Below are 72,089 nucleotides of genomic sequence, written 5' to 3'. Positions count from 1 at the left end.
TTGAGTTTTGAATGATTTCTCTCATATTTATTCTTAATTCCACCTATGAAATAAATAGTGAGAAATCACACTTTACTCTTTAAAGTGAAATTCAAAGTTTAGAAGATCCAAATCCTTAAAACAATATGTGTTGTATTTGTATGCTAACCTCCACATTTTAATAATTTTAAAAATTGAAAAATAACTTATTTTTGAAAAAAGATTGAATAACTTTTTTTTTTAATTTCTTTTGACTGCAATTTGCGCATGAACATGTCCGAGTATCCATTATCCAATCACAGATCAAAGGAGAATGGCAAGGTAGGTAGTACCAATAAAATATATTTTATAAGAAGACAAAGAGGTTTTAAGGTTTTGACCGTTTTGTTGCCAATCAAAACAGAAAAAGAAAAAAAGGAGGGCTGTGTTTCCAAAGTTGACTCACTTCTAATTACTCTTTAAGTCTTATAAAGCTTCTTCACTTTATCTTCTGTATCCTCTGTTTCACTTCCAAATCATTTGAGAGAGGGTGATATTGATTATTAGCAGGGCAAAATGGTTAAGAAAAAGGAGATGAAAAAGGAGATCTACAAGTACAAGGTGTTGAATTTCTTGACCAGAAAATTTGAATTGAAAAAGCAAGAACCATCTTTGGACATTAAGGAAGCATTTCACATGTTTGCAAAAGGTGGAGAATACATGTCAAATGATCAGCTTCTAGGGTTCATGTTGGAGCATCAAGGTGATAAGAACTGCACCTTAATGGATTTGGAGGTGGTTTTGTTGCAAATTGCTGGGAATTCCAACACTACGAGTAGGGAACAAGGGCTCAGCCTCATGGAGTTCATCAATTTTCTGCTTCTTGATGATTTCAATGGTCCATTGAAAACTGAGGTATATGATCTTTTATCTTTCTAGGTATATGTTTGAATTTTGATGGATTAGATAGATGAGTGAATTAGAAAAATTTTGCAAGCCTGTTATTCATCTGCATTAGTTTGCTATTTTAATTGTTGTACACCATAGTAAGAATCAAAGAATGCCGATGCTCCTTGTATTATATATTTATATGCTAAACTAAATATTTAAATTTTTATTTATTACAAATATTATATTATTAAAAATATGGTCAATTAGAATAAGAAATTACTCTTATAAATCAAAATCAACTATAAAAAACATAGTAAATATATGATCAAGATATGCCATATGCCTAAGTAGTAAGGCGTGTATCACTCTTGACTTAATAGGAAGCGTTTAAGTAACATAAGAATACTACATTGTTATCCGATTATATACTTGTATTTGTAAGACTCCTAAACTAGTGAATGGTTGGGTGAAACACTTTTTGCGGGTGTGACGGTATATAATTGGATAACTACGTACTTTTTTGTTCTTTTTATACATTGATAGTATATGTAAAAATTAAATTCATAGTTTTAATACTTTTTAACTTAACCATGTTTTCAATGTACCATGCTATGTTTTCCACTTGTTGAGGGAAGTGCAATATCACAACTTTCAGAGAATGGAATGATTTATTTATTGTAGGACAAAATGTTGCAACCTAACTTGCAACAAAAACAAAAAATGTTGGTGTGATTGCAGAAACAAATGAGCTCTAAAATTTCTAAGAGTTACATAAAAACAAAAATCAATGATAGAACAAAACTTACATGCTTAGCTTACATAATTTACTACTTTGCTTATTATTGTGTTTTACTGTTTTCTATAGCTTTTCATAATGGATTTGCTCTGAGCCATGGTATTTAAGGTAAATGGTTTAACTTCTTTCTGATAATGTATAAATCATATGACATTTCAGGTTCACCATGATATGAGGGCTCCCTTGTCACATTACTTTATGTACACTGGACACAATTCCTATCTGACTGGGAATCAACTCACAAGTGATTGCAGTGACAAGCCGATTATTGAGGCTTTGCAACAAGGAGTTCGAGTGATTGAACTCGATCTGTGGCCATCTTCCAATGAAGATGGTATTAAAGTAGTTCACGGAAGGTACTATAAAAACTGATCTTGTGGAGTTATTAATGTAGTAAAGGAAGAACAAAAGTTCTTATACTTTTGTTTGATGAATTTCTTGTCATAACTGAGCAGGACTCTTACCACTCCAGTTTTACTAACCAAATGTCTGGAATCCATAAAGAAATATGCTTTTGTCAAATCTGATTTTCCAGTGATACTAACTTTGGAAGACCACTTAACATCAAAACTTCAGGCCAAATTCACAGAAGTAGGTATTCTTTTTGATTCATTCCCACCTAAACAAAGAAGAGAGAAGAAAAATAAAGAGAAAGAGAATTCATCTAATCATCTAGTTAAATAGGGAGCAATTCTTAGCTATTGATTTTTCATCATGGATTTAATCTTTGTTCTTTATGTCTATGCAGAAAGCAACTCAAATATTTGGAGACATGCTTTATTATCCCAAGACAGATTACTTGACAGAATTCCCTTCACCAGAATCATTGAAAAATCTAGTTGTTATATCCACCAAACCTCCTAAAGAATATGCTCATTCTAATAGTGTTATGGACAAGGGCAGCAATAATAACCATATGCAAAATGAAAGCGAACTGTCCTCCGGAGAAGAAGAAGAATTATGGAACGTGGAATTGCCAGATTCCATGGCTCAATTGACAACTGAGGAGAATGTGAGAGAACAATATATATTCATTTTTTTTTTAAGAAAAAGAAAATCGATTTGCTAGTTTGTTTCATTTATGTTTGTCTTTAATGCACAGCAGAATGTAAGTGATGAAGACACAAATATATGTGATTTCAAACCAAGCCAGCAAAATGCACCTGAATACAAACACTTGATTGCAATCCATGGTGGGAAATCAAAAGGTTCTGTGAAGGATCGACTGAAAGCCGATAGCGAAGTAGTTAAACGGCTAAGTTTGAGTGAGAAGAAACTCAAAAGTGCTTCTGAATCTCATGGAAAAGACATTATTAGGTATCTATAAAACTTAATTCAAGATTACTTGTAGCTGAAGGTTATTCTTATTTCTGTAACTGATTACTTGATACTCATTGTTATGCTTTGCAGGTTCACACAGAAAAATATACTGAGAGTCTATCCTAAAGGAGAACGCATCAAATCCACAAATTTTCGGCCGCATTTAGGGTGGATGTATGGAGCTCAAATGGTGGCATTCAATATGCAGGTTAGAAAGTTATGTCCAAGCCAAAATACATGAGAAGCTAGTAGAGAAACTTATGAAACATAAGTTTCTTCTTTCGGCGTTTTGTCTATTTTCATGCTATTTCATGCATTACTTATGAATTAGTATGATTTCTGGGTTTGATTTATGATCAGTCATATTATGATATGAATCTGTCCAAAATGGTGTCAAGGAATTTATTGCCAAAAGCATAACTTCTTAGGGATAAAGTTCCAAGAGTTTGGTCCAACAAATATCAGAATTCACATCACCAATTTTCATACTATGAAAAACTACTGGAATAGTGGAATGTAAGCCTTTTCAGTCATTCAATGTTTGTTTTCCCATAGGGGCATGGCAAATCGCTATGGTTGATGCAAGGAATGTTTAGAGCAAATGGAGGATGTGGTTATCTTAGAAAGCCCGAATTTCTGACCCGAACAAATTCACATGAAGACGAGTTTGATCCTAGAAGAACATTGCCAGTGAAGCAGACATTAAGGGTGAGTATAAGTTTATGATTCCTTCTATAAAACAATAAAATTTGGTTATTTCATGAAATCTTAACATTTTCTTGTTCAAAACAGGTAAATGTTTACCTAGGTGTTGGGTGGAGATCCGATTTCGGTGCAACACACTTTGATCTATTTTCTCCTCCAGATTTTTACACCAAGGTCAGTTTCATAATTCTCAATGTATCTTAGTAGCATAACTGATATTTCACCATTAAAATTTAATGCTATGCTTCATCATTGATCATGAATATTGTTGTTACTAACAACAAAGTATGTTCTTTGATTATTTCATCTTTTACTTTGGACTATACACCATTAGATACTTATTTATGATTAGAAGTAATCAAAATTTTGACAGGTATGTCTTGTTGGGGTGCCAACTGATTGTGTAAAGAAAAGAACAAGGGTAATCAAGGACAATTGGCTTCCTGTTTGGGATGAAGAGTTTGAATTTCCTTTAACAGTTCCTGAGCTTGCTTTGCTGCGGATCGAAGTAAAGGATAAAGACAAGGGGAAGGATGACTTTGCAGGGCAGACTTGTTTGCCAGTATCCGAACTGCGACTCGGATTCCGGTCAGTCGCCCTGCATGACAGGAAGGGAAAGAAATTTAAATCTGTGAAGCTTCTAATGAGGTTTCAGCTTGAAATATTTTGAATGAATTGTGGGCACATAGTTTATCTAAATGTATTGTGTAGTCTTAGGTTAGGATGCTTGAAAAGAATGTTGATATTTAACAATGAAAACAATATGGTAATACTAATATATTGAATTTGGATGTTCTTGTTCATTAAGATTTTGTCACACATGATTGCTGTTTGTTTGTGTACTTGTCATTTGTCAAATAATGGATAATGGATGTATAACTGAAGGTTTTTACTTTTTTTCTTTAACTCTGTAGCTTTCTAACATTTATTGTCACACAACAAAAAATATGAAACAGCTTTTTCGCAATTTATGGTAAAGAAGTATTCAAAGTTTCAAATGCATAATTATTAGTGATCACCATTAATCTCTTTCATGACAAAATTTTAAATGTAAGTTACAGAAGACAAAAATAAAAAAGAAGAAGATAACCAAAACAATAACAATATCATAGAAGAACATGATAATAAAACATAAAAAGAAAATTAAATATTGTGAAAAAATAGAACCGAAAATAATTTTTTTGTTGAAGAAAAAGAAAGAAAAAACTAAATAAAATAGAAAGAGGATGAAATAAAAGAAAAAAATCACGCGATCTTGGAAGCTACTGCAGTTGTCGCACAAATTTTAAGGAATCTGATGAGTTTGGAAAACTCCAAATTAATATTTGTGATGAACAAACATTATTAAAATATTTAATTGCAAAATTATTAATTTAATCTTCGTTTAACATATGTTAATTAATAATTTTATGATGCAGGTTTCTAATTGGGCCGGAAAATAAAATGTTGCTAGCCCAAATTAAAACCAACAATCAGCCTTGTTACATGTTTTCTATTATGTGGCTGAATTGTTGTATTAAAAAGCCAAGCTCAATGTTTGTTGCAACTAAGCCCATATTTGATTTTGATGAAAGCCTCCTATGCTTGATCTGGAACAAAATTCACCAGGAAAGCAAATGCTACAAATTGGGCCAGATTTAATGTTGTTATTAACAAGCCCAACATTAATTTTTTGAAATGCTTCCAAGCCTAGTCCGAAACCAAGAAAGCATACAGGCTTCATGCTTTCCAACGGATTCCATTGCTTGCTAAGAATGGATTTCAAAACTTAATATGCTAGCATTAGAAACATGAGAGAGAATTTGACTTTGATTTGATGGGAATCATTATGATTAATGCTATACGCTACTCAAAGCAAAGGGAGTAAAAGCTATCCATCATATGCCTCATTTCATTTAATTGCTTTTACTTTAACTTCACATTCTCTCTCATCTCTTTCTCTCTTCTCTTCGGTCATTTACCAGGAATCCATGAAAGCAAAACTCACCGAAAAGAAGAAGTTGCATGCGTCAAAGACCATCAAGTTAATGATGGCAAGAAAAAGGAAACCAAAAGTATGTTGTGGCTAAGATAATCACCAAATGTGGTAAGATTTGGTGAGGTAATCTCGGATCCTTCATACTCAAAAAGAAGGAAGAAGATTCGGCCAGCAAGGTGAGATTCTTGGAAGCATGGCTTGTCTCTGATTCTACTCAACCACCACAGGAAGTAGCTAGAGTGGCGAAGTGATGGAAGAGGCAGAGATTGGAGCAGATGAAGCCATCATCATCATGAAGCATCAAGGGCCAGAAATCCATCTTGGAGAGGAAGCCAAGGATGGAGCGCTCGGATTGATGAAGAGTGATGACCAAGGAAGGACTAGAGGTATTTGCATGTTGGTTTTAGCATTAGTTACCTCTTCTCTCTCTGTGGCCGAACTGGTTTTGTTTTGAAGGAAAGGAAGCTAAGGTCGGGTGTGTGTTTCAACTGTGAAGACTTCACTTCTCTATAAAAGGGGTGAACAGTCATGGTTTGATTCAAGGAGTTAGAAGTAAGCAGTGAGAGTGTAAGGCACAGAATTCTCATAGCTAACTAAGCTTACAGATTTTCTTCTCCTTCAATATATTCTATTTTGTAATTTTTCTGTTTAATTTTGTCATGTCTTGAGTCTCATGGAAAAAAGCAAACAGTGAAGTTTGTATGAAAAAGTCATAGAGCGGAAAAAGGCAGAGAGTGCAAAATTAAAAGAAAAAGCCATAGATGTCTTAGAGTTCCTTTGTTCATCTATGTTGTGTTTTATGATTCTGTGGGAATCCCCTTGTAAGTTGGGTTAGCACTTTACAACTTGTAATCTGGATGATTATAGTGAAATTACATCATTGTTGTGATGGAGACTGGATGTAGGCTGCACTGCACTTAGCAACTGAACCAGGATATATCTGGGTGTAATCTTCTCTCTCTCCTACTTCACTTCTGTTTCTACTGTTCAAAAAAAAAATCAAAATTGTCTCGTGCCAAGTGACGAGACAAAATGAAAATGTCTCGTGGCTAGGGACGAGCTAAAAATAGAAAAATCTCCTCTAAGTCCAGCAAGTGTAGTAAGCAGAAAAGGGGGCTAAGATTCAACCATCCTTTCTCTTAACCACTGAAACCATCAGAATCTTATTAAAAAAATCTACTTTTAACTTCTTTTAATGCATTTATTTATTTAAAATGATTAGAACCATTTATATTATCAATGGTTTAGATTGCGTTACTTTTCTCTCTAAAGTAAATGAACAACTTTAGATGAGGCAAATCCATTTTTCAAAGATTTCACCATTAAATCAATCCTAATGGCTTCAATGATTTCTCATATAAAACAAAAGATAATGGAAGGATGTTTACAGATTGGATTGGAGGAAAATGAGTGGATTTAAGTGGACACGAACCAATCTGAAGTAATTAAAGCCGAGTGGGATTAATTTAGATAATCGGATATCCAATTGAAAATAAAATATAAAAAATAGAAAAAAATTTCTATAAATAATATGTAATAGGGTAAAGTATATTTTTTGTCTCTGAAATTTGACAAAAGTTTTAGAAATACTCCTAAGTTTTATTTTGTTTCAATTTTGTTCCATAAATTTTTTATTTACATTAAATATACCATCGACGGCTAAATTTTTAAAAAATTTAAGACCAGTCTAACAATAATGCATGAAAATTATGCTTCATTTGCTTGTGTTGAGGGTTGTTCTTATGAAATTATTGTTGAATTGGTCTTAAATTTTTTGAAAAATTAGTCGTTAAGGGTATATTTGATGTAAATAAAAAACTGTTGGGATAAAATTGAAACAAAATAAAACTTAGGGGTATTTTTAAAACTTTTATCAAACTTCAAGGACAAAAAATATACTTTATCCTATATAATAATAAAAAAGATAAATAAAAATAATACATCATTAAATTTATATTTAAATAAATATTATAATTTGACATTATCTAAATTTTGAAGTTTAACAAAATTGTATATATACAATAATATTTTATTTTTAAAACTAATATGATCTTATTCGAGTAATCGAGTTATAGTTCAAATTCCAAAATCAATATCTAAATCAATTAAAGTCGAATTTTAGTAGATCTAATCTGATTGTATTAAATTATCTATTAAAAATAAATATAAATTGGGTCAAATTAATTTTAGTAGGATAAAAGTGGTGAACACTAGATTAAAAATTTTGATAGAAGTTTGTCTCATGATTTATCTCAAATCATAATTTGAGTTTCTAAATTGAGTAAACAAATTCTGTATTGTTGTGATAAGATAGTCTGAGGTGGATGTCCATTTCTACAAGCCACATGTTTTCAAAAAAAATCTTATTTAATATAGTTTGAAAAACTACTATCATATACGCCTATAAATATTGATGAAAACACACACAAAAGCAATAAAATACTCTTCTCTCTCTTTCTCTAATTATATTCCTTTATTTTATTTGTTACTTCTTTCTTATTTATTTATTTAGTTATCTTACAACACGTTATTAGCACGAAACTCTAACAAAATTTTAGGAAGACTTCAGGTAACAAATTTTTATTATATCGAAATGCTTTTGATATATCTGGAAACAATTATTTATCATGGATACTATATGCTAAAATCCATCTTGAAATGGATCTTGAAGATACCATTAAAGCTGAAAATAATACATCCCAAAAGGATAAAGCCAAAGCTATGATTTTCCTTCATTGTCATCTTGACGTATGATTGAAAAATGAATATCCCACATTAAAAGATCTTGCAGATCTGTGGAAAGACCTTGAAGAAAGGTACAATCATGTGATACTTCCTCAAGCCCGATATGTTAGAGAAAACTTTCTCGACCTTCCATGCCTCGAATGTGCTCTTGCAGTAGCAATCGAGAAAAAGGATTTAAAAAATATTCTGAGCTAATTTCTTGCTTTCTTGTTGTTGAATGCAACAAGGAGTTGCTCTTAAGAAATCATGAAGTGCGCCCAGATGGCGCCGCCCCATTTCTTGAAGCAAATGCAGCAAATTATAACCCCAGAAGAGATAAATGACAAGATTTTGATAACAAGAAAAATTATGGAAGGAAAAGAAATCATGTTCACAAGAAAGGATCTCACCAGAAGTGGGATAAAAAAGAAATAATGGGCAAAGTGAATCAATTAAGGATAAATGCTTCCATTGTGGTGGAAAGGGTCATTGGTCATGTACCTGTCGTACCCCAAGGCACCTAGTTGATCTTTATCAAGCATCATTGAAAAGGGATGACAAAGGCAAGGAAACAAATTTTGTTTCAAATGATAAAAATTCTACCACTCATTATGATGTATTTAATTTCTTTAAGCATTTTGAAGGAAATATTGGCTATTTGATTAATGATGAAATAGTTTGATATATGTATGTGTTTGTTAAGTATTCATGTGAATAATTTTACTATGCATGTACTTCTACTCATTTTATTATTATTATTATCATTTGTCTTTGAAGAAAAATGGTAAGGACATATTCTGAAGATATTTGCCTTGCGGATAGTGCAAGTTCGCACACTGTTCTTAAAAGTGATATATATTTTACCCATCTTGTGCCAAAAGAAGAATATGTTAATACTATTATTAGCTCAGACAATGTGATAGAAGGCTCCAGAAGAGCTATAATTTTGTTTCTTGGAAGAACAAAATTCTTAATAAATAATGCACTATTGTCTACCAAGTCTCGAAGAAACTTGTTGAGTTTTAAAGATATTCGCTGAAATGAATATCATATTGAGACTATGAATGAGGGAAGTCATGAGTATTTATGTATCACAACTCATGATTTAAATAAAAATGGTATATTAGAAAAGTTGCCCTCACTTTCATCTGGGTTGTATTATATCAAGATTAGTACAATTGAATCACATGCCACTGTAAACCAGAAGTTTACTAGCCCAAGTGAATTCATAACTTGGCATGATAGATTAGGTCATCCGGGAACAACCATGATGCGGAGAATTATTGAAAACTCCCATGGACATTCACTAAAGAATCAGAAGATTCTTAAATCTAGTGAATTTTGTTGTGTTGCATGTTCTCAAGGAAAGTTAATTTTAAGACCATCACCAGTAAAGATTGGATTTGAGTCCCCTGAATTCCTAGAAAGGATTCAAGGCGATATATATAGACCTATTCATCCACCATGTAGATCTTTTAGATATTTTAAGGTCTTAATAGACGCATTTTCGAGATGGTCACATGTGTGCTTATTATCTTCTTGCAACCTAGCGTTTGCGAGATTACAGGCTCAAATTATTCAATTAAAAGTACAATTTCCAAAAACTCCAATCAAAGCAATTCGTCTTGATAATGCTGGTGAATTTACTTCCCAAGCTTTTGATGCTTATTGTATGGCTAATGGAATAAGTGTTAAATATAGAGTAGCTTATGTTCACACACAAAATGGGTTAGCAGAATCACTTATTAAACGCTTCCAATTGATTGCTAGACCCTTACTTATGAGAACAAATCTCCCAACCTCGGTTTGGGGGCATGCTCTTTTACATGTCGCAGCACGTATTCGTTTGAGGCCAATAAGTTTCTATCAGTTCTCTCCTATGCAATTAGCTTTTGGCCAGCAGCCAAATATTCCCATTTAAGGATATTTGGGTGTGTGATATATGTTCCCATTGCACCACCTAATCACACCAAAATGGGACCCCAAAGAAAATTGGGGATATATGTTAGATATGATTCTCCCTCTATAGTGAGGTATCTTGAGATACAAACTGGAGATGTATTTAAAGCCCGATTTGCAGATTGTCATTTTGATAATCAAAATTTCCAACATTAGGGGGAGAGAATAAGCTTCCGAAAAAGGAACCTAATTGGAATGCATCATCGTTGATGCATTTAGATCCTCGATCAGGGCAATGTGAACTAGAAGTTCAAAAGATTATACATTTGCAAAGAATAGCAAATGAGTTGCCCGATGCATTTTCCGATACAAAGAGGATAACCAAGTCGTATATACCAGCGGAAAATGCACCAATTTGAATTGATGTCTCAGTTGGACAAATTGCTACCGAAGCAAATACATGCCAAAAGCGTGGCAGGCCTCCAAAGACAAAAATTCTCGAAAGAAAAAAGAGGTAAATACTATTCCTGTTGAAAAAGACATAGTAAAGACACCTGCAGTTGTCCAAAATTTTGATATAACGCTAGAAGACGTTCAGGTACCTGAAAATTGTGAAAATGACGAGATCTCGATAAATTATGTCTTTATAGGAGAGAAATGGGACCGAAATAAGACAATTGTCAATGAAATATTTGCATATAATGTGGCATTAAATATCATGCTTGAAAATAAGGATCTTGAGCCAAGATCAGTCGAAAAATGTCGACAAAGAAATGATTGGCCAAAATGGAAAGAAGCCATGAAGGCTGAATTAGACTCACTTGCAAAACGTGAAATCTTTGGACCTGTAGTCCGTACACTAGAAGATGTAAAACTTGTTGGATACCGATGGGTATTTGTGAGAAAACGAAATGAGAAAAATGAAGTTGTACGCTACAAAGCTCGACTTGTAGCACAAGGTTTTTCTCAGAGGGCAGGTATAGATTATGAAGAAACGTATTCCCCTGTAGTGGATGCGATAACATTGCGTTATTTGGTCAGTTTATCTGCATATCATAAACTACATATGCATTTAATGGATGTGGTAACAGTCTATTTATATGGCTCATTAGATAGTGATATCTATATGAAAGTCCCTGAAGGATTAAAGATATCTAAACCATTCAATGAATATTCACAGGGGTTATACTCAGTTAAATTGCAAAGATCTTTATATGGTCTGAAGCAATCTGGACGAATGTGGTATAATCATCTTACTGAGTATCTGGCCAAAAATGGATTCAAGAATGATGATTTCTGCCTCTGTGTTTTCATAAAAAAATTGCATATGGATTCATTATAATTGATGTGTACGTTGATGATTTAAATATCATTGAAACTCCTGGGGAGATTCCAACAATTATAAAAATTCTAAAAGAAGAGTTTGAGATGAAAGATCTTGGAAAGACTAAATTTTGCCTTGGCCTGCAGATCGAGCATACAAAAGGTGGGATCTTTATTCATCAAACAACATACACAGAAAAGATCTTGAAGAGATTTTATATAGATAAGTCACATCTATTAAGTACTCCAATGATCGTAAGATCTTTAGATGTGGAAAAGGATCAATTCCGTCCTAAGGAAGAAAATGAAGATATTCTTGGTCCTGAAGTACCATATCTTAGTGCCATTGGAGCGCTAATGTATCTTGCTAATAATACGTGACCTGACATATCATTCGTGGTGAATTTACTAGCAAGGTATAGTTCTTCTCCAACCAGAAGACATTGGAGTGGAATCAAGCAAATCTTTCGATATCTTCATGGAACGGTTGATATGAGATTGTTTTATCCCTATGGATCAAAGTCACAATTAGTTGGCTATGCAGATGATGGATACTTGCTGATCCACATAAAGGGAGATCTTAAACAGTATGCCTGTTCACATATGGTGGAACAGCTATATCATGGAGGTCCACGAAACAGACGATTGCTGCAACATCCTCTAATTATGCCGAAATACTAGCGATACATGAAGCTAGTCGCGAGTGTTTTTGGTTCAGGAGTTTGATCCAATATATTCTGTCATCATGTGGACTGATTGATCATAAGATAGCTCCAATTGTTCTGTTTGAAGATAATATAGCATGCATTGCTCAACTTAAAGGTGGATACATTAAAGGTGATAGAACAAAGCATATTTCTCCCAAATTTTTCTTCACTCATGATCTTCAAAATCAAGGGACAATTGATGTCCAACAGATCCGCTAGCAGATTTGTTTATAAAGTCACTCCCAAAATTCTCCTTTGAAAGATTAGTACATGAGATTGGGACGCGCCGATTTCGAGACATTAAATGATGTCGACAAGAGGGAGAAACTGTACTCTTTTTTCCTTGGTCAATTTTTTTTCCATTGGATTTTTCTTGACAAGGTTTTTAATGAGGCAGTCCCTATCACAAAAGATATTGTACTCTTTTTCCTTCACTAAAATTTTTTTTCCATTGGGTTTTCTTTAGTAAGGTTCTAACAAGGCAATAATCCTAAATGGTCATCTAATGGGGAGTGTCGTGATAAGATAGCCTGAGGTGGATGCCCATTTCTACAAGACACATGTTTCCAAAGAGAATTTTATTTAATGTAGTTTGAAAAAGTACTATCATATACGCCTATATGCCTCTGATGATAACACACACAAAAGCAATAAAATACTCTTCTCTCTCTCTTTCTCTAAAATTATATTCCTTTATTTTATTTGTTACTTCTTCCTTATTTATTTATTTAATTATCTTACAACATGTATATTAATATTATGTGTTATAAAAGACATTTAAATTTAATAACAAGTGTAAAACTCATATGATTAATTAAACCGGTGTTATTTTGACTAGTAGATAGTTAAAGTTGTCCTTGATTCGTTTTTTAAATTAGTCTTCAATTTTTTTTAATCAAACTGGTCCTTCAAAATTTTAAATTAACCACGTTGATCTTTTTGTTACTTCCTTTATTGACGACGTTAAAATTTACTAATGTGACACAGTAAATAAATATTTAGGAGTCTTAATTAACTATTAACATGATAAATTTATGAAATTAAATAAAATCAAAACTTAATTGAGAAGAGAACTTTAGGTATTAGAATCACTCAATTTGCGATAAGCTAAATATGACATTGTAACCATTGGACAATATACTTCCCTACTAAAATGACTTAAGACTATAAAAAAGGTTTTAACCTACCTTTCTAGAAGATTTTTTTTTCTGAAACTTCACAGATCATCTCTTTCTTTTGCTCTCCTCTAATTCTTCTTATTGTTCTTCGTTTTGTTTAACAATTTCAAACAAAAAGATTTATGAAATTAGCATTAGAGTGTTCTACTAGAACACCCAACAACAAATTTAATTAATCCTTATTCACTTTTAAAAGAGTTCATTTATCCTCGTGATATTATTGAAAGTCACAATACTTATTTTTTACTACTATTTCTCATCTTTAGTTCTTGTGTTGCTTATTTACTATTAATAAAAGTATTTTTCTCACAAATTTACTTACCTTTAATCTCTCGTAATAATCTTTCTTTACTTAGAGCTGGTTTGAGAAGTGGCAAAAGCTACTTTTTTTGACTTTTGAATTATGAAAAGTTACGATAAGTGTGTTTGGCACCATTTTAAAGAAGAGCTTTTGACTTCCCGAAAAGTTAATTTATAACTTTTGGAAGAAGTAGAAATAGATAACTTATCTCCTTCTCCGTAAGTCATTTTATCACTTCCGTGAAAAAAAATTGATTTCAAAACAAAAAAATCTACTTTCATTCTTGATTCTATGAAAAAATATTTCCTGTTTCTGCTGAAAATACTGGCCCTCCACCACCATTTTCACGCAAGGTTCCATCTTCTAGAAGCACTGGTCTTCCACCATCATCTTCACGCAATGTTCCATCTACTGGAAGTGTTGGCCCTCCACCACCATTTTCACGTAATGATTCATCTGCCGGAAGTATTGACCCTTCACCACCATCTTCCATCTTCTGTTCAATCTGAACCAGCATATATTCCTTTCAGGTATTTTTTTTATCATTTTATCATTCTATTTTATTATTAAATTTGTATTGAACATTGTGTATGTTATGAAATCTGAATTTTAATTTTTTTTTACATGTGATTTTAATTTTATTTTTTTATATGTGATTTTATTTTTATACAATTTGGTATTATTTTTATAATTTTTTTTTATGTTCTTTCCCAACAAATTCATGAAAGTGGCTAGTCCGGAAGAAAATTTAAAGCTAATTGGAATGAACGAAATTATGTTATATTCATAAAAATATGTAAAGAAGAGATGGTGACTGGAAATAGACCTGAAACACATTTTAACAAAGTTGGTTGGGCAAATTTAAAAATAAAATTCTTGAAAGAGACTGGTTTAAATTATGAGTCTAACCAATTTAAAAATAAGTGGGAGGCTATGAAAAGAAAATGGGAACTATGGGCTAAACTAAAAGGAAAAGAGATTGGTCTTGGTTGAGATCCTATTAAGAAGACCATACAAGTAAGTGATGATTGGTGGGATGCTAAGACTCAGGTATGTTGCATTTTTTAAAATTATTTCAGAAATATCAATTTTAATATCCATTCTCTTGTATTTCAAAAATATCAATTTTAAAATCAACCTTTAATAATGGAAAGTATTTGTTATCATCGTTATTTTAATATCTATTTTCTTATGTTAAAAAAATTGTATTTTTTGAATTATTTATCCAAACGCTACAACTTTAAAATAAGGACTTCTATAGTTAAAAATCCAAATACAAAATAACTTATTTATAAGCTACTTTTAATAAAGGTCCTTATACTTTAAGTTCTTTTTCCAATACTTTAAGTTCTTTTTCCAAAAGAACTTATTCAAGATATTTACCCAAACTGGACCTTAATCTATTTTCATAAATCTATACCCAATTCAACTATCCGTAAAGATTAGCTATGATGAGAAATTGAGAACAATCTTCCTGGAACACTTTCATTAGAGCTGTTACATAGACATAAAAGAAAAAAAAAATAAATTAAACTTTAGTATATAACCTAATTAGATATAAAATAAAATAATTAACCATACTACATTTATAAAAAAATCAATTATTTTTATAAAATATATATTAAAATTAAGTAAATAACACATAAATATATACAAATAGTCAAATATATAACAACTTAACCTATAATATTTTTGTTAAGAGTAGACAATTACACACAAGCATAACCCAGAGACAGAAACACGCATGTCAAAGAAAAACACGCAAAATGGAAACAATATCGCGCTTCAACCGGCTTCCATTTATAGTCTCTCTCTCTGTCTCTGTCTCTCTCTCTCTCACAAAAACACATCCATATAATATAACCACCATATTCACTGCTGCAGCAGCAGCAACAATAAACAACAGCTTTGATCGAACGACAGCGTTTCATCGCGATGGCCACCCACACATACACCTACAAGCAATTCAGCTGCTTCAACAAGACCTTCACCAACACCGAGCCCGGACCTCCCTCTGACGTCCTCCACGCCTTCCACTCCTTCTCCTCCGCCGGCGCCACTTCCATGTCCGCCGACAACCTCCTCGGCTTTCTCACCGATCACCAGCGCGAACCTCAATGCACCTCCGACGACTCCCTTCGCATCATTCAATCGCTCAAAGGAGATCACAAAACCGACGACGGACTCACCCTCGACGACTTCTTCCACTTCCTCCTACGCGACGATCTCAATGCTCCCATCAAATCGGAGGTCACTTCTTTCTCTCCACCTCTTTCTTTCCCAAAGAAAAGAAAAGAAAAATTGTTAGGAAATATATTTTTTTTCCTTACACACTTTTTTAACAAAATACTCTGTTACTAACATAACATTTTATAATAAAATAATTAGTAATTTTTTCGTTAGAATATAATCAAACTTATTTTTGACGAAATAATTAAATATTTTTATGAATATTAAATATGTATTTTATGCGATAGCTAATTTGTAACAAGCATGAAAATTTTCCGCTTCCTTTAGGATATCAGAAAACTTGCATTATTAAATGAGTTAAATTTTAATAGAATGATAATGTAAATATTTTAGTACAAGATAAGATACAGTCAAACTTTTCTTTTCTTCCTTTTCTGGAGGGACATACTTGGATGTGCTTGCATAGTGCGTTGGAGATTAATCCGTATTTTTACTTGTGTTATTGTTGATGAATAAAACAGAATTTGGTGAAGCAAGCTAAGTTTTCTGGATCATATAGGATATTGTTTCTGTTGTCTGGAGTGATTGGTTGTTATTTACGCTTTGGTGCTTAACTAATTAACTGCCCCATGTTACGTACCAATGGCTTCAGAGTTCAGATCAGGGTGTCTGTCAATGAATTTTCTTGTTTAACTTTAATTCAATCAGAAATTGTCTCACATGAGGATTTTTTTTTTCCTGCTTTGTTTTCCTCATTCGGATGAATACATATTTTTTTTCCCTGGTTTTCAATTATCCGAATTTTCATTCAATGCCTCCTGTTTCCTATACAAAAGAAGCAGAGAAAACAAATGAGACAAAGATTGGTGAAATATTAAAGGACTACAGAAAACTGGGGCCCATGTAAACCACTTTGAAAAGAAAAATAATAAATGTGCCACCCTTGGAAGTATATCTTCTTTTTGTAATAGAAGTTTAAAGAAGTTTGTAATATTAAGAAAACAAGTTTTTAACTTTTTATTATTAAAAGAAGGTATAACATTTTGATATATACAAAAGTAGTGCAAATAATACATCTCTTACGAAAATGATTTTAGCTTCCTTCCTAGCCTTTACTTTTGGTTTCATTTCCTTAATTTCTTTGTTGCTTGGCCCACTGGTCACTTCTTTTTCCTTCTTATCCTCATCAGTGACAAAATTGACATTGTAAGTTATCAAATATCTTACTAACATTCATGAATTTGTGACTTGTGAACAGTACACCATGTATGGTCCATATCTTTTGATAGCACTTAGCTTGTCAGACTGAATTTAGTCAAAATTACTTGCTAAACAGTAAAGTAATTCTAACAATTTTAATGCTTGGTTTAAGGAAAACTGGTCTATAACTATAAAAGAGAAGGTCGTTTAAGTGTTTAAAGGTATGTTTGTGAGTTTTGATTTTAGAAATAAAGGAAGCGAAGAGAAGAGAAGGAAAAGTATAAAAAATAGATAAGCTTTACGTTTTAAACTCTCCCCTTCCTTCCCTTTCCCTCCAAATCAGAACTCGCAAACACACCCTTTGTCTCTTATTGACAGATGGAATGATGTGATATTCCAGGTACATCATGATATGAATGCTCCATTGTCACATTATTTCATATTTACCGGGCACAATTCCTATCTGATTGGGAACCAACTAACCAGTGATTGCAGTGATGTGCCAATCATAGATGCTTTGGTACGAGGTGTGCGAGTGATTGAACTTGATTTATGGCCGAATTCAACTAAAGATGATGTTGAGGTTTTTCATGGAAGGTGCAAGCTGATCCCCACTTCAATATTGTAAAAGTTGGAAGACTATTTCCTTCTTATATTTATATCTTTATCTTGCCGTTTTGTGAGATACATGATTGCAACTGAATCAAATTACTTCATCAAATTTTACTGTGTTTCTGCAGAACTCTTACCACTCCCGTCTCACTAAGGCAATGTTTGTGGTCCATAAGAGAGCATGCGTTTGTTACATCTAAGTATCCTGTCATTATAACTTTTGAAGACCACCTTACTCCTGATCTTCAGGCTGTAGTTGCAGAGGTAGGTATCCATTTTGAGAAATACTTCTTGAACATAGTCATCGTCATAATTCGGGCTTGTGTATTGGTTGGATGGATTATGTTTTGGCATAGAGTACAATGAGCTATGTTAAAATAGTACTAGTTCTCCACTTGTGCTTCCTACTCAAGGATGAAGTTCATGTCCCTATTTTGTTATGAACTGAATGTGAATTTCGATCTTCATATGTGCAGATGGTGACTGAAATATTTGGAGAACTGCTTTATTATCCTGAGACAGATTTGCTGTCTGAATTCCCCTCCCCAGAATCGTTGAAAGGTCGAATTCTCATATCAACTAAACCACCAATAGAATATCTTGATTCCAAATCCTGTGACGAGGAAGATAAAAAACCAAAATCAACTGACAAAGGATCACAATCACCAGATGTTACTAATAAAGTGGAAACTGATGACAAAGTGAGTATAGAGATGAAGACTAATTTGGTTTTTTTCTTTGGTAGATCAAGGGAGCATTTATTATGAATTTGAACTGCCTAAATGCCCCCAACTACTGAAGTGGTAGTTTATTTATTGAGTAAATGTTCTTTTCGGTCGTTGACCATTTCTCAAGAACCGCTTAGACCAGTTATTTGGATAGTTGGATACCGATTAGGAATTTTCGAATTGTGGAGGGGGCACTTTGTCATTTAGGCCAGGGACCAGAAATGACATTTCCTCTGATTCATTTTGTCAGGATGTGGAAGATTTGAATGAAAGTGATGAAAAATCATACAAGGAGAGTGCACCTAAGTATAAACGTCTGATTACAATTCATGCTGGCAAATCAAAGGGTGATTTTCAGGAAGACTTGAAGGTTGCTGGTAAAGTTAAGCGTTTGAGCTTGAGTGAAAGTAAACTTGAAAAGGCTTCTGAATCTTTTGCACCTGACATTGTAAGGTAATTTTCCAAAATGTTGTGCTCAATGTAAATTCAGTTATTTCAAGTTAGATAAGTTTATGATATTTATGTTAGCTATGGTAGTTAATACAGTTAGAGTAGCTTTAGCTTAGGCATTAGCTGAATTAGCATAACTTGTATATAATGATACCTCTTGTACATTCACAAGTGTGGTAATTCATTCTCTTCACATGGTAGAATCAATACAGTTATTCTTTGTGCTTCACCACCACTTGATACCGTGTCTGCATGGTATCTGAGCCTATCCTGTGTTTGTTAGTTGGATCATACATACATGTCTAGTAATGTAAACTTCACGATTCAAATATCCAATCTTTAGTGTGAGGAGGGCTTATTAAAAGCCTCATATTGCTTAAAGATATGATCTCATTGATGTTGAAACGTGTTAGAGAATATTCTTTCTCGTCACTTGAGTTAACTTTTGAGGTTGAGTTTTATTTAATAATATAGGAAGCGTTTCAAATATTCAAGAAATATTGGTATTCTAGTGGCTTTAACCATTACTCTCTATAATAAAATATACACATGATTGATATCAATAGCTAAAAGCCTGAAACTACTTGAACACTAGTATTCTTTTGGAATACTTGAAAATTTTTCAATAATATAACTGTTTGTAACTCCAAAGCTTATAGTTGCTTTTTCTTTATGGTTTAGACCAACCAAAAATGAGACATGTTTCTTTTTTTTTTCATTAAATTCTTTCTAGGTTCACCCAGAAGAATATTCTGAGAGTGTATCCAAAGGGAACACGCATAACTTCCTCAAATTACAAGCCACACATAGCATGGACGCATGGAGCTCAGATGGTTGCATTTAACATGCAGGTTTGGACTTATACAGTATCTATTTTCCACTCTAGTGAACCGGTCTTTCGGCTTTGTTTAGCATTTATTACGTGTGTATGTACATTTATTTCTATCTTGCATTTGATAATTGTGATTACGATTACCAGTAATGATAATTACTGGTAATGCTATATTGATTTCCTTACTCGTGTGCGCTAGCCAGATAAAAAAAAAAAAAACAGCCTGGTACACAAGCATCTCTTGTTAACACAAAATCTGGGAAAGAGCCACATTCAAAGGGTCTAATCTACGCAGCCTAAGCTGATAATTACATCAGTTGTTGTCTCTATGGTTTGAACCGTGATCTTGAAGTCACACCGAGACAACTCAACAGTTGCTCCAAGATTCTACTTTCATATTTTACATTGAATAAGCTACCATTTTGGACCAAGAAAGATTTGATTGCTGAAAATTCTAGTTATAAAGATGTACACTAACTTGATATCCATTAGTTCGACAAAATTATCAAATTCTTTTATGTTTTTTAGCACACCCTTTTGTAAATTATGTGATATTGTAACTTGTAAGATTCTTCACAAGTCACTCAATTTTCAACAGTAACGCTGAGTGCTGACATCTGTAACTTCCTTCTTCATTAGGGGCATGGCAAATCACTTTGGTTCATGCAAGGGATGTTCAAAGCAAATGGAGGGTGTGGCTATGTGAAAAAACCTGATTTTCTTGTCGAAAAAGGTCCGAATAACGAGGTTTTCGATCCTAAAAGAACATTGCCGGTGAACAAGACATTAAAGGTGATGGAAACCAATTAATTCCTTTGTTTCTAATACTTGGTGACAACTATCATCTGAAAAATTACTTTACTACTATCTTCTGAAAGTCTTCATTCACCCTTTAGGTAAAAGTCTACTTGGGGACAGGTTGGAGCTCAGATTTCAGCCTAACGGACTTCGATTCCCATTCACCACCAGACTTCTATGTGAAGGTATGAGTTTGCTAATTTGATTATACTCCAAATTTTGGAACACTAATCAACCAGCCACAGTTGAGATAGTTGAACATTTGTTTCTTGACTTTCTGTGAAAAGATCGTCTGACACCTTATTCCATATACTTCAACATTGATAAATGAAAAATGTTATGTGTATCTTTTCTATAGAAATCCTGCCAAGTTACACTCGAGCTCCCGTTGAATGAGGCGTAGACTCCATTTAGATTGAGTCCACATCTCATCTATCGGTGAATAGACTGTGACTCACCATGATATCTCATACTATATTTGCTGTTTGTGCATCAAAAGTCAGTCACCAAATTAACCACTTTGTATTTGTATATAAATAAATGTGTCATTTAATTTATTTTCAATATGTATTTTATATTTCAAATGGCTGATGTTTAGTGCACACATTGCAAAATTTTAGATCATCATGGCTAGGATTCTGAATAAGTGATACATAAATATTACATTTAACATCTTTTTAACCAAGTTGTAACAGATTGATATTGCTGGAGTACCTGCTGATAGAGCGAAGAAGAAAACAAAGACAATTAAAAATAACTGGTTTCCCGTGTGGGAAGAAGAGTTTGAATTCCCATTAAGTGTCCCAGATCTGGCTTTGCTACGTATACAAGTTAAAGAAGAAAATAGAACTGAGAAGGATGATTTTGCTGGCCAGACATGTTTGCCAGTCACAGAGCTCAAGTCTGGATTTCGTTCAGTCCCTCTCTATGATGAAAAGGGCGAGAAATATAAATCTGTCAAGCTTTTAATGCGGTTTCAATTCAAATGAATTATTATATAATATATAATAATGACCTAAATTATATAGTGATAGATATCGGATATGTTATTCATCATTGTTTATCCTTCTGATCATGTTACATATATAATAGATATATATTCAGGGCATTAGGCAGATGGATTGGTTTTTAGTGTGAACTTGACCTTTTTAGGCATATATTTGATCGACAGATAATTGAATTATTTTGAAATGTTACGTGGAATTTAGTTGGGATTGTGAAGAGTAAAATTCATATTTTTCCGAATAAAATAAGATTATAGAATTATATAGATGGTTAAAAAAGCAAGTTGATATGGTGGTAGTTTGGAATTTTAGTCAAATTAAATGTTAGCTAGTTGTAGTAATCTTTGATTTAATCAAGGATAAGGAATATGGAGGTCCGGTAGCAGAGGAGTATCGGAGTTTTGAGTGGGATAAGACGTGGATGGTTGTGGTTTTATGGTGATGGAGGAGAGAAGATGGAGTTGATGATTCTCAAAGAGAGAAAGAAAGATGGTGTTAGAGGAATATTTTATTTTTGAGTAAAGACTTAACTCAGCTTTTGTCTAGTTTTACGAAAAATAAAATATTTATTGTCTAAAAAAAAGATATTTTAGTCCTTAATTTTTTTATTTTAAGATAATATAATTTTACTGTTAAAAAATTTGTTAAATAATAATAAAAATTAGTTTGTGGAAGATTTTATTTGTAATTTATAAAAATTATAAACTCTTACAAACTATTAATAAGTTTATTTTTGCAAAATTCTTTTATCGATAGTGATTAAGTGGATAAAGACCATTATTGAAAATGATATCATAAAAAAAAATAATTGTAATACGAAAATTTTTAAAAGAGAAAAAATAGCATCGAACAAAAAACAAAATAAGATAGCATATATTTGTATAAGTGATGATGACAGTAGAGAGGATAACGATGATGATAAAATATCGTAACATAATAAAAATAATAAAAGTAGAGGTGATAATGACGAGGACGAAGAAGGTGGTAATCGTAATGGCCATAGTTGGTTATATTGTTGAAAAGAACTTTGTGAGGGTTTAAAACCCCCACAAATTACAAATAAAATTCCTATAAAAATAATTTTCGTTGCTATTTAACATCTTTTTTAATAGAAGATTCAGTTTGTTCTAAAATAAAAAATTGAAAATCGAAGTGTTCCTTTTTTTGGGAGAAGGGACGTCTTATCTTTCGTAAAAATAGACAACGACAAGGTTGAGTCTTTATTCTTCATTTTTTAATTATTTTTTTTCTTTTGTCATTTTTATATGTCTATGTATTTTGTTCATTCTCACCGAACACAAGATAGGAATAATTTTTAAATTCTATCTATAACCAAATACTAATCAGAAATAACAAAAATATTTTGGGTCTCTTCTAATATATTTTTAGCATGTACCAATGACACTTCTCATATCTTTTACTATAACTTGCATAAAATTTGTCTCGCTCTTATTCGTAGGTAGTAGAAAGTTAAACTCTAACTCATTCCTGCGAATACTCACCTCTGCGAGTATTCGCCTCTGCGGGTATCTGTCCCGTTCGTATAATTATTAAAATTCAACAAATAAAACTAAATTTTAAAATTTATATTGTTGATAGTATTTGATGGGTATGAGTGGCTTAGAAGAGGGGAGGTTGAATCTAGGCCTCATATTTACTTTTCTTTTTACTTTAGACCGGATGAAACTTTAGAGAATATGCTAAGCCTGCTTTTGTTGAAAGCTCAGGAGGCACTTTACTTTCTCTCTTGTCGATAGAGGAGTCAAAATAAAATTGTATGAGAGTAAAGTGGTTGTTACATCTTGCTAGTTAGAATAAGCAGGAGACAATTTTATTTTGTCTCTTGTCGATAGAGGAGTCAAAACAAAATTGTATGAGAGCAAAGTTGCTGTGATGTCTTGCTGGTTAGAATGAGTATGAGTCAATTTTATTTTGTCTCTTAGAAAATAAAAACAGAATCAACACAGAGAAAGAAAAGTGACACAGTCATATATCCTAGTTCAATCACCAAGTGCAATGTGACCTACATCCAGTCTCCCCTACAACAGTGATGAAATTTTCACTATCTTTCAAAGATTATAAACACCAATTTTCTTAGGATTTAACCCAATCATACCTGGGACAAACCCAACTTTTACTTAAGCTAGATTTAACTAGGTTCACTCCCTAGATTTTTAAACACTAAGTGCTTATCCAACTTAGTAAGGGAATCCCCCCAAGATCATGAAAATAAAACAGAAAAATGTATAAAGAATTTCTGAAATAATTATTTGACTTTTCTCTAAGTCTAACTCTTTTTATCTTTTTTTCTCAATGACTTTTTCCTTAATTCCTCATATTAATGCCATTTTTCATTAAAACAAAAAAGATAAAATTGAGAAAGCAGAATATTCAATAGAGAACTTTGTGCTCTCACTCCTTGAATCAACCTCAAGCCATTTATCCCTTTAATAGAGGAGTAAAATTTTCAAAATTTGAAACTTGGCTTAAGTAATTTTGACTTCTTCTTCCCTGACTCAGCAGCAAAAGTGGCACAGAAGAGAGATAGAATAACAACAGTGATTAAACCATACATGCATCCATTCCTATTATCTTTTCTTTCATCCTTTTTCAAATACAAGTATGCTACATATACAAACATTTTTGGCTTACAAGTCTTACAAGTCGGCACAAGCCCAACAAAACACACGCGCATTACATTCCTACATTCAAGAGTAAATACACGCACGTTACTCAACCTGTAAGACCTAGAACTTTCGAAAAATATTACTATGAGTTAATTTCAATTTATATATTCATTAAAAATTTTACTTTTAGAAATGATTTCATTAAAAATAATTAAATCAAGTTTTGATAATTAAATTAAAAATTTTACTTAATCTTATAATTATTGAATAATTTTATATATTTAAATTATTTCTAATTTTAAAATTAAAATATTTGATTAAAAGTAGATTAGTAAATTAATAATTAAGTAGTACTTTTTTAAAGTAATTTTAAGAGATCATATTAGATTTCAATTTTTATAATATGCTTTAACTTTATTAAAATTGACCAAACTTCAATTTATCCAAAATTCTTAATTTTACTTTTATCCTAAATTAAACCCTAATTCCCAAATTAATCTCCAAAAATCTTAATCCTTCTAACCTAACCCTAACCACCGCCAACGTTTCCCTTTTTTGACCCAACCCAGCAGCTGTAAAAAAGAAAGAAAGAAAGAAAGAGGAATAGTGAGAGTAAAGAGGGGAGAACGGGAAAGCTGAGAAGAGGGGGAAGGAAAGGGGACGGCGCCAGCGGGGCTGGGAGCCGCCGTCACCGTCGAGTCACTCAGAGAGAGAGAGGAAGAGCGCGCCAAGGGAGGAGCTGCTACCGCCGACCTGGAGCTCGCTGCAGGCGTCCTGCCGCGTCGCCGTCTCGCCGCTTCCAGCTTGCCGCCTATTGGTCCACGAATCGCCATCAAGGGAGGAAAAGGGAAAAAGGGAATCCGTCATCGCCGTTTAGCTGCGGAGGAGAGAGAGGAAGGTTGCGAGGGAGCCGCCACGTCGAAGTTAGATCTGTCGCCACCGTTGAGGGTGTCACCGTCGCTACTCGCCGCTCTGAGCTGCACCGCCGCGACTGTGATCGCCAGAAACGGTGCTGTCGCCGTTAGAACTGCTTGAAGATTGCCGCTGCTTCTTCTGACTCTGTTCAACCCGCTGCCATCGCCGGGAAGACTCTGCCGTTGCCCGCCGGAGCTCCACGCCGCCGCCACTGCCACTGCCACCAGAAACCGCTACTAAGGCCTAAGTCAGTTTGGTAAGCTCTAATCTTGCCTCAGATCTTCTTTTCTGTTAAGTTGCTTGTACCGTGAGTTGTTACTGAGGTTGTTTGCATCGGATTATATAGTCACCACTACTGCAGAACCATCAGAGCTTTCGGCTGTTATTAGAGCTGCTGTCCAGTCAATTTGGAAGCTGCTACTGTGTCGTTCTATTCTGTTTATCATGGTAAGATTATTCGGTTCCGTTCTTGTTTATCGCAATACTCTATTATCAATTATATTCTAATATCACTCAATATCTATCCCGCGTTAATTCTAAATTATGTCAGATATGTGGTTGTTGTCGTGATCCCTGCGGTTGCTTGGGAATTTCTGCGGTTGCTGCCGATTAACATGAGAATAAGGATTTAATGGGTTTAATTATGCAACTTGCGACTAATCGAGGTAGGGTTTTTCTTAAAATCTATTTTACCTTACAGAGTTGTTACAAATAGATATTAATGTGAGAAACAGATGTCTATGATTATGATTGTCTTATAAATGTGGTTGTTTGCTGGACTGAATGACTGATTGCTTGATTGCTTAAGTAGTTTGTGATTGCTGAAAAGAAATTAGTTTGAAAGGTTATTTAGTTGAATTATTATGAAAAATGGTTTTCTTGGTTTTGAAGTTATTTTTGATAATGTAAACGAACCGGCTTTGGAAATGATTTGGTATATGAAACTGAATTAATTTTGGAAATGGTTTAATTTTGAGTTAGTTTGACTTTATAAATGATTTAGTATTTGAGCTGGTTTGATTTAAAAAAAAAAGATTTATTATTGGTACTGATTCGCTTTAAAAACAATTTGATATTGAAACTGGTTGAATTTTGAAAACTGAATGAGATTTGGAAATGGTTGAGAAAAAGGTTTGAGGAAGGTTTAGATGGAACCCGAAAAGGGTGGCAGAATCCAAATTTTAGAGGAGATGCTGCCGAAAGTTTTATAAAATTGGAAGTTTTATTCGAAGTAATTAATTAAAAAGACTTGTTTTTAAACGTTACATGTTTTAAGATTGATTTGTTTATTAAAGAAAGAATCATGTTTTGAATTGGGATTGTTAATGAACGAAAGGGAAAGAAGGATAATGATGATTTTCTTTGAAATATGGTTTTGAATGAATTTGAGAATGAGATTTGGATTGATGAATGTTGAGAATGTTGAGATATGGATTGAGAATGTTGAGATATGATCTTTGAATTATTCATATGGCTTGAGAATTTGAATTATCTGAGATACGAGGTTCCTTGAATAAAGTACCATGGTTTGCCACCACGTGTACCATGTTAAAAACTCGATACTCTGTTGACGCTACGACGTAAGTGTGACCGAGCACTATATAAATTCTCGGGAATGTTACCCCCATTGAGCAATATCGATTATTTGAGAAAATGCTATGCATAGACTCTTAGGGATGCACGTCGGGGGACAGTCTAAGGACAATTCAGACTTGTCGAGTTGGCTGGATAACCGACAGATGAGTCTCATCAGCCATAGGACAGACATGCATCATATGCATATGTATGCTTTGCTTGGGTTTGAACTTGTTTTTGTTTGTCTAATTGTTAAACTGTTCTTAACTACTACTTGAACTATTTGCTTTAAATGCTACCTTCTTGTGCTTTTCTTGTCTGTCTTGCCTGTGTTTGTCCTGGCGTGCCACATTTGAGAATGAATTTTGGTGCTGAATTAATGATTGTGTTGTTTGATTGCGTGGTTGGTTTCTGTTTGAGATTTTCTTATAAGAAAGGAAAGGTTTCGGATTTCTGAAAGATTAAACATTATTTCTTTAAAAAGGTTTTGAACGCTTACCTATTAGTTTTTTAAAAGATTTATAAGAAAATGATAATCACTGAGTTTGAAAACAGTTCTCTTATTAAATATCTTCTTATGACACCTTTGAAACTCCGTGGTGAGACTGTGTGGTTAGGTTCTCACCCCCTACAACTTTACCTTTTCAGGAACCGGAAGAAGAAGCATTAAGGAGAGTTGTACTGCGTTTGGTTATATGCTGTTGTATTAATTAGATTATTTTTTTCCCTTGTCTTTGTTATTACAATTTTATAAGAGGGATAGGAGTTATATATATATATGTGTGTGTGTGTGTGCGCCTTAAGATAAAGTATTTATTTCCGGTTTTCAAAGAAATCAGCGATACGGTGTTGTGTCACAGGCTCCTATTTTAATATTAAGTATATAAAGTAGTCGTAATACTTCTTACTATCAGAGTGGCGCAGATGGAAGCGTGACTTTCTGGTAGTGAGGGTGTTACATTATGGTATTAGAGCGGTCTTTCCTGTAGAGCCTTGGGAATGGATTGATTATGCTTCAATTGCACACTCTGAGAGTCTGTCATGTAATAGGTCTTGTTTGAATAACGAGAATTAGAGTTTTATGCACATGACGGTCTATTGATTAATGCTATTAGTCTTGCATTTCATAATTCCTGGTATTAAGTTTGACCAGCTTAACTCTGGTGAATTATGTATACGTAAGCACTAATGGGTTATCATAGACGATTTGCGAGTCACAAATAACACGAGTGGCGGGTTTTGGGAACGTTAGAAACTAAGTTCTAGAAATTAGTTCCGTTTCGACGTATAATCTTTATTCGTGCTTTGACGTTATCTTTTTCTTTATCAATTGTATTAGAATCTCTAGTTCTTGATTTTTTCTTGGAATGTGTTTTAAATATTTTTCTACCATGTCTTGTCATTCATATATATCCTTGTTTGATTATGTTTCTAATTGTTACTTGAATCTTTAAGGAACATTCAACTTTAACATTGTTCATAAATTTGGTATTTGTTGATTAATTATTTGAAATCTTAAGAGTTGCGATTCATAATAAACTGATTATGCGATTTAGTTGTCCTGTTTTGTGTTCTACAACTATTGTGTGTCCTGCTCGGATTACCATCTTTGGTTTTATGTTTCTTTGTAAAAATGATAGAAATTGACCTTGTTTTGATAAAATGCATCAATTCTAGTAGTTTTTTTCTACAATTTTTATTTTAGGATCTCTTTTGAAAATAGTTTTACATTGGTCCTTTTTCTGTTTAATTCTAATTGTGACTATTAGTTGAATTCTAAATACGGCAACCTTTAATTTTATAAATACTTCCTCGCAAAAATGAATAATTTCTATATAAAGTTAAAGCATGTTTCTATTTAAAAGTACTACTTAGTCTTTATTTATTTTTACAAGAATACCTTACCTTAGCTTTTCTCATTTGAACATAATTTGATTCTTTAGCAACATTATATATATGAAAATTAACTAAGATGAAAACAGAAATCTTGCTTTAGAAAATTTGAAGCGTTCGTGTGTGTGTGTGTGTGTATATAATAAACTTCACACAAATCATCTTAATTTGAATTTGATCTAGCATAACATAATATTGACCTTTGTTTAGCTTTTTGAAAAAAAAAATATTGAATTTATATACTTTCTTTAGAAAAAGATAAACCAATTTTCTTAGGTTCAATTTGAAGTTGTTCTAAATTGTTGTACTCTCTTTCCTATTATTGGCCATGTCGAAATTCTTGATTTAGAATTTCTTCTTAAACTTTCGAATTAACTCCCTTTATACTACACTTCATTGCTTATATACAGCCTTCTCTGTTGATAATCACACGTGTTCTTTTAAATTTTTGCGAAGTACCATCTTTATTCAACTACGAACTTGAGTATTCTCCCGATTTCTTGCAAATACCATTTGTGTCGTTTGTAACCTTCTCAAGTTTAATAATTCTTATGTGTTAGTTTTTAAGAACACGATTTGTGCACTCAGAAAGTGAACTTGGTAAGTGATGAGCAGATAATTTATAAGCTTTTTGGCATTGTTTTTAGGTAGCTTTTAATAGGTTTTAGTTACTTTTTAGTATATTGTTATTAGTTTTTATGCAAAAAAATCACATTTTTGGACTTTACTATGAGTTTGTGTGTTTTTCTGTGATTTCAGGTATTTTCTGGCTGAAATTGAGGGACCTGAGCAAAAATCTGATTTAGAGGCTGAAAAAAGGACTGCTAATGCTGTTGGATTCTGACCTCCCTGCACTTGAAGTGGATTTTTTGGAGCTACAGAAGCCCAATTGTCGCGCTCTCAATTGCGTTGGAAAGTAGACATCTTGGGCTTTCCAGAAATATATAATGGTTTATACTTTGCCCGAGATTTGATAGCGCAAACTGGCGTTTAAACGCCAGCTTTTTACCCTTTTCTGGCGTTAAACGCTAGAACTGGCATAAAAGTTGGAGTTAAACGCCTAAACTGGCACCAAAGCTGGCGTTTAACACCAGCCTACGTACGTGAAAGCTTCAATGCTCAGTCCAAACACACACCAAGTGGGCCCCGGAAGTGGATTTCTGCACTATCTATCTTAGTTTACCCATTTTCTGTAAACTTAGGTTACTAGTTTAGTATAAAAATTACTTTTAGAGATTCATTTTGTACCTCATGACATTTTACATCTGAATTTGTATCTTCTACGGCATGAGTCTCTAAACCCCATGGTTGGGGGTGAGGAGCTCTGCTGTGTCTCGATGGATTAATACAATTATTTCTGTTTTCTATTCAATCACGTTTGTTTCTATTCTAAGATATTCATTCACACTTCAACATGATGAATATGATTATCCGTGACACTCATCACCATTCTCAACTTATGAACGCGTGCCTGACAACCACTTTCGTTTTACCTTAGATTGAGTGTGTATCTCTTGGATTCCTGGTTCACGAGTTTGATTGCCTCTCTTGACAACAGAGTATTCAAATCTGTGAAACCAGAGTCTTCGTGGTATAAGCTAGAATCAATTGGCAGCACTCATGAGATCTGGAAAGTCTAAACCTTGTCTGTGGTATTTCGAGTAGGATCTGGAAAGAGGTGATTGTGACGAGCTTCAAACTCACAAATGTTGGGTGCAGTGACAATGTGCAAAAGGATCAATGGATCCTATTCAAGCACGAGTGAGAACCGACAGATGATTAGTCCTACGGAACCCGTAGTTGGACCATTTTCACTGAGAGGACGGATGGTAGCCATTGACAACGGTGATCCACCAACATACAGCTTGCCATGGAAGGAGCCTTGCGTGCGTAAAGAAGACAACAGTAGGAAAGCAGAGATTCAGAAGACAGAACATCTCCAAAACCTCAATCCATTCTCCATTCCTGCATAATAAGTATTATTCATTTCATGTTCTTTTACTTTTTACAAACAAAACTCTTTTCATTATTAATCTCCTGACTAAGGTTTACAAGATAACCATAGATTGCTTCAAGCTGACAATCTCCGTGGGATCGACCCTTACTCACGTAAGGTATTACTTGGACGACTCAGCGCACTTCATGGTTAGTGGCACCGGAGTTGTGAAAAGTGTGATTCACAATTTCGTGCACCAAGTTTTTGGCGCCGTTGTCGGGGATTATTCGAGTTTGGACAACTGATGGTTCATCTTGTTGCTTAGATTAGGAATAATTTATTTTTGTTGGTTTAGAGTTTTCTGTTTGAGTCTAGTTTCATATTTTAAGTTTGATGTCAATTGCATGTTTTTGGTTTCCTTCATATTTTCGAATTTTTTTGTCATTGTTTGATCTTCAGTTTTTCTTGTTTTGTGTCTTTCCTTGTTTTTCTTGTGCATTTTCGAATTATTAGTGTCCAAATTATAAAAATTTTTAAGTTTGGTGTCCTGTGTGTTTTTGTTTTCTTAAAAATTTTCAAAATTTGTTCTTGGTGTTCATCTTGATATTCAAAGTGTTCTTGCATGTTCTCTTTCTTTTGATCCAAAATTTTTGTGTCTTGAGTCATTTTGTTGTTTTTCTCTTCCTTCATTAAATTTTAAAAATAAAAAATATATTTTCCTCTAATTGCTCATAATTTTCGAAATCTTTAGGTTGACTTAGTAAAATATTTTTTAAAATTTAGTGTTTCTTGTTAGTCAAGTCAAAATTTCAATTTTAAAAATCTTTATCTTTTTAAATCTCTTTCAAAATAAAATCTTTTTCAAAATTTTTTTATATTTTGCAAAAATCTTTTATAAAACTTTTTCAAAATCCTTTTTCTTTTTTTTTAAATTTTTTGAATTGCTTGTCCCATTTTGTAGTTTGATTGAAAAATTTTAAATTTGGTGTTTTCTTGTTAAGAAAACTTCAACCTTTAAAATTTTAAATCATATCTTTTTCAAATCTTTTTCTTTTATTTTCTTACAAGTGTTGATCCTCAAGTATCTTTAATTTTAGGACACATCTTTTTTAAAACTACCTAACCACTTTCTCTCTCCTCTTAATTTTCGAAACTTACATTCAATTTTTCATTTATTTTATTTTATCTTTATCTTTTTTTTACTTCGGTTTTCAAAAAAATAAATAAAAATAAAAATAAAAATAAAAATATTTATTGTTTATTTACAATTCACATCATCTTCCTTTTTCTATCATGGATCTAAGTGGAAATGAATAGTCTAGAAGGACTCTGGGGTCATATGCCAACCCCACTACTACTTCATATGAAAGTAGAATCTGTATACCTTCTATCAGAGCCAACAGTTTTGAGTTAAATTCTCAGCTCATTATCATAGAGCAGCAAAATTGTCAGTATTCCAGTCTTCCACAAGAAGAACCTACTGAGTTTCTGGCATAGTTCTTACAAATTGCTGACACAGTACGTGATAAGGAAGTAGATCAGGATGTCTACAGATTATTACTATTTTCATTTGCTGTAAAAGATCAAGCTAAGAGGTGGCTAAATAACCAACCCACAGCAAGCATAAGAACATGAAAACAGTTATCAGACAAATTTCTGAATCAATATTTCTCTCCAAAAAGGATGACACAGCTAAGGCTGGACATCCAAGGCTTTAAACAAGAGAATTATGAATCTCTTTATGATGTCTGGGAGAGGTATAGAGAGATGCTAAGGAAATGTCCCTCGGAAATATTTTCAAAGTGGGTGCAGTTAGACATCTTCTACTATGGGCTTACAGAAAAAGTCCAGATATCTCTAGACTACTCAGCTGGTGGATCTATACACATGAGGAAGACAATTGAAGAAGTTCAAGAGCTCATAGATACAGTTGCTAGAAATCAGCATTTGTACTTAAGTAGTGAGTCCTCCATGAAAGAAGAAGCGAAGGCAGTATCCACTGGACTTAGTCCTCCAGAACAAGTTGCTGAACTCAATCAGCAATTATGTTATCTAATAGAACAGCTAGCAGAATTTAAGGAAACGCTACAAGAAACCAATGATGCTAACCAAAGTATGGAAAAACAATTGAATCAAACAAAACAGCAGTTATCCAGACAAATAACAGAAGGATGTCAAGCTGTTCAATTAAGGAGTGGAAAGACATTAAATGTCTCAACTCAAGGCAACATCAAGTCAAGGAAGGAACAACTGATAGAGGATGAGCAAACCACTGCCCAAAATCCTTCTGAGGATAGTACGAGCCCAGAGAAGAATAATTCTGTCATTCAAACGCCAGAAAAAGGTGAAAAATTAGCGTTAAACGCCTAGTGGATGCCCACTTCTGGCGTTCAAACGCTAGAAAAGAGTGAAAAACTGGCGTTAAACGCCCGTCCAACCCCTAATCCCGGTGTTCAAACGCCAATGAGGGATCAGACACCTGAAAGTGCTGATAGTAACCCTCCTAAGAAGGCTTCTCCAACCACCTCTGTAGGAAATAAACCTGCAGCAACTAAGGTTAAGGAATATAAAGCCAAGATCCCTTATCCTCAGAAACTCAGCCAAGCAGAACAGGATAAACAATTTGTCCGCTTTGCAGACTATCTCAGGACTCTTGAAATAAAGATCCCGTTTGCAGAGGCACTTGAGCAAATACCCTCTTATGCTAAGTTCATGAAAGAGATCTTAAGTCATAAGAAGGATTGGAGAGAAACTAAAAAAGTATTCCTCACTGAAGAATGCAGTGTAGTCATTTTGAAAAGCTTACCAGAGAAGCTTAAAGATCCCGGAAGCTTTATGATACCATGCACATTAGAGGGTACTTGTACCAAGACAGCTCTATGTGATCTTGGGGCAAGTATTAACCTGATACTTGTATCCACTATCAGAAAGGTTGGTTTGACTGAAGAAGTCAAACCAACCCGGATATGCCTCCAACTTGCTGATGGCTCCACTAAAATTCCATCAGGCGTAATTGAGGATATGATTGTCAAGGTTGGGCCGTTTGTCTTTCCCACTGACTTTGTGGTGCTGGAAATGGAGGAGCACAAGAGTGCAACTCTCATTTTTGGAAGACTTTTCCTAGCAACTGGACGAACCCTCATTGATGTCCAAAAAGGGGAGGTGACCCTGAGAGTCAATGAGGATGAGTTTAAGTTGAATGTTGTCAAAGCTATGCAGCACCCAGACACCCCAAACGACTGCATGAGCGTTGATATTATTGACTCTCTAGTGGAAGATGTCAATATGACTGAGAGTCTTGAATCAGAGCTAGAGGACATTTTTAAAGATGTTCAGCCTGATCTGGAGGAACCAGAGAAAACAAAAGAACCTATGAAAACTCCTCAGGAAGAGGAGAAGCCTCCTAAACCCAAGCTCAAACCACTACCACCATCCCTGAAATATGCATTTCTAGGAGAGGATGACACTTTTTCCGTGATCATAAGCTCTGCTTTAGAGTCACAGGAAGAGAAAGCACTAATTCAAGTGCTAAGGACACACAAGACAGCTCTTGGGTGGTCCATAAGTGATCTTAAGGGCATTAGCCCAGCCAGATGCATGCACAAGATCCTATTGGAGGATGATGCTAAGCCAGTGGTTCAACCACAGAGGCGGCAAAATCCAGCCATGAAGGAAGTAGTGCAGAAAGATGTCACTAAGTTACTAGAGGCCGGGATTATTTATCCTATTTCTGATAGCCCCTGGTGAGCCCTGTCCAAGTTATCCCCAAGAAGGGAGGTATGACAATGGTTCATAATGAAAAGAATGAACTTGTTTCTACAAGAACAGTTACAGGGTGGTGTATGTGTATTGACTACAGAAAGCTCAATACAGCCACCAGAAAAGATCATTTTCCTTTACCATTCATAGACCATATGCTAGAGAAACTAGCAGGTCATGATTACTACTATTTTTTGGATGGCTATTCAGGTTACAACCAAATTGCAGTAGATCCCCAGGACCAAGAGAAAACAACATTCACATGTCCATCTGGAGTATTCGCCTACAGAAGGATGCCATTTGGTCTGTGCAATGCACCTGCAACCTTTCAAAGGTGCATGCTCTCTATTTTCTCTGATATGGTGGAAAATTTTCTGGAAGTCTTCATGGATGACTTTTCAGTATTTGGAGACTCATTCAGCTCCTGTCTTGACCATCTAGCACTTGTTTTAAAGAGGTGCCAAGAGACTAACCTGGTTTTAAACTGGGAGAAATGTCACTTTATGTTGACTGAAGGAATTGTCTTTGGGCACAAAATTTCGAACAAGGGAATAGAGGTGGATCAAGCTAAGGTAGAGGTATTTGAAAATTTATCACCACCTGCTAATGTAAAGGCAATCAGAAGCTTTCTGTGGCATGCAGGATTCTATAGGAGGTTTATAAAAGATTTTTCAAAAATTGCAAAACCTCTGAGTAATCTGCTAGCTGCTGACACGCCATTTATCTTTGATAAGGAGCGTCTGCAGGCATTTGAGACTTTGAAAGCTAAGCTGGTTACAGCACCAGTCATCTCTGCACCAGACTGGACATTACCATTTGAACTAATATGTGATGCCAGTGACCATGCCATTGGTGCAGCGTTGGGACAAAGGCATGACAAGTTTCTGCACGTCATTTATTATGCCAGTCGTATTTTAAATGACGCACAGAAGAATTACACAACCACAGAAAAAGAGTTACTTGCAGTGGTTTACGCCATTGACAAGTTTAAATCTTATTTAGTAGGATCAAAAGTGATTGTGTACACTGACCATGCTGCTCTTAAATATCTACTCACAAAGCAAGATTCAAAACCCAGACTCATAAGATGGGTGTTGCTTTTGCAAGAGTTTAATATAGAAATAAGAGACAGAAAAGGGACAGAGAACCAAGTAGCAGATCACCTGTCCCGAATAGAACCAGTAGAAGGGGCGTCCCTTCCTCTTACTGAGATCTTTGAAAACTTTCCAGATGAGCAACTCCTTGCCATCCAGGAAGTACCATGGTTTGCAGACATTGCAAACTACAAGGCTGTGAGATTCATACCCAAAGAGTATAGTAGGCAGTAATCAAAGAAATTGATTTCGGATGTAAAGTACTATCTTTGGGATGAAACATATCTCTTCAAGAGATGTGCAGACGGAGTAATCTGTAGATGGGTGCCTAAAGAAGAAGCACAGAAGATCCTCTGGCATTGCCATGGATCATAGTATGGAGGACATTTTGGAAGTGAGCGAACAGTCACAAGAGTCATCCAATGTGGCTTCTACTGGCCTACTCTCTATAAAGAGTCCCGAGAGTTTGTATGTAATTGTGATAGTTGCCAAAGATCTGGCAATCTGCCTCACGGTTATGCCATGCCTCAACAAGGGATCTTGGAGATTGAGTTGTTTGATGTTTGGGGTATTGACTTCATGGGGCCTTTTCCACCATCATACTCAAACACTTATATTCTGGTGGCAGTGGATTATGTATCCAAATGGGTGGAGGCTATTGTAACACCCACTAATGATACTAAGACAGTGCTGAAATTCCTCCAGAAACACATCTTCAGCAGATTTGGAGTCCCTAAAGTACTAATCAGTGATGGGGGCGCTCATTTCTGCAATAAACAGCTTTACTCTGCTATGGTTCGATATGGAGTTAGCCACAGGGTGGCAACTCCATATCATCCACAGACAAATGGGCAAGATGAAGTCTCTAATAGAGAACTTAAAAGAATCCTGGAACAGACTGTGATTGACCGTAGAAGGGATTGGGCAAGAAGCTTGGATGATTCTCCATACCAGCTTGTGTATGGAAAAGCCTGTCACTTGTTAGTGGAACTGGAACACAAGGCCTATTGGGCAACCAGATTCCTAAACCTTGATGCCAAGTTAGCTGGAGAAAAACGATTGCTCCAGTTAAATGAGCTAGAGGAATTCAGGCTCAATGCTTTCGAAAATGCAAAATTTTACAAAGAGAAAGCAAAAAGATGGCATGATAAGAAGCTGTCATCCAGAGTCTTTGAGCCAGGACAGAAGGTTATGCTGTTTAACTCTAGGCTCAGATTATTCCCCGAAAAGTTAAAATCCCGGTGGAGAGGACCATATGTGATTACAGGTGTGTCACCATATGGATATGTAGAGCTTCATGATAATGACTCTAACAAAAAATTTATTGTTAATGGACAGAGAGTCAAACATTATCTTGAAAGCAATTTTGAGCAAGAATGCTCAAAACTGAGACTTGACTAAAGCTCAGTAATAGTCCAGCTAAAGACAATAAAGAAGCGCTTGCTGGGAGGCAACCCAGCCATTAACAAAGCTTATTTGTTAATTAAATGATAATTTTACAGGTTCATATTAATTATCTTCAAGGTAAAATAGCAATTGCATGAGTTCACAGAGTTACAGAAGGATTCAGAGGATAAAACAACAAAAAGAAGCTCACTGATGCAAAAAAGCCAGTAAAAGCTGTTTTGGATGTTAAGCACCCAAAAGAGGCATCCAATGGGCGTTTAACGCCAGTAGAGATAGCTATCTGGGCGTTAAACGCCAGAAAAAAGCAGCTTCTGGTCGTTTAACGCTAGATTTACAGCGTCCTGGGCGTTCAGAAAAATGCCCAGTGATAAAGGAGTTTCTGGCATTTAACGCCAGCTATAAGCAACACCTGGGCGTTAAACGCCCAGACCAAGCACCAACTGGGCGTTAAACGCCCAAAACATGCAGCAGTTGGGCGTTTAACACCAAGATTGTGGAAGGGAGGAAGTTTTTGTTCCCAACTTGATTTTTTTTCAAATTTTCATGTTTCCATCCATAATATCTTGCATAAACATATTACAAATCCTAATTTTTCAAATCCTTTTTCAAAGATATCAAATGTATCTTAATTCTAAACATAAATATTTTTCAAATCCTCTTCAACTTCTTTTCAAATCTTTTTCAAAACAAATCTATCTCTTTTTCCTCTCAAATCTTTTCAACTTATCAATATCTTTTTCAAATCTTCACAATATCTTTTTCAAAATTTAGATTTATCTTTTTCAAATATCTTTTATATCTTTTCAATTTTAAATTACATCTTTTTCCTATCATACTTATCTTTTACAAATCATATCTTCTATCCTATCTTTTTCCAAAAATTTTCGAAAATCCACCCCCTCCCTTTAAATCCACGTTCGGCCTCCCTCCTCTCCTTCACAATTCGAACTTGGCTCTCCCTCAATCCCTCTCCTTTCCTTTCTTTTGCTTGAGGACAAGCAAACCTCTAAGTTTGGTGTGTTTATCCATGATCACTAAGCCAATACCCACTAAGATCATGGCTCCTAAGGGAAAACAAACCACTCCAAGAGGCAAGAAAGAGAATATTCCAAAATCACTTTGAAATCAAGGGAAGTTCTTAACCAAAGAACATTCAAACCATTACTACAAAATAATAGGTCTAAGGTCAGTGATCCCGGAAGTTAAATTCGATTTGAAAGAAGACGAATATCCGGAGATCCAATAGCAAATTCGAAACATGAGCTGGGAAATCCTAGCTAATCCTAAAACAAAGGTGGGAAGAAATATGGTTCAGGAATTCTACTCTAATCTGTGGCAAACAGACAGGTAGAGAATAGCTGGAACCGCCTTCTATGACTACTGAACTCTGGTCATAGGGAAGATTGTTCACCTCTACCCTGATAAAATAAGAGAGATCTTCAAGCTGCCTCAATTGCAAGATGACCCAGATTCCTTTAATAGAAGAATGATGAGAACAGATAAGAGCTTGGACAAAATTCTAGAGGACATATACCTCCCTGGAACCAAGTGGACAACCAACACAAAGGGTGTCCCAAACCAACTCAAGAGAGGAGATCTCAAACCAGTCACCAGAGGCTGGATAGACTTCATTGGGCGTTCTATACTGCCCACTAGTAACAGCTTTGAAGTCACCATCAAAAGAGCAGTAATGATCCATTGCATTATGTTGGAAAAAGAAGTGGAAGTTCATCAGCTGATTTCTTGTGAGCTTTACACAATTACAAACAAGAACTCCAAGGATGCCAAATTGACTTATCCAAGCTTAATCTCTATGCTATGTAAAGATGTTGGGGTAAAGATGGGAGTAAATGAGTATATCTCAGTCGAGCAACCAATCACCAAAAAATCAATGGAAGGACAACAAGTGCAGGACGACCCCATCAAGAGGAAAGCACAGGAGTTCCTCCCGAAAATCCCTCAAATTGAATACTGGGAGCGTCTTGAAGCATCTGTTACCAAGTTGCAAGAAGCTATGGACCAACTAAAGAAAGAACAGAAAAATCAAAATAGCATGCTTTGCAAACTGCTTGGGGAACAAGAAGAGCAAAGGCATGAACTGAAGGAACTGAAGCATTAGAAGCTATCTCTTCAAGGGCCGAGCACTCCACAGACTAAAGGAGCATCCACCTCCCAAAATAAAGGTTGTTGAGTCCTAATCTTAGCCTTAACTCTGTGATAATTGTTCTTATTAGGAATTTACCTTAGAAGTTATATATGAGTAGTAGTAATTAGTATATCTATTTTGATTTTATCTCTAATTAAGCTGTAATTTATTTTTCTCATCATCATCAAACATGAATAAATTAGCAGATTTTTAGAATAAGGAGGCAATATTTTTTCGAGTTTTTAATAAAGAAAATTCTAATTATTTATATGTGGTGGCAATACTTTTTGTCTTCTGAATGAATGCCTAAACAGTGCATATTTTTTATATTGAATTTTATGAATGTTAAAATTGTTGGCTCTTGAAAGAATGATGAACAAGAGAAATGTTATTGATGATCTGAAAAATCATGAAATTGATTCTTAAAGAAAGAAAAAGCAGTGAAAAAAAAGGAGCAGCAGAAAAAGCCAATAGCCATTTAAACCAAAAGGCAAGGGTGAAAAGGATCCAAGGCTTTGAGCATCAATGGATAGGAGGGCCCAAGGAAATAATTCCAGGCCTAAGCAGCTAAATCAAGTTGTCCCTAACCATGTGCTTGTGGCATGCAGGTCCAAGTGAAAAGCTTGAGACTGAGTGGTTAAAGTCGTGATCCAAAGCAAAAGAGTATGATTAAGAACTCTGGACACCTCTAATTGGGGACTCTAGCAAAGATAAGTCACAATCTGAAAAGGTTCACCCAGTTATGTGTCTGTGGCATTTATGTATCCGGTGATAATACTGGAAAACAAAGTGCTTAGAGCCACAGCCAAGACTCATAAAGTATCTGTGTTCAAGAATCAACATACTAAACTAGGAGAATCAATAATACTATCTGAATTATGAGTTCCTATAGATGCCAATCATTCTGAATTTCAAAGGATAAAGTGAGATGCCAAAACTGTTCGGAAGCAAAAAGCTACTAGTCCCGCTCATCTAATTAGAATCTGAGCTTCACTTAAAACTCTGAGATATTATTGCTTCTTGATTCCTTTTTATCCTATTTTATTTATCTAGTTGCTTGGGGACAAGCAACAGTTTAAGTTTGGTGTTGTGATGAGCGGATATTTTATACGCTTTTTGGGGGTAATTTCATGTAGTTTTTAGTATGTTTTAGTTAGTTTTTAGTATATTTTTATTAGTTTTTAGGCAAAATTCATATTTCTGGACTTTACTATGAGTTTGTGTGTTTTTCTATGATTTCAGATATTTTCTGGCTGAAATTGAGGGAGCTAAGCAAAAATTTGATTCAGGCTGAAAAAGGACTGCTGATGCTGTTGGATTCTGACCTCCCTACACTCGGAATAGATTTTTTGGAGTTATAGGAGTCCAATTGGCGTGTTCTTAATTGGGTTGAAAAGTAGACATCTAGGGCTTTCCAGAAATATATAATAGTCCATACTTTGCTCGAAGATAAACGATGTAAACTGGCGTTTAACGCCAGTTCCATGTTGCATTCTGGCGTTAAACGCCAGAAACAAGTTGCAAATTAGAGTTAAACGCCCAAAATAGGTTACAACCTGATGTTTAACTCTAGAAATAGCCCAGGAACATGAAAAGCTCAACTCTCAGCCCCAGCACACACCAAGTGGGCCCCAGAAGTGGATTTCTGCACTATCTTTCTTAGTTTACTCATTTTCTATAAACCTAGGTTACTAGTTTAGTATTTAAACAAGTTATAGAGATTTATCTTGTACCTCTTGACATTTTTAGATCTGGACTTTGTACTCTTTGACGGAATGAGTCTCTAAACTCCATTGTTGGGGGTGAGGAGCTCTACTGTGTCTCGATGGATTAATGCAATTATTTCTGTTTTCTATTCAATCACGCTTGTTTCTATCTAAGATATTCATTCGCACTTCAATATGATGAATGTGATGATCCGTGACACTCATCACCATTCTTAATCTATGAACGCGTGCCTGACAATCACCTCCATTCTACCTTAGATTGAATGAGTATCTCTTGGATTTCTTAATCAGAGTCTTCGTGGTATAAGCTAGAATCCATTGGCAGCATTCTTGAGAATCTGAAAAGTCTAAACCTTGTCTGTGGTATTCCGATTAGGATTCAGGGATTGAATGACTATGATGAGCTTCAAACTCACAAGGGTTGGGCGTAGTGACAGGCACAAAAGGATCAATGGATCATATTCCAGCATGAGTGAGAATCGACAGATGATTAGCCGTACGGTGACAGCGCACCTGGACCATTTTCACTGAGAGGATGGATGGTAGCCATTGACAACAGTGATCCACCAACACACAGCTTGCCATAAGAGGAACCTTGCGTGCGTGAAGAAGATGACAGTAGAAAAGCAGAGATTCAGAAGACAAAGCATCTCCAAAACTCCAACACATTCTCCCTTACTGCGTAACAAATAATCATCTCATACTCTTTCACTTTTTACAATTGAAACGAAAGAACCCTATTGGTATCCTGACTAAGAATAATAAGATAACCATAGCTTGCTTCAAGCCGGCAATCTCCATGGAATCGACCCTTACTCACGTAAGGTATTACATGGACGATCCAGTGCACTTGCTGGTTAGTTGTGCGGAATTACATAGTGTGAGTGTAATTTTCGTGCACCACTCCACTCTGCTGCCACTGCCACCAGAAACCACTATTGAGGCCTAAGTCAGTTTGGTAAACTCTAATCTTGCCTCAGATCTTCTTTTTTGTTAAGTTGCTTCTACCGTGAGTTGTTACTGAGGTTGTTTGCATCGTATTATATAGTCACCACTGCTGCAGAACCATCAGAGCTTCCGGCCGTTATTAGAGCTGCTGTCCAGTCAATTTAGAAGTTGCTATTATGTCATTCTAGTCTGTTTATCATGGTAAGATTATTCGGTTCCATTCTTGTTTATCGCAATACTCTATTATCAATTATGTTCTAATATCGCTCAATATCCGTCCCGCGTTAATTCTAAATTATGTCAAATATGTGGTTGTTGCCGTGATCCCTGTGGTTGCTTGGGAATTTCTGCGGTTGCTGCTGTTAACATGAGAATAATGATTTAATGGGTTTAATTATGCAACTTGCGACTAATCGAGGTAGGGGTTTTTCTTAAAATATATTTTACATTACAGAGTTGTTACAAATAGATATTAATGTGAGAAAAATATGTCTGTGATTATGATTGTCTTATAAATGTGGTTGTTTGCTGGACCGAATGACTGATTGCTTGATTGCTTGAGTGGTTTGTGATTGCTGAAAAGAAATTAGTCTGAACGGTTATTTAGTTGAATTATTATGAAAAATGGTTTTCTTAGTTTTGAAGCTATTTTTGATAATGTAAATGAACTGGCTTTGGAAATGATTTGGTATATGAAACTGAATTAATTTTGGAAATGGTTTAATTTTAAGTTAGTCTGACTTTATAAATGATTTAGTATTTGAGCTGGTTTGATTTTTTTTTTTTTAAAATGAGATTTATTATTGGCACTGATTCGCTTTGAAAACAATTTGATATTGAAACTGGTTGAATTTTTGAAACTGAATGAGATTTGGAAATGGTTGAGAAAAAGATTTGAGGAAGGTTTGGATGGAACCCGAAAAGGGTGGCAGAGTCCGAGTTTTAGAGGAGATGTTGCCGAAATTTTTATAAAATTGGAAGTTTTATTCGAAGTAATTAATTAAAAAGATTTGTTTTTAAGCGTTATATGTTTTAAGATTGATTTATTTAGCAAATAAAGAATCATGTTTTGAATTGTGATTGTTAATGAACGAAATGGAAAGAAGGATAATGAGGATTTTCTTTGAAATATGGTTTTTGAATGAATTTGGAAATGAGATTTGGATTGATGAATGTTGAGAATGTTGAGATATGGATTGAGAATGTTGAGATATGATCTTTGAATTATTCATATGGCTTAAGAATTTGAATTATCTGAGATACGAGGTTGCTTGGATAAAGTACCATGGTTTGCCACCACGTGTACCAGATTAAAAACTCGATACTCTGTTGACCCTACGACGTAAGTGTGACCGGGCACTATATAAATTCCCAGGAATGTTACCCCCATTGAGCAATATCGATTATTTGAGAAAAGCTATGCATAAACTCTTGGGGATGCACGTCGGGGGGCAGTCTAAGGATAATTCAGACTTGTCAGGTTGGCTGGATAACCGACAGATGAGCCTCATCAGCCATAGGACAGGCATGCATCATATGCATTTGTATGCTTTGCTTGGGTTTGAACTTGTTTTGGTTTGCCTAATTGCTAAACTGTTCTTAACTGCTACTTGAACTATTTGCTGTAACTGCTACTTACTTGTACTTTCCTTGTCTGTCTTGCCCGTGTTTGTCCTGGCGTGCCACATTTGAGAATGAATTTTGGTGCTAAATTAATGATTGTGTTGTTTGATTGCATGGTTGGTTTCTGTTTGAGATTTTCTTATAAGAAAGGAAAGGTTTCGGATTTCTGAAAGATTAAACATTATTTCTTTAATAAGGTTTTGAACGCTTACCTATTGGTTTTTTAAAAGATTCATAAGGCAATGATAATCACTGAGCTTGAAAATAGTTCTCTTATTAAATATCTTCTTATGACAACTTTGAAACTCCGTGGTGAGACCGTGTGGTTAGGTTCTCACCCCCCTACAACTTTACCTTTTCAAGAACCGAAAGAAGAAGCATTAAGGAGAGTTGTACTGCGTTTGGTTATATGCTGTTGTATTAATTAGATTATTTTTCTTCCCTCGTCTTTGTTATTACAATTTTATAAGAGGGATAGGAGTTGTATGTTATATATATTATAAGATATTATGTAAAAAGGCTTGTATATGAATCTATGCCTGCTTGTGTTTTTTTAAGATAAAGTATTTATTTCCGGTTTTCAAAGAAATCAGCAATATGGTGTTGTGTCACAGGCTCCTATTTTAATATTAAGTATATAAAGTAGTCATAATACTTCTTTCTATCAGAGTGCGCAGCCGGCAGCGTGACTTTCTAGTAGTGAGGGTGTTACACAACCACTTTCTGTTTCCAAAGCGTGCTACTCACCATTATGAACGACTCTTCTTCTTCTTCCTCGATGAAAACCACAACTGTCATTTTTCTTCGTGTTTCTCCTCCCCCTTCTCTTCTTCCTTCTTCTTCTCCTCCTTCTTTGTGTTTCTCCTCCTTTTTCTTCGCGTGTTTCGTCTTCATCGTTTTATGTTTCTCCTCCTTCTTTTTTTGATTTTGTAACATTATATATTTTTTTCTTCTTTATTTGATTTTTTCCTCCCAAAAAAAGTTATGAGAATATGAAATAAGAAGAAGCAGCAGAATATGAGGAGGAGAAAGAGGAAGAGTTCTAAATTATGTAGAACCCATGAGAATAAAAATACACCCAAATATCTTCATTTTACACCTAAATATCTTTGTATTACACCCAAATATCTTCGTTTTTACACCCAAATTTGCTCCAGATACAGAAATGAGTTATGTTACGTGTACACTAAAATCAGCCACCAAAGTCAGCAAGGGCTGCAAAATATACCCAAAATACACCACAGAAGGGCTGCAAAATACACCCAAAATACACCATATTAAAACAAAATCATGTATTTTTTTATTTTGCAACATTATGTATTTTTTTCTTTGTTTGATTTTTTCGTCCCAAAAAAAATATGAGAATATGAAATAAGAAGATGAAGAAGAAAAAGCAGCAGAAGATGAGGAGGAAGAAGAGGAAGAGTTCTGAATTATGCAGAACTCATCATAATAAAAATACACCTAAGTATCTTCGCTTTACACCTAAATATCTTCGTATTACACCCAAATATCTTAGTTTTTACACCCAAATTTGCTGCAGATACAGAAATGAGTTATGTTACGTGTACACTAAAATTAGCCACCAAAGTCAGCAAGGGCTGCAAAATACACCCAAAATACACCATATTAAAACAAGCATAAACTATAGAATGTAAATACAACTATAAAACCATCATAAAAAATAACAAAAACCAGATTCATGAATCATAACTAAACAGAAACTAAAACAATTCAACTAAAAGAATAAGACAATTCACCCTCCGTCAGATGAAAAGTCATAAACTGTAAATACACCCAAACTTTTATAAAAATACACCCAAATATTCCTAATCTACACCCGAACGTCTGATATAAAATGGACAAGATTATATTAATTCTAATCAGAACTAGTACATTAGATTCAATTTAAACAAGGAAGAATTAACAGCAAATTTCACAGGAAAAGTTCACGCACTGGTTCATCTGACAATCTGAAGTTGAATTATCTATTATCTTTAGAAACGATTTCAAAGCTTGATGTAAAAAAAGAATGGAAATCGAGAATAACGAAAAAAGAGAACAGAGAGAGAAAAGCACGTAAATGAAAAGGGAGAAAGAGAAGGCAAGAAATTCGAAAAAGTAAACGAAATCCTTTCAAATATTAAAAATCTAAATCTGTTAGAGGCGCGTGAAACATATGTGTATAACAAGCGCGTTTGAGCATAATATCAATTAGAGAACTTGTAAGACTTGTATAGCAAAATCACTTGTATGTAGAGATTAATCGTTTCAAATATCTTTAAGGATATGAGCCATTTATTTGTGCTTTGGCTCTAAATTTCTTTCTTGTCCATGTAGCAAAGCTCCATAATTAACAAATTAATCATACACACACTTGAGCTTTTAACCCAATAGTTAATGTTTGGTCATCATCAATTAATTATTATTTCTTCAAGCCAAACAGTATTCATTTGCTAAGTTAGAGAAACTGTATTATTTATATGCTATGTTTGTTAGGAAATTAGCTGAGTTTGTAGTAGATAATTGGTTAGACAAGAATTGTACATAAGCTTAGTAGATGATGTAATTGTAGTTGGTTTTAATTGAGCCATTACTATTTTAGAAAGCTCTTTTTCTCTTTTCACTTTCTCTCACCCTTTCTGTTACGTTCTTCACCATCTCTTACTTGATTCATTGTTAAGCTCACCAAATGAATTCGGAACACAGGTTTTTCTAATGGTGTGGTGAGTGTGGAGTCATGGTGTAGAGATTGAGCTTCATTCGCTATGTTTTTCATTTCTCGCTCAACGAATCGACGGAATATTTGATTCTTGCTAAAATTGATGGCTAATCAAGTGGAGCGAGTTCAAATGCAATAGTTGGAGAATTAGATCTTAAAATATTGGCTCAATTGATAGCTCAAATCAACGTGATTCAAGCATCTGCGTTGAAGGTTCCTATGAATCCGAATCTAGATCCTTCAAATGAGTTCTACCATCATCCAGGAGAGAGTTCATGTACTCCTCTAATTACTAGTTTGTTAGATCATCACAACTATGATTCATGGTCTAGAGCAATATGGAGAGCTATTAAAGGAAAGAACAAAATCAGTTTTATTGATGGTTCACTTCCCTAAACCAAAGGGATCCTAACTTTAATGCATGGGATAAGTGTAATACCTTTGTGCTTTCTTGGTTGAATTTGTCATTGAATGTTGAAATTGCTCAAAGTGTCATGTGGATTAGTATTGTATCTAATTTGTGGCAACATTTGAAGATGAGGTTTCATCAAGGAGATAAGTATCGAATTACAGAATTAGATGGAACTCCTTTCTATGAAGCAAGGAGAGCTCAACGTCATCTCTTATTTTACGAAATTGAAGGCAGTTTGGGAGGAAATGGAGAATTTTTGACCTATTCCAAATTGTTAGTGTGCTATCGAATGCTCTTGTTTGAGAATAATCAGGAACTATAGGCAGAATACATATGTTGTAAGATTTCTCAGGAGACTGAATGATCAATATAGCGTCGTCAAGTCATAGATAATGCTTATGGATCCCTTGCCTAATATTGAAGATCTATTTGCTAAATTGCAACAACAAGAGAGACAACTACTTAACATGAATATTGTGGATTCCAAAGCACTGTTTAGTGCATTTGATCAACAAGAGAACCGTGCCAATTTTGCCGATGGCCAGGCTCAAAGAGGAAGGGGTCGAGGCAAAGGCAATATAGGCAGAGGCAATGTCAGAAGAGGCAGAGAAAATTCATCCAAGCTATGTTCTTATTGTGGTAAAACTGGTCACTTAGTGGATGTTTGTTATAAGCATGGTTATCCATCACATATGAAGTAGCAATTTAATTCTAATATTACCAACAATATCACCGCAGCTGTTGAAAATGATGAAGACAGCAATACAGTCAGCTTGTACAAAGAAAATGTTGAGGGACCAAGTACAAACTTTACTCCTGAGCAAAGGGAGTCACTGTTGGCTCTGTTGCAGCAACATGAAGCAAAAAGTCAACCAATTCATAGTGTGAACTAAGCAGTTACAGATCAAGGTAAAAGAGCATGCATGATTTCCTCGAAAGGTGGTACTCAATGGATCATCAATTCAGGGGCTACGACTCATGTCACATATTGCATCAATGCATTTCAATGCCATAAAAATATAAAATTAGTCAGAGTTAAACTCCCAAATAAATAAGTTGCCATATCATACATCTCAGGAATAGTCATTTTTTCTTCAACATTATATATTACTAATGTCTTGTACATACCAGATTTTTCCTATAATCTCATGTCTGTGTCATAACTTATTAATTTCCTAGATTGTAAATTTATTTTTAATAAACTTGGTTGCAAGATATAGGATCAGACTACTTTGAAGATAATTGGAGCAACTAGTAAGAATCTCAGGTTATATACAATAGAATCTAAACAGCTTCTCCACACACGCACTTTAGCCATGAATAATATAGCTCTAAATTTAGACTCTAGTCATGATTTAGATATAGACTCATGTAGTATGCATAGAACAGTGATAGGGGATACCTCAGCCAAGTTATGACATTATAGATTAGGACATGTTCCTTATGATAAGCTAGAAAGCATGCAACAATTGTACATAAATTTTCAACATTTGAATAAAGTTCGAGTTAAAGAAACTTGTGATTCAAGCCATTATGCTAAACAACAACGATTCGAAACAACACTTCACACACACATGCATATTTTGGTTTGTTGCATATGGATATTTAGAGACCGATTGTTGTTCCCTCAGTTAGTGGCTATAAGTATTTTCTCACCATCGTGATAGTCGATTCACTTGGATTTTATGCATGAAAGCAAAGTCAGACTCTAGTGCACTTATATAAAACTTCATGCAATTGGTTCAAACTCAGTTTAATAAAATAGTTAAGTGCATTAGATCCAACAACGGAAAAGGGTTCCAGCTAACTCAATTTTATGCTTCTAAAGACATATTGCATCAAACTTCATGCATAGAAACTCCACAACAAAATGGAATTGTGGAAAGGAAGTACCAACATCTTTTGGAAGTGACTCGGGCTATGCTCTTTCGTTCCTCAATTCTATTGTGTTATTGGGATTTTGCAGCATCCTATGCAGTCCACATTATCAATAGGCTGCCCACACCCGCTTTACACAACAAAAATTCATTTGAAAAAGTGCATAATTTTCTACCACATTTTCAAAACATTAGAGTCTTTGATTGTTTGGTCTATATTTCCACTTTAATTGCGCATAAAAAAAAAGCTTGATAAATGCGCTAAGAAAGGAGTTTTCCGTGGTTATAAACCAGGAAGAAAATGTTTTGTTGTTTTGGATTTACAGAGCAAGCAATTGAGTGTATCTAGGAATGCTATTTTCTATGAAAATATTTTCCCTTTCTCAAAAGACACTAATTTTCAGCTTGTTGCACTTTCACAAATCCTTACCTCATTTCATCCTCATTTCAACACTTGCAAATATGATGAGCTATATTTTTCTCACTTGGCACGTCACTAAATTCATCAGAATCGCAGGCACAATCTTCTAGTATTATACCAGAAAATCACTTATCTCCTTTGAATCACACATTTTCTCACACAAACACTCAGCACAATAAACCCTTTCAAAGATCTAATAGACTTCGGAGGCGGCTGCCACATTTATGAGATTACTATTGTATGCAATCTTCTCATGTTTCTGCTACTTCTAGCTCTTCTTTAAGGTATCCAATATCACATTATATCTCATATGACAACTTGCCTCATGCATATCAAAGAATTTGCATTAGTTGTATCATCAATGACTGAACCGACACACTATGATGAGGCAATTGCTCATGCTTGCTAGAGAGATGCCATCTCTACCGAATTGCATGCCTTGGACGTGAATAAGACATAGAAACTCACTATTCTACCCGCTGGCAAGAAAGTTATTAGGTGCAAGTGGGTATTCAAAATCAAATACAACTCGGATGGGAGTATTGAGTGACATAAATCTAAACTCGTTGCTAAGGGTTATACCCAGATTTCAAGATTTGATTTCTTTGATATATAGAGACTTGTGGCAAATATGGCGACACTGCGTATTCTTTTGTGTTTGGCTGCAATCTAGCGATGGTACCTCTACCAATTGGATGTTAACACCACCTTTCCTTCATGGTGAGCTTGATGAGGATGTTTACATGTAGCTGCCACCAGGTTTAGATGTTCCCATTGCTGGTCTGATCTGCAAATTGTAAAAGTCACTTTATGGTCTCAAGCAAGTGAGCAAACAATGGAATGCCTGACTCACTGCTGTGCTCACTCAGCTTGGTTACACTCGATCCAAGCATGATTACTCACTCTTCACTAAGTTCTGCGAGGCTGAAGTTACTATGGTTCTAGTCTACGTTGATGATCTAATTTTGACAGAAAATTGTATGCGAGAAATTGATTTTTTCAAGCAACAACTGGATGATGCCTTCAAGATCAAAATATAGGAGAACTTAAATACTTCAAAGGTTTTGAAATTGCTCAAAGCCACAAGGGCATTGCTGTTAATCAGAGAAAATATGTCTTAGATCTTCTCAAAGATTATATAATGACTAATGCCAAGCCGGTTACCACTCCCATGGACTATTCGATCAACCTTGGAAAAGACTCTGGTCTAGCTTATGAGGATGTCTCAGCTTATCGCAGACTCGTTGATAAATTGGTCTATCTCACTAGTACTAGACCAAATATTTTCTTTACCATTGGAAAACTCGGTCAGTACTTGGATTATATTGCCTAACACTAGCACATCATCAAGCTGCAATGAGGATGCTTAAATACCTCAAATCCTCACCTGCCACGTGTTTGTTCTTTTCAACCACTTTTGATTTGTCATTATTTGGCTACTCGGACGTTGATTGGGCTTCATGTCCAGATATATACTCGCCGATCGATCTCTAGTTATTGCTTTTATCTTAGCACTTCACTCGTCTCCTGGAAGGGTAAGAAACAACCCACCGTTGCTCGTTCTTTTTTGGAGATTGAATACCGGGCTCTTACACTAGCAGTTTGTGAAACACAATGGTTTTTTTTCATTCTCAAAAATTTTGGTTTTTCACTTTCCAAGCCCTTTCCTTTGTATTGTGACAGTCGTTCTGCCATGTACATTATATTTTAGGATAACGAAACACATTGAGATTGATTGTCATGTAATAAGAGAACGGGTTCAATCTTGCTTGGTGAAATTTCTGCAAGTCTCTACTCGTGAGCAGTATGCTAAATTTCTTACAAAATCTCTCCCTCCAGTTTTGTTCTCCAAGTGGTTCAACCAGTTGGTTTGTTAGACATCTGCAACAATAAATCCCTTATGCAGGGGCGATGTTTTTAGTCCTTCCTTTCTTCTTCTTTTGAACACATACAACAGAGATTGATGAAAACACTAAGTTTGTCAAAGTAGGTTTTGTTTTTTTCTTTGCTCAAATTCAGTGTTTCTAATCAAGGGGATCCAGAGGAAGAAGATCCCAAGTAGTTCTTTACTTCCTAGAATCCATACAATAGAGTTTGATGAGTACATTACTTTGGTCAATCTTTCTTTGACTAATGTAGTGCATTTGATCAATGAGATTTGGAAGAAAAAGCTTTGGATGGTGAATTTTATTGGGTTGCTTTGGTTATGTGGCAAGTTGGCATGAATGCATCATCACCAACTTGAGGGACTATGTTTATAGTATTCATTTGCTAAGTTATAGAATCTGTATTATTTATGCTATGTTAGTTAGGCAATTAATTGAGTTGGCAATAGATATGTTAGAAACAAGTGACTAAACTGGAGAAAGAATGATATATTATTGAGTGTGTTCAAGTTGTCTACTCAAGTTGTCTAGAATGATACAATATGAAATGATATTTATAGGTACTGAGAGAATCGTAATAATAAGGACGTAATCTCCTATAATAAATATTTAGATGTACTAAATAATACTAATTGATCCTAATTGATCCTAATAATATTCTAACATCCCCCCTCAAACTCAAGTGACAACTTGAGTTTGAAACTTATTTAAAACAACGAAATAAAGAGAAAAAAACTGCATAAATTGATAAAACGGGTGCAGACGAAACTGCCGGAAGGAAGCGTAGACGGAACTGCCGCTAGTCTGAAGGAAGCACAGACGGAACTGCCGCTTGTCTGAAGGAAGCGCAGACGGAACTGCCGCTTGTCTGAAGGAAGCGCAGACGGAACTGCCGCTAGTCTGAAGGAAGCGCAGATGGAACTGCCGCTTGTCTAAAGGAAGCGCAGATGGAACTGCCAGAAAGAAACGCAGACGAAACTGCCACAAGAAAATACAGACGAAACTGCCACGAGAGAAGGCAGACGTAACTGTCACAAGAAAACGCTGACGGGACTGCCACGAGAGAATGCAGATGTAACTGCCACGAGAGAATGCAGAGAGAACTGCCACGAGAGAATGCAGACGGAACTGCCACAAGAGAAGACAGACGGAACTGCCACGAGAGAAGGCAGACGGAACTGCCACGAGAGAATGCAGACGGAATTGCCACGAGAGAAGGCATACGGAACTGTCGAAAAAGAGCGAAAACTATATGATTTTTTCATGAGAATAGGTAAGCAGCGGATGACAATTGTGTTTGATCATACGACTCGAAAAAAAACACAAGACAGAAAAAATAGGCTAGTCGGTAAGGTGAAAAAGTATCAAAGGAGTGACAAAAGGGAAAGAAGAATGACATAGAAAAAAAAATACGAAAGGTACGGTGATTTCACCGCAAGGGAAACAACCTATCCTCTTCAAGGAGGATACCATTGCTCTGATACCATGTTAGAAACAAGTGACTAAACTGGAGAAAGAATGATATATTATTGAGTGTGTTCAAGTTGTCTACTCAAGTTGTCTAGAATGATACAATATGAAAGGATATTTATAGGTACTGAGAGAATCGTAATAATAAGGACGTAATCTCCTATAATAAATATTTAGATGTACTAAATAATACTAATTGATCCTAATTGATCCTAATAATATTCTAACAAGATAGTTAGTTAGACAAGAATTCTATATAAACTTAATAGATACTGTAATTATAATTAGTTTTAATTGAATCATCACTATTTTTAGTAGTATTTTAGAAAGCTCTTTTTTCTTTTCTCTTTTTCTCTGTAACGTTTTTTTGTCATCGCTTACTTGATTTATTGCTAAGCTCACCAAATGGCTTCGAAACACATATTTTTCTCATATTTAACTATCATTACATACATAACATAAATTAAAATAAAAATTTAAATATAATACAATATTATTAATTATTTTACTAATTATTTCACATATATTATATATTAAAATTATATAACAAAATCAAATCTTAGCTTTTTATTAAATTGATGATAGCATGGAAATTTTAAGGTGGAGAGTGATGCTAGACTTGAGAGCAGAAAGTAATGTACAGGTTTGAATGGGATGCCATACCCTCTAAGTGAAAAATGAATCCATGTTGATGGGTGTCTTTCATCACATACATCCGCGCAAGGTGGAGAAATCACATCACAATTCAATTCAATCACTTACATTACATGTACTGCTGCTTCGCTTCTTTATTTATGGTAGAGCTGGGGTAGTGTTTGTAATAGATCAAATGTTATTAACTAACGAGCTAACTGTAATAGTTATTGGGTATTGACAATGCACTACATTTTCTAGCTACATAATAAGGAAAGATTTTAAAAAATGGGTAAAAGTGTTGCTGGTGGTTGTGATCATGCTAGTGGAAGTGGTGTTGTCCTTCTTGTGGATGTGTTAAGGGTTTAGGTGGTCATTGGTCAAGGGACATTGAATTTGGAGAGAAAGAAGGTGTAATTTTATAACAAAATATATATGTGTGAATTTTGCATATTAAAGTGGAAATTATTTATAGAAAGTGAAAACTCATCAACTTGTGCCCTTGTAATTTATAAATGCTGTCTTTAAAAATTTTGAAAGTGCCCATGTAAATATATAATGGTCTCTTTAAACTCATCAATTTTTATAAAATAATGAAAATTAACATAACTTTATAGAATTTATCTTAATGAAAATTGTTGTTTATCCTCATTACTCATTGTAATATCTTAAATATTTATGTATATTCTAATTGTTCTAGATTTTCAAAATAAATTTATTAAATATTATTTTCATAATTTCTACTAATCAAATGCAGCTCGTACTATCTTGTATCAAATATAAATACATAGTAGAATTTCCAAAACACAACCTTTAAAACTTCCAAAAAAGTTCAATTGCATCTGAAAGGCCACAACAATACCAAACTCACTCCTGCTGTAGCAGATAAAGGTTTAACTAAAACTTTAGCATCCTAATTAAGTGTGTATATTGATGCATTAATGCAGCTAACAACTTGTACCATACAAATATTAATTTACAAAAAATTTTCGCCTAAAATTAGTTGCATCGCCTAATAATCTACTCTGCCTAATTTTGCTAACGCCAGGCGTGTGTATGTATCATTCTCTCAGATTCCACCATACAGATATGCATAGCATGTAAAGCACCGCGTACGTATCTTTTACTTTACACCCTCAATTTGATTTATAATTAGTGTTTTTTGAATTTTATAATTATAAATCAAGTCAATTTTTTATCATTAATTTATCAATAAACATTTTAATTCTACTATTCACACTTTTTTAAAAGAGTTTAATTTTGAGGCACTGAGTGTTAAACATTTTACACAGTCGTGCAATCACATCCGATCCATTATTTTAAATGATTATTCACGCGATCAATATGAAAAGTAGTTATTTTTCTGATGTGACATTACGTAATTAGATATATGTATAAAATTACTCTACATTGACAGTACATCAAAATTAATTTTTTTTAAAATAGATATTATTTTGATATTAGTATTTTTAACAATAAATGTATATATTATATTTATTAATTAAAAGATAATTTAAATACATAATTAGTTAATAATTATATTTTTATAAAAAAATTATATATTAAATCTTATTATGGTTATCTACATGACTTAAAAAGTATAAAAAAAATTATTTTTCTTAAAATTTAACTTGATATTTTAACGGTATTTCGATGCATTTATTCGAATTATTAGTATAGATTGAGTCTAAATTGATAGAGGTTGAAACTCCTAAAATATTTTTGTGTGTATTTTTAGACGATAATTATAGATACCTTACAAGAGAAACTGATCCAAAAGTCAGCAGGTATTTTAATAGAGTATAATGGACGATAATTTATAAAGTAGTTGAGTACCAAGCTGTTTTAAAGAGCAAGCTAAGGTCCTACACAAAAATTATGCAGCGATTACTCTTTTAGTGCATGGATAGTTTCATACGGTAGGAGGCTACTCCTCTTGCATGTGCATGATTCACGATAGTGAGGAACTTTCGGCTTGCTCCCTAAGTCGGGTTAGAATAAGATCTGTTTTGTTCCTTGGCCCAGGTCGGGTTGGTTTATAATTAATTTGTCTCTACAATAATTTTTTATGTGTGTCATACATAGAGCTAAAAGTGAATTAAGCTAACTCATGAGCCAGTTCGATTTCGACTCGTTAATAGTTTGATAAGTTGAGCTCGTAAGCCGGTAAATCGAGCTTGAGCTTAGAGTTGAGCTCATAAATGAGTTGAACTTGAGTTTAGATAAGCTCAACTCAGTAGCTTATCAGTTAGCTCGATTATATATAGGTAAAGTCTCTCGTGACCAGAATATTAATGGCTAAAGATAACCAAGAATTGACCTTCAAATAAAATAATGACACCTGTTGAATTTGGTTTCACAACTTTTCAATATTTCGAAGGGTGGTTAATAGTGTGTAATAATTACTAAAAAGTTATCTTGTGGATAAAATTGTCATTTGAGATTATTTTAGATGTTGTTGAATTTTGGACAAAAATATTATTGAGTCATTATACAAAATAAAATTAAAACTGCTCAAATATAAGGTCTAATAATTTTTTGGCACAACTGTAAAATAAAGTTTATTTCTTTAATAATTTATTTCTTAATTTGTTTTTATTTCTCTAAAAGAAAATAACCGTAAAAAAATATTATGATACCCTAAAAATTTTATTAAGGGAACAAAATTAGTATTTTTTTGCGAGATATATTTGTAAGTTTTATTTTTTATATTTGTTTAAAAAAGGGTTGGATTGTGAGAGTGGTCGGGTTTTTTTAATAATTATACAAAAAAATAATAACGAATTAATATAAATATATTAATATTTGTAAAATATATGTTATAAACATTAAAGTTAGTCACCAGTATAAAATATATATTAAAATATAAATACATATTTATTATTTATTATATATTACTGATTTTACAACTAAAATATGTTATATCTCACTTTTTCATTGTAATTAAAATTAAAATTTTTTCTCTAAAATTAAAGAGTTCTCTCCTTTTTTTCTCTTCCTTTTTCTTTCTCTCTCATTCCTTCACTCACTTTATATCTTATATATCATTATCAATTACTAATTATAAATTTAACAATCAAAATATACAACATGACATTCTCTAATTACATTCAAACAAAATTAAAATTTTAAAATTGAATATAGCTATATTATATATTATATTTATATATTACTAACTAATTTAATAAATAAAATGTGTCATATCTTACTCTCTTATTAAAATTTAAAGAAAATATTTTCCTCCAAAATTACTAAATCTCCTTCTTACGTTCTCTTATCTATTTCCTTTTTTTCTATTTCTCTCTTTCCTTCGCACTCTATATATCATTTATATTTTATATTAGAAATTTGACAAATCAAAATGTACCACCAAATATTCTTTTATTGTAATTACAAACTCCTACTCCCATTCTTCTTTTTTATCTTTCTCTCTCTTTTTTTCTCATTCTCTATTTTTCTCTACCATTTTGTTCTATAAAAAATAAAAATTAACAACCTAATATAATTTAAATAAAAATTTTTATTATATACATATTTTTTTATTTAGCTTTAAATTTTTACTACTTATCTTTCTAATCTATGTTTTTACTTTTTTTTTCAAATATTTATTGTATATAATTTAAAAAAATACTAATATTGTGATTAAAAGTTAGAATTGATATAATTTTTTTTATGCTAATATCTAATTATATTTTGAGCAATGCTAGGGGGCCAGCAATTTGTGTGATTGTTAGCCATCAACTAGTCATCAATGATAATTTGATGATGTGAGATTGGTGTGAGATTTCATCCAATGGCTCACCTTTTTCTGTTGGTTACATGCTGGCCAAAATTCAATAAAACTGATGGCCCCCTAGACTTTTCCTTATATTTTTATATATATAGAGTAACAAATATTATTTTTAAATAACAAGCATAAAAATTAATTATTTTTATTTTTACAACAAACTTAACACCTAATCAAATATAAAAATATACAAGTTAAATTCTTTCAAATTTTAGATAACGAATATTAAAATGAATTATTATTAGAAAATTAAACTCTTTCATATGAAATACTAAAAAAACTTATTGTTAATTTTGGACGCTAAAGAAAAATTTTATTTTATTACAATAAAAGAATATTTGGCGGCATATTTTGATTTGTGTATATTTTAATTGTTAAATTTATAATTAATAATTAATTAATAATAATATATAAGAGAGATAGAGTGAGTGAAAGAATGAGAGAGAAAGAGAAAGGGTGAGAGAGGAGCAAAGAATTCTTTAATTTTGAAAAGAAAAAATTTATTTTAATTGCAATAAGAAAGTGACATGTCACTACTAGAAAACTTGTTATTACAGACGGAAATTTCCGACAGATTTTATCCCACGGAAATACAGAAGGAATTTCAGAGGGATTTTTTGTCGAAAAACAAAAAAAATAAATTAACATAAATTACAGACAGAAAAAAAAATCCGTCGATAATTCCATCGGAAAAAATAAATTTTTTTTTTGTGGAATGATTACAGACGGATTTTCCATCTATAATTAAATAGACAAAACACACATTTTATTAAATTATTACAGACAAATTTTCCGTCTTTAATTTAAATGAAATCCGTCGAAAATATTGAAAACCTAGTTTTATCACACTCCATTCACACCGCAATCAAAATCCACCGCAATCCATTCACCGAAATATCCATTCAATCTCTATACCTAGTTTTCGAACGCTGTAGAAGGCTCATCCTCCAACTCTTCGCCCTGCACCCCGCCGCCCACAGCCACCGCAGTCTCTGCCGCCACTGCAGCCACGCAGCCCCCGCATCAGCCCTCGCAGCTCCCCGCAACCCCCACAGCCTCGTAGCCCCTCAGCGGCGCAGCCACCGCAGCCCCTACACAGACACAGCCTCCACCGCCACCGTAGAAGATCCGTCGCCGTCGGATTCCGAGCTTCTTTTCGTTCCAGATCAGCGCTTTCTTTGTCAGATTCCCTTCGCGCAGCTGGTAGATCGCAAACCCTAACTTTTCTATTCGTTCGTATTTTATATTTTTCTTCAGCCGACGCTTCTTTTGCTCGTTACTCTCTCACGAAATCGGTGGTGGTGGTGCTGAAATCAAAGGACTTATATCTTTGGTGAATTTTGATACCCTACTATGCATTACTTTTTCTTTTGTGTGTGATAATTGATAACATTAGAGGGCCTAGTGGCTTTACATAAGTAATTCAGATTATCTTTATGTTCTTTCTTTTCTAATTTTTCTGGTGATTTTTGTGGCTGTTTCATCAAGTTTTTGATCAACCAGATTCGGGAAGCCAACCAAATGGTGGAGGAGTTTATGCTTGCTGCTAATGTTTCGGTTGCAGAACAAATTCTTAAAAGTTTTCCTCTATGCTCATTATTAAGGTTGTTTCCTGATCTGATTTTTTGAAATTAAGTTTTGGTATCTCAATATTCTTTTGGTATCTTTCTCTAGAACATGGTATGTGATATTGAGAATCATCACTTTCACAAGCATGTGAGGCTGTTGGTTAGAAATGCTAACCGACTTTACATATGAAAAGAAAGGTTAATTGCTATCTTCTAATTGTTTGTTGGTTTTTGTTCAGGCGCCATCTAACACCAACTAGAGAGATGCTTGAACCTTTGCTACGTACTGCTGCTGCAGTTGGCCTGCACTTGGATGTCTCGTCCTCAAAAGCATTGGCTGATTCTCTTGACCATGCTGTGGTAAATGGCTTTTCCTTGATATTTTTTATTCTACTTATCCATTTTTTTTTCATTGACATTTCGGTTTGCACTTTTTATATATGATGATGATGTCTAGTTGTATTGCTTTTTGGCTTTGTTAGCTCAAGCATTTGATATATTTGATCTTTAAGGTGTTCTCTCTCTTATCCAAACACTTTTTCAGGGTGATGATCCTTACTTCAACAAGTTAATCCGCATTCTAGCAACTAGATGCATGACTCAGGTAAATTGAATTTTTATGAGATCTCAGATTTTGGGATTGATCAAAAGAAGATAATTATATAATTGATGTATAGATTCATTTTTTATCTTATACAAAAATCAACTTTCATTTAGAGGAATAAAGTAATAAGATCAAATTCTAAACTTATTGGCGAAAAATTTCTAATATCTTGTTAAATCATTTTCATGAGAAAGTTAAATTGTTATGTATATAGGCACAAAAATGATTATAGTTAAAATAAAATAACTAAATTTTGAATAAAATATAACAACAAGAGCCATTTGTTAGTCCATACTCATCTATTTAACTAAGAATCTGACCAAGCATATATAAGTCTTTTTCAAGTATATATTTTAGTGCATTAGTGACATATGTAGCTTAATAAATCTCTATTAGGGGGGAAAAAATAAAAAATAGGGGATATATCTTTCATTTCATTCTCTCCAAAGAGAGCATCAAGTGAAGGTAGCAATAATGGGAAACAATAGCATGTTTCGTTATGCAGATGGTGTGGACAAGTTGTTAATGTTGTTTGGAACCATCGAAAGCATTGGTGATGGATTGCAGAACCCTCTTATGATGTATATTCTTAGTGATGTCATCAATGCTTATGGAGATAAGAATTCCAAATTGGGTATGCATGATGTGAACAAGGTGAGAGCTTGTTCATTTAGATTTAAATAATCTATATATAATTATTCTCTTTTGCCATACATATATTTAATTTTTCATGTGATATGTTTCATCTATTCTAATGTAATATTCATCTTTGTAGGAAATTGCTTTTTGTTAATCTCTTAGCATTTATTCAATTTAGAATTTACATTTCTCTTGTGAGAAATTCAAGAAACAATTTTTTTTTTCATTAGCTCTTCATTGATCTAAAAAAAAAGAATTTCAGCATAAGGCTTTCTTCTATGAGTTTAAGTTTTTGGGACAAATAAATTTAAGACAGATATAAAATAATTTGTATGTCTTTGTTCAATAGCATGAAATATTGTAGAGAAATCACGATATAGTATTAAAATTTTATACGAAAAAGTCTACAGTTTAATTTTCTTATCCTTTATTCCGAAAATTTTGATTTTTAGGAATATGATTAGGCAACAACTTTTGATATTTCCTGACTTCACCTTATTATTTATTTATGTTTTAATTTCAGTATGCATTGAGGCTTTTATTAGTTGCAATTGGTGTTGGACTTTCAGCTTTTGTAGGTAAGCTGCATAATTCAGAATTCACAGTTACCTTGATTTTGCAAAGCATAATTCAATTTGGAAGTTAAAGATAATAATTCCAGCTATCTATTTTGCTTTATGCGACTGCAGAAGGAATGTGTTGGGCAAGAACTGCAGAGAGACAGGCTTCAAGAATGAGAATGGAATATTTGAAATCAGTGCTGAGACAAGAAATTGGATTCTTTGATAGCCAGACAGCTGGTACTTCAACAACTTACCAAGTTGTCTCACTCATCTCCTCAGATGCCAATACCATCCAAGTTGCCTTGTGTGAGAAGGTTTTACTATTCACTTCTGATCTATTATGCTTTCCCCAAACTAAACTTGCTATCACTGCTATTTATATCATCACTTATATTTAAAGTCAACCCTCAATCGTTTCTTAATAAAAATATGAAAACAGATTTATTTTTCCATATTTGAAAAAAAAAATGATAAATTCATCTTTCATTATTTAAAAATTTATACATGTAGAGAAGGATTAATAATACGTCTCCTTATTTTTTTTATAAAACAAAAGATTAAAGGATGAATAAATCTTTGACTATTATTCATAAAGATATATAAGTATCTAACTAAAATTAAAGTGTGAATCAAAAGACTCATCAGAAGATAACATAGAACTGCAAGCAAAGGGTCCAAAGCTAGAGATAGGTTCACCTATTATTTTTACAGAGGCTCCTAAAATGATTAAGACTGCTGCTTCTGTTCCATGTTTTGGGGTTAATTCTGGTTTGGTCAAGCCTGGTGATGTTGGAAGGTACTTCAAACTCTTTCATTCATCTCTGCTTCTTTTAACTATTAATTTTCTCTTTTTATTTTTTATTTCTATGAATTGTCCAGACAAACTTTAGTTAATGATATTAGTTGGATAAAACTCTTTCTAGTGATACTTAATAATTTGAAACATACATTGAAAATAAAGCTTGTCAGAGTTTGTAGTTTAAGTTAGAGAGGGGGGACAAATCCGTGGGGGACAAATCCGTGGAGTTAGAGGCTGTTCTCAAAGAAACTGTGAATTTGGTAACATAGATCTGAATCACTATCATTTATTGGGTCTCTTTTGGTCTAATTGTTATCCTCATTGATGTTTTTTTTTGTTTTTTGTTTTGATGAATGAATGTAGGAGAACATACCTATTGAGGAGGTTTTTGAGAACCTGAGATGTAGTAGAGAAGGTCTCAGCAGCAAGGCTGCTGAGGAAAGACTCGCCATTTTTGGCCACAACAAGCCTTATTTTACAGGTAAGCCTCCTGATTGGCAAGACTTTGTTGGTATTATCACTTTGCTTGTCATCAATTCAACCATCAGTTTCATAGAGGAAAACAATGCTGGTATTTTACAGATAATGCTGCTGCAGCTCTCATGGCTCGTCTCGCTCCAAAAGCAAAGGTGTGGGATTCAGTGTCATTTTCTTATGTCCTTAATATTTGCATTGGATACTGGTATTGGATAAAACATGCATTGGATAAAACATACTGAATGATCTTTCTTCTATTTTAGAATGACAATTACAAGCCATTGATTGGTTCTTGAATTAAATAGTGAGAGGAATGTTGGATGAGGATTTTTCTTATCAAACTTTATCCATCACTTTTATAATTTTTCGGTCAAATTGAGAACTGAGTCATGGACTGTCCTTCGAAATGGGATTGCTTAATTTTCTAAGGTTACTTACAAACTCTCGATAACTTTACATAGATATGGTATTTTAATTATAACTTCTCTGAAGAAAAATATTGTAACCGGTGTTTATTTGATCCTTTTCAAATGCTTTTATTCATCTTATTTGCAGGTGTGTCTGGATCAATTAGCAGTCAATATTTGGAGTCCATGTGGAGCACAGTGGTAACTGGGATAGGTTCTTGGTCCACGGAGGTCAAAAGTACAAGTAAGTTTCTATTATTGAGTTGTAAAGATTTCAGAATTAAATTATTGTGACTATAATTGGAAGTTTCCTACCAGGTCTCCTGGGAATGCTTTTGTTGAAGGCGATGCTTCTAGTGCCAGCTACTTCCTCGCAGGTGCAGCTGTTACCGGTGGGACTATCACAGTTGTAGGCTGCGGCACAAGTAGTTTACAGGTATGTGAATCCAATGAACTCTTATGGCATGAATCCTGGTCAGATTATATTTTTCAGTGGAGACATTTTGCATTTCGCTTAAAAATGACCTGAGCTTCTCTTAACTTGATCCTTCTCTTAACTATAATTTCCCTAGTGTTGTTGAATCTTACGATGAGTTGTATTTGCTAAACCGTCTGAGGGTTTTTTGGCGTGTGTGCAGAATCATCCTGCTATTGTTGTGCCTAGGCTTCCTACTGGTTTGAATTTGTTTAGCCTAGGTGAGTTCTTTCAAATGTTCTTTTTCATTTCGCATTCTGTGAAGAACCCTTTAATTATTTTATTTTTGTTCTGATCTCTGTTTCCTTTTGTTGTTCTCTCTGTTTTTCTATGTTTTGATTCTTTGGCATAGATTGATTTACTCCAATTCTAATTCGGATTTTAATTCTATTTCAGTCAGGAGATGTCAAGATTAACTTTCAATGTGGAGCTTGATGCTGCTAATGCAACTTAGTTATCTATTAATATTTTAGATTATTCTATCTTTAAGTGTTAAGTGTAATTTGTGACATTCATGTAACATTGGGATGGTCATCTTATTTTTTTGGGTATTTTTTTATTAAGACAATGAGATATTAGTCAATGATGTTGAAAAATAACATCCAATTTTATAGGTATCATGTAATGAATATTATGTTTATTTATGTGAGTTTTGGCTTTCTTTTTTCAATTTACAGTGTTTGATGGAGTAAATTTAGAAAACAAATCTAAAGTATTCATTTTGCAATGGAAAAATCTAAAAAAAAATTCTATTTTATCTTACTGACGGATTTATAGACGGATTTTCTGTCTGTAATTAGAACGAGATGATTTTTCAAAGTTCAAATTACAGACGGAAAATCTGTCGGAAAATCCGTCTGTAATTACAGACCGAAAATCTGTCGAAAAATTCGTCTGTAATTACAGACGGAAAATCCGTCAAAAAATCCGTCTGTAATTACAGACGGAAAATCCGTCGAAAAGTTCGTCGCCTTTGGGAAATGGATAGAAAATTTACAGAGGGAAAATTCGTCGGTAACTGCTAAAAATCCGTCTGTAATTTTCCGACGGAAAAAAATCCGTCGGTAAATAATTTCCGACGGGGCTTTTACAGAGGGACAAAATCCGTCGGTAATTTCGTCGGTAACCAAAAATCCGTCTGTAATAAAGACTAAATCCGTCTGTAAATCTGTCTGTATTAATCCATTTTCTAGTTGTGTGTGATACATTTTGGTTGTAAAATTAGTAGTATATAATAGATATAATAGATGTGTATTTATATTTTAATATATATTTTATATTGGTAGCTGACTTTAGTGACTAATTTTAATGTACACATAGCATAACCCTTTATTTAGTGAAGTTTTAGTCTTTCATAAAATAGTTAATTTCATTGAAAAAATTTCTACCGTAAATTTTACACAGAATCAATTTTGCAATCAAATCACAAAAATTTACTGAATAATTAATTTACAACTAGAAAGAAATTTCATTATTTGAACCTAAATTTAAAATAAAAAATTGTAATTATTTAATTTAAATTTTGATCTTTTTAAATTTATGTTTTTTAATCTCTTTTATACAATTATATGTTGACATGTACTTCTTTTTATATTATACAAAAGATAATAAAAAAATATAATGGTACAAAATATTTACGAAAACACTATTATTAAACATATTATAAATAATATTGTCAACATATTAAAATAGCAAGAAAATACTTTTTAATTATTAAATTTTCTGATATGTTAATTAAGTTATTAAAATTTTATTAATATACCTAATTTTACAAATGTTAATATATTTACATTAATTCATTATTATTTTTTGTATAATTATTAAAAAAATGAACACTCCCACAATCCAGTAATTTTTTAAACAAATATAAAAAATAAAGCTTACAAATATATCTCGTAAAAAAAATAATAGTTTTGTTTCCTTAATAAAATTTTTAAGGTATCACAATATTTTTTACAGTTATCTTTTTTAGAGAAATACAAACAAATTAAGGAATAAATTATTGAAGAAACAAATTTTATTTTATAATCGTGCCAAAAAAAATTATTGAACCTTATACTTGAGCAATTTTTTATTTTATTTTGTATAATGGTCCAATAATATTTTTGTCCAAGACCCAACAACACATAAGATAACCTCAAATGATAATTTCATCCATAAGGTAACTTCCTAGTAATTATTATACACTCACTTAATCCTTTAAAATATTAAAAAATTATAAAACCAAATCTACCAAGTGTCATTATTTTGTTTGAAGGTCAACTCTTAGCCATCTTTAATCATTAGTATTCTGGCCACGGAGACTTTACATTTAATCTATATTATAGCTTTGTGGAGATTGCATTACCAATTTAAATTGTCAAATAAATATTCAAAACTTGATAGCTGATAGGTATAAGATTTAATGTTTTAGTTTGTTAAATATATGGATGCATTTTTTTTATTTTGTTATATTAAAATTATAATATTTTGATATAGAACTATAGATTATATTTCTGTTATTTGAGTCAACTCGTGAGCTCGAGCCAGTTTGTGAATTTTTGGTGAGTCGAACTTGAACTTAAAAAATAGATTCAATTGTTAATGAGTCGGGCTTAAGTTTGGTCTAACTCGACTCAATTCGACTCACTTCTAGTCCTAGTCATAGATATCTAGTCTGAGCCCGAAAATACTTAGGCTATTTATTTATTGGACCTATACAAGAACAAATGGGTTTAATTTTATATAAATAGATTATTTAATTTTAGTTATGTATATATTATATTAAGTCTCATATCTTTAATGTAATATCATTAGTCATTATACTACTAAAATAATGGTTAAATGTGCTCATAATTAAAATTAGATTAATGTGTAACAAATTAAAAATATTATGTACACATAAATTTACAATTAAATTATTTATTATTTATCTATTTATAAATATATGTTATTTTTTTAAATATTATTTTTATTATTTTGAAAGAAATTTAATTACAATTAATTAATTGGTCTGTGCAGACTAGAAGGAAAAAAGGAATTTTCGAATAGCAAAATAAAATAAGTTAAAGATATTAAAAGAAAAAGTTATTCTTGCTTCACGAAGAGTGACAAAAGTGAATGTTGTGCCTGAAAAACTCCTTTGCAAGCTCCAAGGCCTGCGATAAAATTTTTCTAGGCTCTTTTCTCTGGCTTTCGAAGATAAGAGAGTTCTTGAAAAATGTAACTTGGATTAATATGTTCTTAAAATTTTTCTGCAATTTCAAAGCTTCAGTTAGGTGATACCACCATTGCCATGCATGTAGGTTTGGATCTCTGAGAGTAGTAATAGCTATTGCCTACTGGAGATCTATTCCAAATTCTTTAGACTTCTAGACAATACACCAATGATAAATTTTGTTAATTTGAGGCATTCACGAGTAAGGAGAATAAAAGGGATACAGAGAGTTGTGAAAATTATAGAGAGATCAAGTTTATGAGCCATATCATAAAATTATAGAAAAAGGTGATAGAATAGAGGCTAAGACAAGAGATACAAGTAACAAAAAATTATTTTGGTTTTATGCCAAGCAGATCTATTACTGAAGCTACATATCTGTTAAGAAGGATAATGGAGAGATATCATAGTAATAAAAGAGATCTACATATGGTGTTTATTAATTTGGAAAAAAACATATGATAGAGTGTGAAGGGAGTCTTATAGAAAGTTTTGGAAAAGAAGAGAGTAAAGATTGCATATATTCGTGCAATTAAAAACATGTATAATAGAATTACAACTAGTGTAAAGACTTAAGGTGGTGTGATAGAAGAATTTTCTATTGGTATAGGATTACACCAAGGATCATCCTATACTTTTTCACATTAGTTTTGGAAGTACTTACAGAGCATATCTAAGAGCCTGTGTCATGGTTTATGCTTTTTAGCGATAATATCGTCCTTATAGGAGGGTCAAGGAAAGACCTAAATAAGAAGTTGGATTTATGTAGAGAAGTTCTAAAAGTTTATGGTCTACACATAAGTCGTAGCAAGACGGAATATATAAAATATAAGTTCGGATGTTAAAGGAAAAACCCTAATATAGAGGTGAAAATTAGAAAAAACATCCTACAAAAAGTTTTTAAGTATCATGGGTGCATCATATAGGATATCTTAGGTGCATCATACAGGATAATAGAAAAATTGAATAAGATGTAAATCATAGAATCTAAACAGGTTGATCAAAATGACAGAGTGCATCTGGTTTTATATGTGACAAAAAAGTGCTTTTAAAACTTAAAGGTAAATTCTATCGTAGTTCGCACTACTATCAGATCGGCTATGCTTTATGGTACAGAATGTTGGGTGGTTAAAGGAGAGCACGAATATAAGTTAAGTGTGGCAAAGATGAAGATGTTGAGATAGATAAATAGGCATACGCGATTGAATAGAATAAGGAATGAAGATATAAGAGAGAGAGTTGGAGTAGTACCTATTGTGGAAAAGATGATAGAATTGCGTCTCAAGTGATTTGGACATGTGAGAAGAAGAACGACAGAGCACCCAGTCAGGAGGGTGGATGAGATAGAAAATGGACAAATAGTAAAAGGCAGAGAAAGACCTAAAAAAATTATCCATGAGGTGGTCAAACGAAATTTACATATGAACGATCTTTTTGTAGACATAATATATAATAGAGTTCAATAACATCATTTAATCTATGTAGTCGACCCCATCTAATAGGACAAAACTTCGTTATTGTTATTGTTGTTGTTATCGTCGTCATCGTGGAGGCATTCCCGAGTAAAGTTTCATCTTCATTGTCAACTCGTCGTCTTTGAGCTTCCATACGAAGCTTTTTAGTTTCGGTTGGTATTTCAAGCTCCATGTGTTATTCCTTTTCAGTGAATTTAGCATAAAGATTTTCAATAGGCTGGTGATAGAAATGGTATGCTATGATATAACATGACTTTATAATATATTAGCATGTTTTGTTACTTATTGAAGTCATTGTATTTTCTCCTTGTTCATTTGGGATTTAGTAGATATGTTCTGTAATTTCTATGCTAAAATTATTTTTGAATTTGCTTATTTCACCCACTAAAATCATTGAAGATCTAGTGAATTCATACTAGGTTTTCATTTTGGAATTTATTTATTGCTAGACAAAATAAAGATTACTTCCTAAACCATGAATCTTCTCAAATCCTAATAGATCCCTGTGTCAAGAGTTTTCACTTTACTTCCTTCTCCAATATCTTTCTCCTTTCAATTAGACTCTACCACATCTAAGAGAGCCTACGATTATGTTTGGTTTCGAGGAAGGAGACATATCTAAAAGGAAAAGTTTATGAGCCAGTAATTTTTGTATTTTTTTATCAGTATTTAACTATCAAAACAAAAGTGAATAATTTTCTATCATTAGATATAATCTCACACTATTAAAAATATTATTAATGATCAATTAATGATTACAAAATACCAAAATTATTCTTCTATCTAAAATATGTATTCATCTATATTTTATAGACAAGTGAATATAATTTAGTTAGTAATTTTCATTCTTACTTTATTAGCATGGCTAAAACTGAAAGTCTTAAAATCTTTAAAGTCTATACCACTGAGTTTTTTTTCTGCTCCTGCCTCCTGGTGTCCTAGTTAATCCGCTATTTTTTTTTTCATTTTATTTTTGCCTCGATCAAAATTACGTCATCATTCTGTGTAGTTCATCCAATAGGATATCAAATAGTTTAAAGCAACTTTTAAAGTATAGATTAAAAGTGTTGGTCTTATTATTTTGATCAGTATTTTTTTCCTCTTGCTAATAGCAATAAAAACTTTTAGAATGTAATTTTTTTATAACTTTATCTTTTACATAAAAAAATGTGTTTCTCTTTTACTTGTTGACTGCTGAAAGTAATTCCAAATATTAAATATATATTTATTTTATTATATTTAATTTATATTTTATATTTTAATATATATTTTATATAAAAATTAATTTGATGATTAATTTTTAGTGTAAATATAACATGTTAAAAAAATTATCTTAGTTTATGGTTATAAAATTTAAAACTCAAACTAAACATTTTAAAAAACTAATAACTAAACCCAATATTGAATAAAAAATATTCATAAACAAACTGAATCTTGTCTGGCTAAATTGATTATATTCAAAACTCTATAAAGTATTTATTTTATCCTATATTAAAAGTAAAAATTCTCCCTGCTAGCTAGCATGCATCGCATTTCATCAGTACTTTTTATTTGTATATTTCACAAACGAATTAATCCGGTTCCTTAGCAGAATGAACAATCAACCTAACAACCTATTAATAACACTTTATATAACTCACAATGATCACGTCACGCACTAACTTTTTTCCCTCATCAATTTTAGTTTAGCTTAACCATATATATAATAAATTAACATATAAGGTGAATGTTAAAATCAACTATTAAAATTAAGACTGCACATAAATTGGATAATATTCGCATATCTGTGATAATTATTCGCATCCTATTCGAATTTTGTGGATATTATTCGATTTGCAGAATTATTGGATCGGATTGTGAATTTGACAGTGATATTCGTGGATCTGATTCTCAAATCCGCATGTTCGCACATCACATATAAATAGCATAGTTTAAGAAAATAAACCCTAATGTGATATGAATTTTAGTGTGTTGTTTTATAAATTTTATGATATCTTGTTTTTTATTTTTTATATTGTACTTCGACTTAGAATAATTAAACTTAAATCTTGTGTTATTATTTTTTTGTTATTCAAAAGAACTTATTTTAGAATTAAATATGTTTAAACAAGTGAAAAAATGATTTTTCTTTTGTAAAAATAGCCAAATGAAATTTGAAAACATTTTTTCTTGAATTATGCGGATATACCCGATATCCGATCCGATCCGATCCGCATACTTGCGGATCGGATCGAATTGGATTCGGCCTGAAAAATTACGGATATCGTATTCGATCCGATTCGATGAATGCAGTGCGGATCGAATAGAATTTTAGACTATATCCGATCCGATCCAATCCGTGTACAGCGCTAAAATAATATTTTTAATAAGGGATTCACAAAAAAAAACTTTTTTTTACTTTCACCAAATTCGATTTGCTATTATTATTATTATTATTTTGTTTTCTTGAGAAAAAAATCATTTCTATGATTGATTAATATATATGATGAATTTAATTTTGATGTATTATTTTTTTTATTAAAGATAGAGAGATTTAAAAATTCGTCACTTTTTAGGTGAGTATGGAGAGACTATGCTATTTGAGATATAATTCATTAGATATTTTGATGTATTGTTGATGTAAAGTAATTTTATACATATATTTAATTACATAATGTCACACTATTAAAAATAATTATCTTATACATTAATTATATAAATAGTCATCCAAAAATAGATATAATTACATAATTATGTAAAATATTTTATACTATTAGTACATCAAAATTAAACTCTATATATGATATGTCGTAAAATTTTTAAATAGGATTCCAGATGTTTCAAAAGAAATTTTCCCCCTCATTGGAAAAAAAAGACTGTTTATACTTTATAAAAGACTAAAAACATAATTTTGTGCATTATTGAGATTAAAGATGGAAGTGAGTCGAATTACTCATCAGGATTCGTGGTTCGAATCGCTTTAGACTTTGCTCATTTTATTAAATAGGTTTAATTTAAATTTTTATAAAGTTTATTAGTTAAAAATGTCAGGCCATATATTTTAAAAAAATTTACGAAATTCGTTGGACTGACTCGTCAAAATAGTTTGCTGTAAAAATAAATTATTCTTAGTTTAGACTTTTAATTATAAATAAATGACCATTTGTATCCATAAGAGATGAAAACGCTGATACCCACACTAAATCAAAACTAAACTTGTACCCACACAAGATGCCCTTCGTGTGACAAAAGTACCCTATCTTTAGAGGATTGGAGTGCCACGTAGGACACTTTTGTCACATGGAAGACATCTTGCGTGGGTACAAATATAATTTCCATCTAGTATAGGTACATATATCAGTATTTTCATCTTTTATGAATACAAATGGTAATTTATTCTTTAATTATTCACTTATATTAAACACAAAATAAAACTAAAAAAAATCAATAATCAAGATTAATTAAGATTGTAATTTTTTGTTCAAAAAAAATTATTATATAATTATAATGTATGACTAACAATTGATATATAAATGAATTACAGTATACAAATTATAAATTATAAATTTTAGAATGTATTTAATGTCAATTTAAATTTTTTAAATTTATTATTTCAAGTTTTAATTCACAATATAAACTTTTCAAATAAGCTCATGAATTTATTAAATTTTAAACAATTCGGATTCGAACTAAAAAAAACTATAAAAAATAGTTATTTATTTACAATATGAAGTTCATTTTTTTCATTATGAATTTGTTATTATGAATTTGTTATTGGTGTTTTTTAATAAAATGGATGCATGATCAATATTTACACTGCTATAGAACTTACTCAAAACATAGGTAACATTTAGCTTTGGTTTTATTTATTTTATTTTATTTTATTGAGAAAAAAGACAAACGCATCATGCTTTTTGTTTTTTCAAAACTTTTTAATTTTTTTTTAAGTTCCCTTTAAAGCCAATCGTAGGCTACGTTTTGATGTGGTTTGTGTCAGCTTTTTTCATAAATGCAAGTTGTGTTTTATGGGCTGTCAGCATTTTTTGTTGAGAAACTAAAAACGCATGTTGCGTTTTGTTTTAAAAATATATTTTAAACAAGAGTCCGGCCTATAAATATGAAGCAACACTCTCATTCAACTTGTCTTATTCCATTTCTACTCATTGTATTCTTCTTTCTTACACATATGTCGTAGTTCTGAGTTTTTTTTGTCAGTGAAGTGTGTCAAAAAAATCAGATTAAGTGAGGTTACAGTTATGGAAAATATTGTAAATTTGCAAGTATATTATAACGGTGAAGTTATACTAAACACACATGAGGGAGTAACTTTTATTTGTGAATGTCCATTGTCATTTGCTATTCCATATACCATGAGTTTTGTAGAGCTGCAAAATAGACTTTGTAATAACATTCAAAGCCACATTTCAAAAAGGGTGAGCAATATTTTATACAGGAATCCTGTACAAGTATTTGGTGAGCTGATACAGTTTCAAATGATGCCCATTACTGACGACGCCAGTATGTAGTAGATGTTATGTATTTATCAACAAATCCGATTTCACGTGCCGATGATAGAGCTGTATGTTGAGTTCGAACAGTAGTCAGAGTTGGGCGCGGTCAGGGAGGAGGTCAATGTTGATGAGTTCGGGGATATAGATTGGGAAGAAGATAATAATGACAGTGAAGAGGAATTCGAAGCTAACTATGAAGTCAATGACGAAAATGATAACAGAGACTTGGCAGGCAATCCGGCGATGCAAAATGAAGCAAATGCGATTGTAAGCCAGCACCCGTTTGGTGTTCCGTCTTTTATGCGGACTCTAGATCTCGAAGCCATGCATGCCCTGGAATTTCTTAAGTATGCGAATACGGGTATGTTATGATTATTAACTCAAGTTTTCTATAGTGCTTATTTTATTTGCCTTGTTTGACTGATGGTGGTGTGCATGTCGTAGGTGAAGGCAACGCTGCGGGCGGAAGATGGTGAGTTTAGTGTTGAAATGGAATTTAGTTCGAGAGAGTCGGTGATATCTGTAATCAAAAGCTACTCCATCTCTAGAGGAGTTGATTACACTGTGTATGAGTATAAGCCGCAGACATTCTATGCGAAATGCAAGGAGTATGGTGCAGGGTGCGGCTGGCTTATCCGAGCTAGCTTGATTCGAAAAAAAGCTTGTTGGGAGATCAGGAGATACAATGGCAAGAACACATGCACCGTAGGCAAGATTTCACAAGATCATGCCAAATTGGACTCGGATATAATTGCAGATGCCATTAGGCCTTGGTCGAAGCAGACCCCTCGATAAAGGTAAAGTTTGTTATTGCAGAAGTCCAATGCAGGTTCAACTATACTGTGAGTTACCGGAAGGCTTGGTTGGCAAAGCAGAAAGCTGTCGCAAAAGTTTTCGATGATTGGAAAGTTTCTTACTAGACTCTGCCAGTATGGTTGAAAGTA

At 33.3% G+C, this 72,089-nt stretch overlaps 3 protein-coding genes and 1 long non-coding RNA gene across 6 annotated transcripts; all 4 read left to right on the top strand.

The window, feature by feature from the left end:
* The first annotated feature begins 388 nt into the window (after window positions 1-388).
* Window positions 389-4,469, top strand: LOC107469492 (phosphoinositide phospholipase C 6-like). 2 transcript variants are annotated; one of them, XM_016088863.3, is made up of 9 exons: window positions 389-873; window positions 1,805-2,001; window positions 2,101-2,236; window positions 2,394-2,657; window positions 2,748-2,962; window positions 3,056-3,173; window positions 3,521-3,673; window positions 3,758-3,844; window positions 4,044-4,469. In XM_016088863.3, the coding sequence occupies exons 1-9, from the start codon at window positions 535-537 to the stop codon at window positions 4,338-4,340; spliced, it is 1,806 nt and encodes a 601-aa protein (XP_015944349.1). In that variant the 5' UTR covers window positions 389-534; the 3' UTR covers window positions 4,341-4,469. The 2 variants fall into 2 exon arrangements, with proteins under 2 accessions (XP_015944349.1, XP_015944350.1); XM_016088864.3 differs by having other exon boundaries at window positions 2,751-2,962; window positions 4,044-4,466.
* An 11,119-nt stretch (window positions 4,470-15,588) lies between these two features.
* On the top strand, window positions 15,589-21,819 carry LOC107469481 (phosphoinositide phospholipase C 6). Of its 2 annotated transcripts, XM_016088852.3 has the most exons (9): window positions 15,589-16,030; window positions 17,571-17,767; window positions 17,911-18,046; window positions 18,259-18,483; window positions 18,761-18,963; window positions 19,694-19,811; window positions 20,432-20,584; window positions 20,689-20,775; window positions 21,286-21,819. In XM_016088852.3, exons 1-9 carry the CDS (start codon window positions 15,716-15,718, stop codon window positions 21,577-21,579), a joined length of 1,728 nt encoding a protein of 575 aa, XP_015944338.1. In that variant the 5' UTR covers window positions 15,589-15,715; the 3' UTR covers window positions 21,580-21,819. The 2 variants fall into 2 exon arrangements, with proteins under 2 accessions (XP_015944338.1, XP_020989375.1); XM_021133716.2 differs by lacking the exon at window positions 15,589-16,030 and having other exon boundaries at window positions 17,357-17,767.
* Window positions 21,820-25,087: 3,268 nt separating this feature from the next.
* On the top strand, window positions 25,088-27,797 carry LOC107469494 (uncharacterized). Its single transcript, XR_001588177.3, has 4 exons — window positions 25,088-25,392; window positions 25,483-25,583; window positions 25,687-25,801; window positions 27,360-27,797. It is a non-coding gene; the product is annotated as an uncharacterized LOC107469494 (long non-coding RNA).
* Window positions 27,798-57,302: 29,505 nt separating this feature from the next.
* On the top strand, window positions 57,303-61,945 carry LOC107469479 (ABC transporter B family member 17-like). The gene is made up of 11 exons (XM_016088850.3): window positions 57,303-57,785; window positions 57,941-58,056; window positions 58,260-58,380; window positions 58,565-58,624; window positions 59,130-59,278; window positions 59,787-59,841; window positions 59,953-60,140; window positions 60,989-61,106; window positions 61,208-61,254; window positions 61,658-61,753; window positions 61,828-61,945. Exons 4-10 carry the CDS (start codon window positions 58,612-58,614, stop codon window positions 61,712-61,714), a joined length of 627 nt encoding a protein of 208 aa, XP_015944336.1. The 5' UTR covers window positions 57,303-57,785; window positions 57,941-58,056; window positions 58,260-58,380; window positions 58,565-58,611; the 3' UTR covers window positions 61,715-61,753; window positions 61,828-61,945.
* The last annotated feature ends 10,144 nt before the right edge of the window (window positions 61,946-72,089 follow it).

Source organism: Arachis duranensis, chromosome 10, assembly GCF_000817695.3.
Source record: "Arachis duranensis cultivar V14167 chromosome 10, aradu.V14167.gnm2.J7QH, whole genome shotgun sequence".
Lineage (NCBI taxonomy): Eukaryota > Viridiplantae > Streptophyta > Magnoliopsida > Fabales > Fabaceae > Arachis > Arachis duranensis.
This window is presented reverse-complemented; position numbering and strand designations above follow the sequence as displayed.

What these genes read in the sequence shown, in the direction of transcription:
- LOC107469492 (XM_016088863.3), top strand. Translation starts at nt 535, where the DNA reads ATGGTTAAGAAAAAGGAGATGAAAAAGGAGATCTACAAGTACAAGGTG. An exon ending in ATTAAAGTAGTTCACGGAAG is followed by an intron (nt 2,002 to 2,100) that starts GTACTATAAAAA and finishes ATAACTGAGCAG; the next exon opens with GACTCTTACCACTCCAGTTT. An exon ending in CATGGAAAAGACATTATTAG is followed by an intron (nt 2,963 to 3,055) that starts GTATCTATAAAA and finishes TATGCTTTGCAG; the next exon opens with GTTCACACAGAAAAATATAC.
- LOC107469481 (XM_016088852.3), top strand. Translation starts at nt 15,716, where the DNA reads ATGGCCACCCACACATACACCTACAAGCAATTCAGCTGCTTCAACAAG. An exon ending in GTTGAGGTTTTTCATGGAAG is followed by an intron (nt 17,768 to 17,910) that starts GTGCAAGCTGAT and finishes GTGTTTCTGCAG; the next exon opens with AACTCTTACCACTCCCGTCT. An exon ending in CGGTGAACAAGACATTAAAG is followed by an intron (nt 20,585 to 20,688) that starts GTGATGGAAACC and finishes TTCACCCTTTAG; the next exon opens with GTAAAAGTCTACTTGGGGAC.
- LOC107469479 (XM_016088850.3), top strand. An exon ending in TGGACTTTCAGCTTTTGTAG is followed by an intron (nt 59,842 to 59,952) that starts GTAAGCTGCATA and finishes ATGCGACTGCAG; the next exon opens with AAGGAATGTGTTGGGCAAGA. An exon ending in AAGTTGCCTTGTGTGAGAAG is followed by an intron (nt 60,141 to 60,988) that starts GTTTTACTATTC and finishes GAATGAATGTAG; the next exon opens with GAGAACATACCTATTGAGGA.